Genomic DNA, 63285 nt, shown 5'->3' with positions numbered 1-63285 from the left:
GTAATGACCATCTAAATATCAATAAGTCACTCGTTTGTTTGTGAAAATCTACCCAAAAGGTACCAAAAGGATTCTTAATTAATTTACGGAGAAAGCCTTCTTTTTTGTTTTCTTTATCTGGTGCATAGAAATTAAACTTTTACCATTAACAATGTGTTGAACAAAAGATAAAACTGAAAAGAAAGCAGAAGAACAAAGGGAGTACTATTCAACCAAAAAAATAGTTAAAATAAACATTAATCTAACTCAAAAATTTCTTATTGGTGAAATCATCTTTGAATACCAGCAAAATCAACACGTATTTCTAAATTGTAGAAGTTTCCACTATAGCTTTTCATGCAATCAACACGAGCTCGCCATTTGTGGATGAAGAAAAAAATCAAGAAAGAAACACTCAAGCAAAATAAGTGATTGTCATAGCATAAAACATGCTTTAGTTGAAAAATGTAACATTTTTTCTTTCTGGGCTACTTTGTCGAATGAAGTATCTTATGTTTTCATTAGCATACTTTTGCATTTAACTAACTGTTAAAATATGTAAGTATCAGATTACTTGCAACCAGAAAATGTTTAAAATCATATTTAGTTATCAATTGATCAAGTTCCTTAACATTGGTCTTTAACCATTTCTTTGAACTCTTGGTTGAATAATTCATCTGAAGGGAAGTTTGCTTTTGTTGTCAAGACAAGATCAACATCTTTCTGTCTAACTTTGCTTGGCTCTCTTTGTTTCTGATAACTCATAACACAACTTTTCTTTATATTCAGGTAACAAATCATGTTAACTCTGCCCTACACGAGTACAAAGATGTTCCCCGCTATAAAAAGAATGGTGTATTGAGTCTCTTTCAGAGGCTTAACCATCATCTCAAATTTAATCATGTTCCTCAGATACAACCTACATGTTTCTCAGATGGAGTTTGTGTCTGGAAGTTCATTATCGATTTGTCAATTATAATTAAAAAAGGAACATTAAAGAAACATATGCTGTGAAAAATAGGAACATGTTTCTCTTCACAGCTAGTATTTGGGAAGGCTGAGTTGGAAAACTTGCTAACTTAGTTGCATATCTTTATCCCAAAAAGTTATTATGTTCTGGATTTTGTTTCGGATAAAGGTCCACCATGTGTTCACTGCTACTACCATGAAGATGCTATGCTACAGAGTTGACCATCCTTTGACCATCCACTGTCACATTTGAATCCATATATTTTTCTGGGTTTTCTTTTCTCATTTGAACATTGAACTCACTGAAATCTGTACCTATACCTTTTCCTCTTTCAGTTCTTCAATCAGCATCATGCAATCAGCACCATGCAACAAACAAAAGAAAAACACTATTTTTCTAAGGATACTCAAAATTTCATTTTCTAGTACTCAATAACAATGATACGACTTTTTTGTTTTAAAATATAAAATAAATTTGAGATAAATCAATAAGAAAAGTAAAAATATTATTATTTGTTAGATATTTCTCTCTCTCTCTCTCTCTCTCTCTGAGAGGTTTGATTTGATGACGTGGGAGGTTCTGTTAAAGTGAAGAAATTGCAGGAAGGGTTTTGAGATATGGCTTTGTCAATATCAGGATTGAAAGATATTCTAATGAATGAAGAAAGCAGAGATATAAATGAGTGGTGAAGGTGATGAAGGCTGGAACCTACCTCCCTCAGAGAGGCTGTAAATATTAACAGAGATGTTGGCAGTGTGAATATGAATGGGAAAGTAAATAGAAACAAGAACTAAATGCATGCAAAGGGTGAGAAAATGCAGAGAGAAAAAGGGAAAAAGAAAATATAGTACTGAGACGGAACAAGAGAGAATTGATTCACACAACTGGCAAGTATACTAAAAACAAAGAGTACGGAGAGAAGAGAAGGATTAATGCCAACATGGGAAATGGTGCATGCAAGCTCTGTCACCAAAATTTCTATTCTCGTGTCACTCAATGCCATTAAAACCTTCTGTCTCTCTCAACTTGGATCCTTCTTATTATTTTCATTCAAATCCCAATGCCATCCATTTTTTACCAAAATCTCTTCAACTCATCACTCCATGGATTCGCTCATCCGCACGGCTACTGCAACTTTCAGCTTTCAAAATTTCTCATTACCTAAATATAAAACTAATACATTTCACTCAGATTTAGATCATTTATTAATAATTTTATAGATTCATTCGTATAATTAGAAATTTTACATTCACTAAAAGTTTTCCATTAATTAAAACTAAAACTAAATTTAATAAGGATAAAACTAATTTATACTATATAAATAGATGTTACATGTTAATTTTATAGAGTTAAATTAAACTTATATATAATTCAATGTGAAGAGTTGGGTTAGAAACGGGTTTTGTGATTTCGTAATTATTCTTATATTTTCTTGCTTCTCATTGTTGTGGCTATTTCAGTCATTATAAAAATAAAATGCAAACACGATGAGCATGCCTTTTTCCGAATACATGCAACTGGGTAATGATACATATACATCAAATTCTTAATAACACTTTTTTTATTTATATCTTTTTTAAACGGACACCTTTTAAGTTTCTTTTATTTCTGATTCTTTTTTATCGCTAGTTTCAAATATAAAAAAAAGGTGAAAAGGTGATTATTTTCTTATATGGAAACGAGAATAATGGCCCTCTTACAAAAATGAAAACATGAGAATAAGTTGGTGGAGATCCAAACGCGCCGCAGAATACAACGTTACAAATATCTGAACTTACAAATATAGTAGTTCAATAAACATGTCTAGAACACGTGTTCGGATAAATGGAAGAAAATACGAAAATTAATATTTAATTTTATTCTCGTAGTTTAAAATCAAGTCATGCACTAAATTTTTAAGATATTATCTTTTTTGTAAAAAAAAAAAAAGTGCATAAATTGATTTTACCAGAGACCTTCGTATTTTCTTCCGGTTACAGATTTATCCAAACAAAGCGCTACTTAGTGACTAAAGGACTAAACTACCTTACTATTGTTACAATGTTATTATTACACGATTGGCGATGCGCGTGGGAGCGGCTAAAAGTCACGAGTCTTGCGGTTGCGGTGGAATGCGGTGGTGCCGGAGCTGACGGAGAAAACGCCGTTCCAGATCTCGGTGAAGGCTCTGACTATGACGCCGTGGTGGTCCGGTGAATTGAGCTGGAGGAAACAGTTGAGAAGTTCTCTGAGATCGTCTTTGGAGTAAATCTCGTTTTGGAGTATCATCTGGAGCATGGAGTGTCGGAAGTCCAGGTAAGGGTCGTCGGAGTCTTTTTCCACCGCCACGCCCTCGCTCCCCACACGGCCGAACCCCCGCACGCTCTTGGCGTAGTCGCAGAACTGTGCGGAAGAGTCGACATGGCACGGAGAGAAGGTGGTGGTGGTGGTTGTGGTACTGGTGGTGGCGGTGGTAGTAGTGTCGTCTCTGTCTTGCGACCAGTGATGGGTTTGGGCTCGGAAGGTGGGCCTCTTGGGGCGACGTTTGGGGTGGAATATGTGACGGAGAAGCTTGGGCCTTCTGCAGGTGCCACAGCCCAAGCTGACGGAGACAGTGTTGAAGGTTAGTTTTCTTGCTGAACTTGACATTGGTGATTGGTAATGCTATGGTAAAGTAACGGAATGCAATGTGTTGTGCGCTGTGAGAGACTGAGAGACTGAGAGAGTTGTGGAAATGGGAAGAGGGTTTTATGGGAGTGAGTGAGAGACTCACCTGGACCACACATTTATTATTATTATTATTTACTATTTATTATATTAAAAATAAATATGTAATTAAATAAATTAATTATTAAAATAGAATACTACTAAAATATAAGTGTGATTTTTTTATGGTCTCTTTTAATCTATTATAAATATATGTGAGTATTATTATTTATTTCATGTGATATTGTTTTTAATTTATTATCTATTGTATATTTTATTAAAAGTACCTTGTAATAAAAAATTCAATTATATAAAATTAAAATTATAAACACTTAAATTGTAATTTCACGTATACTGTGAGCAGATACCTTTTTTATTAATCTATGTGAGAGTTCTTTTCTCACTGTGTTTTCGATATATTATTTTCCTCACTGTATTTTAATAATTTTGTTTTATTTTTATTTTTAAAGTAATGTCCTTCTATATTATATATAAAGATATATTTAAAGATTAAAAAACTTATTCATGCACAAAAAAAGAAAGAAAAATCTTTGTTATTATATATTATGTTGAAAAATTTAAATAATACAAAATAATATTAAATAACCTACTAATTTTCAAGAAAAAAAGGTTACGTGTTTGCTTTTTAGTATAGAAATAAGTATTAGGGAAATTTTAGGATATTGGGTTATAGATAGATTTGGGCATTTCGTCCATTACAAAACGGCAATTCTTGCTCCATAATTTCTTTTCGTAATACTATAAATTTTGTATTTCAAAATATACAATTTAAAATGTAAATATATTTTGGGTTATTTTGAAATATCATGTTTGATGAAAAATAGTAGATGATGGGCTTGACCCAATAATTTCTACACGAAATAGAAAAGAGTAAACTGCTTCTTCGCTGCAATTGGGCTTTATCCGATTTCACCGAAAGGAAAACCACTTTGTTTACGAAATATTATGTTTAATGGATTTTTCAAGGCCCAATTCAATCAAACTAAAAAATAAATAAATATCACTCTAAGTAAATATTTAATTAGTTTACAAAAAAATTATATAATTCAGTTTTTCAGAGTATTGATTAATTTATCATAAATAAATTAAGGGTTTCATATAGCATATTTGTTATTTTAGATGTTTAAATGTATTATTATTTTTATTGTTATTATTTTTATTAAAGTATATATACTTTTTGTGCTGACTACGATGTTAGTTACGGGAAAGTTCTTATTTCCATGTACAAAAGTAATTGATTTTATTTTATCTTTGATATGGAATTTCAAAATTTTCAATATATTTGGATATATTAAATTTAAATTTCTTATTTTAAATTATTTTAATTCTCAAATGTGTTATTTGAATAAAACATTTCAAATTTATTAATTACCATTAAAAGTAATAATTGTTTAAATGTTAAATAATTTTCAATAATTTAAAATATTAGTATTGATGATTTTTTAATTTTTAATTTTAATATTCACCAAGATTTTCAACTTAAATTGATAAAGACTTTTCTTGATTAATATTGACAGAAAATGTTTCCACTTAATGTCGATCATAATTATTTAAGTTAACTTCTATTTACTGTTGTTTTTATGATATTATTAATTAAACATTTTTTTATGACTTTTTCGTCAATGTAGGTTGAAAATTTTTCTGAATCCTAATCAATTATTGAGAGAAAGCTCCTAGGTCAATATTAAAGCAAAAATTCCAATTATTGAAATCTATGATATAAAGTTTTATGTTAAAATATCTCGTGTATTTATATTCAATTGGTAAAAAAGTCTATAAAATGGAATAAGTCGGAAAGAAAAAAGATAATATGATTGAAATTTTAGCAATTAATATTTTACTTCATTTTCAATTTTCTCATTCACTCAACTCAACATTATACAAATCTAAAAGTTACATCCTTTTAAAATATGAGTGGAAGTAAATTTACAAAATTTTACGTAATTTCTTTATAGGATAAATGGTCTGTGTCTAGCATATGTCATAACTCAATAATTTAATACGTTATGAGGTAAAGACAAGGACCACTTACTTTGTGGTATCATTTCACAGTCAAAATACATACTGGATTTTGAGACAGTTATATAAATAATTTAATAGCAATAAATCGGTGCAGTATCGTTGAAAAGTCGCACACTCATCTTTCAATAAAATAATAATAAATAATAAACATAAATTCATATGTAATAAAAATATTGTGATTATAATAATGATAAGTTAGCTCAAATGTTAAGATTATCCTACTTTTACTTGAATAATGCTTACGTGATTAAGTTATAAGTCAGAACTATGAACTTGTTGAGAAGATTATTAAAACTATGTAAATCTTAATTTCTTTTCTTTATTTTTCCTTTTATGTTTTATGTATGTGTTTGCAATATATGGAAGATGCTGACTGATAAGAAAAACGTAAAAAATATATTCATAGGAATATATAATGCTTTATTTCACACAAATTTATATTTCTAGACTTTTTTTAACGGAATGTTTTATAAATAATAAGTGATATTTCTAATATTAATATAAATAATTCCACAAATACAAGTACAATAGTAATGCACAAAGACATTATTTGAGTTATTATTATTGTGTTATACCATTTTTAAGATCTCTTACAACTTTTATTCCAATATAAAGTTTTTCTAAAACTCACTCTTTAGTTAATGTTTTATTTATTTGTTGATAAAAATATATGCTTTTAAGATAAAGTAATATATATTTTTTATTGACTTAGGGTCTTACCAAAATTGAGTGTTTTAATTTAAATTTTATCATATCAACATCAGAAATCTAATTAATAATCGTGTACATCATTCTAAAATGGAAATGCATTTACATTATAAAAAATTAAGCATTAACTATTATAGCAAAATTATATACACATATAAATTATAATTTTTTTTCTTAAATACTCTTTTAGTTTCTATTTTTAATGACTTTTTTTAAATGTGGGACTTATTTTTTTATATTCAATATGATTCCAATTTTCATAATTTATGTTCAATTTGGTCATTTTTCATTATGTCTGTCTAAATTATTAACAACAGACTATACACGTTGGCAATGTTTGAATGAACGGTTTGTTTTTTCTTATGTGGCTTGTCTAACACAATCTTACTTGAAATTAACTTAATTAATTGTATATTGGAACCGAAATTGGCCATAAAAAGGGTTTATGAACTAGGGTTTTTTGAACTGTGTGTGGATTTTATGGTGGGATCTTTCATTGATTTTGCATAGTCATCCCTTGACAGAAATCGTGTTCATTGCTTAGTAAGGTATGTCTGGTTGCCAATCTTTTTCATCTTATTGTAATAGTTGGAGGTATTGAGTATGTCATTCCTCAAGAAGAATTGGGATAATCACCATTTGCAAGTGAGATGACAATGGTAAGAATGACAAGAACTTCAAAGAATACTGGGAGACAATTTTATGGTTGTCTTAATTACAAGGTTATATTAATAATAACATATTTAATTATTTTTAATGGAGATATTTGTTGGTAATTAACATTGTCTTTCTTATTTTGTGTTGAATAACAATGATTTCTCTAATGTCATGTGGTGTAATTATTTCAAGTGGTGTTCTGAAGAAAATGTTATGAAAGAGATGCTATCATTGCCAGATAAATGAGGAAGATTTATGATATGAAGAATTCACTCAAAGTTTAAAAAAAAAGGATGCAATTGTTAGTAAGAGTCATTTGTATTATTGGTGTTATGAACGTAGTTATGGTGTGTTTGTGTTTAAATTGATGCCTTTAGATTGCCACCCTATGCTTTGGTTTATTGTGTTAGGGCAACAAATTTGAGTTAAGTGTAAGTTATGTAATGTTAAGGATGTAATGGTAAATTATTTATGTTATGGTCAATTATTCGACAAATGTTATATTTTTTCAATGCCACCTTTGCTCATTTGGTTACCATCCTTCCTTAACTCTCATTGCTCCAACTTTTTGTTTTTCTTTAGATTTCTAGGCAACTTTCTCTCAAACGGTGACAAGACATCAGGAAATGATGTTTTTTGCCATAAAAGGTGACCATTTACTAGATAGACGATGGATGCATATGTTTCTTCATATGTGGAGCTCTGAACCAATGAAGTATATAATCTTCTAGATTTAAATTTAAAAACGTCATTGTTGCAATTGCATGGCAGCAAGGGATGCCACTAATTAGCCACTTCTTGCAGCTACATTCTTCACTGTCTAGGTTGTCTACGAACTTGTTCTCAATTATTGAAACATGCCTAAACTTCAAACAAATTTTGTATTAACTAACTTTTCCAAAAAGTACACAAATAAGTTGAAAATGAACAAAGTCAAAGCAACATGTGTTAAAAAATAGTACAAAATTTTATCCTTACCTCGGGATCCAATATTTTTGTTAAATTTGATTCTCTTTCAAGTCTTTTTTTTAATCTTCAGGCAGATGGAATGCTCTAAAGTTGAGACCTTCACTCTGTTGGTTCCCTATCTTTTCATGAGATAAAATCTAATATCTTCTAGGATGGTTATAATGGGTATTTCTAGCATTATAATGACACTATTAAAAGTTTCACTGATGTTGTTGTTAAGTGTGCCACAAACTGCTTGACTTGTAAATCTAAATCTTGACCAATACTTATTTCAATGGAAAAAAACGTGTTTAAGGTATGTACATTTCGTTAATGTGATGGTAAGGAAGAAAAACCACATACATCATATCCCCAAGGTCTGCAACAATAACTCCAAAAACCACGTCCATGTTTCTTTGTTCTTGACTTCTACAATAGAAAAGGTCAATCGTAACATATGCTCTTTAGGATCCCGACCCACAATAGTTAGTAACTCTCCCTTACATTTTCCTTTCAAAAAGCACACATCCAAACTAATAATGGGTCTACAAGACACAAAGTTATCCTTGCAAGCTTTTAAACAAACGTAAATTCTCTAGAATATTGTATCACCGTTGTCATTGTCAACTTTCACTTTTACTGTTGATCCAAAGTTATATCTCAACAATTCATAGTCATAAGTTCTCATAAATTGGACTTTAAATGAAGTTTCTACTTGGCCTAATGCCATTAACCTCGTTCTACAAATTTTAGATATTGACACATTCATATTCTATTTCCTGACAATTTTAATACGTATATGATTTATCATCAAATTTGGAATTTCTATTAGGCATTTATCTAAGGTGTCACTTAATCACTTAGCATTCATCATATTAGTGTTGAATTTTCTGTTGCAACTATGCATATTCACAATTTTCCTCAAATGTTAAGTTTTACATAAAGTCAAATACACATAAGTTGTTCATTAACACATTCGTTGGGCACATATGCATTTGACTTTAGCCCTATGATTATCATTTTTAACGAACTTCAAATTTTTGTTAAGATATACTGCATAACTTCTAACAACCTCCATAAACTGCTGCTTATTTGTAAAAGTTGCTCACACTTCTCATTTATACTTGGTCACACTTCTCTCTTTCATCACCCTCACTCTCACTTTCCCTGTCTTGCGGACTTACTAAAAGTTCTGATTATCAATCATCATTAGACAACCCTTTGTCATTTGATTTTCTTTGAGTATGTATGCCATGAACTGATTCATTGTCTTTTTTATTAGAGTGTTTTTCATTTAAATTCACTTCAAATGTCACATTCTCTTATACAATGTTTTGTACATAACTACCACCATCTACATAAACATCTATAAGTCCTACACCCACTACCTATGTCATCCACTCTGTTTTCCATTTTGTCGTTCACTTGAACTAACATCCACTTTGTAATTATAATAATTGTTAATAACATCATTTAAAGTAATATAGTTTTTACTATTTTGACTTAGGGTCTTTTTGAGTGTTTTAATTTAAATTTTATCATATATGAACATCAGAAATCTTATTAATAATCGTGTACTTGATTCTAAATGGAAGTGCATTTACATTATAAAAAATTAAGCATTAACTATTATAGCAAAATTATATATACATTTACATTATAGTTTTTTTCTTCCACAAAATTTTCCATGTATTTACAAAACCAGTTACGATGAGCGAAATAACAAAAAAGTCCTCGATTCCGTGCGTGCGCAACCGCTAAACCGTTGGAAGAAATCCCTGGAACTAAAATTGAAGAGAAGCGTTTGAGGCAAGAAATTCCTCAATTTTTCTATTATTGGAAAAACATCTTGCATCATTAAAAAAATGGAAAACAGAATTGGTCGTGTTAACGTCGTTAGATGTAACTGCAGCACTATATATTTGGTGTTGAAGGAGGCTTTTCTTGTTACCTGCAATCTAAGGCTTCTTCTTCCACATTTCGTTTGAGAAAAAGTGAGAATCAGAGGCCATTCTTCTTCAGGATTAAACCACATTTCTTTCTAAAGTATAAAAAAAGAAAAAAAATCTACACTTTTTAATATTCCTTTGGAATTGGGTTTGGAGGCACCCCAATTCCCACACCCATTTGAATTTGTGCCTCTCAATCTCTCAAACCTATCTAACAAAAACTTGTAAGTTCATTGTTTCATCATTTCATCTTTTAGGGTTTCCTCATTTCATCTTTGTCAACACTTTTAGGGTTTCCTTCTTTTCCTTTTCAGACTTCATTTCCACTGTTTCTTCAAGATGTTAGGCGATTTCATCAACCGAATCCTTATGTACGTCCTTTTTTTTTCTTACTGTTTGTTTTTTTTATTATGTTATGAAAAGTTATTTATCCGTTTCTTGCATTATAATTGCAGACTCCTTCTGGGGTATGCATACCCTGGATTTGAATGCTACAAAACTGTGGAGAAAAATAGGATAGACATGGAGGAACTTCGCTTCTGGTGTAAATATTGGTACACAAATACGTCTCTCTATCCTTCTTTTCTTATAGTCTTATCAAATTTACCCCTCTTAGAGAAATATTAGTTTACAAAAATCTGTACAGTGTATTGTTTTGAGTCTGTTTTTTCATGTTCATTATTTATTACACATGATGGTAATGGAGAAATAAGGTCAATTTCCATTGCAAAACTTATATTATAAATCATTTGCTAAGATCGCTGTAGAGAAAAATCTTCTTTCGAAATTGAGTTAAACTTAAAATTTAAATATAAACATGAATGTTGATGTTGTGTAACATGTCTTTTAAGTTTAAGTCTTGCAACCTTTTTTTGTTGAAAACTTTGATATTCAATGTTCAACCGAAGAAATTACTTTTTTTTTTTCAGAAGATAAGCTTGACCCTTTTGAGTGCATGTGAGGTTAAGAATAGCAGATAAGGTTGATAGTTGAATGGGAAGATATCTTGTTGATTCTGTTCATGCATGGTATATTATAAAATTCATGTTGAAGATGTTGCTAAATCTAAGCTTTGATTCATAATACATTTTCCATGGTTTATTTGCAGGATCATTGTGGCACTTTTCACTGTATTGGAAAAGTTTCCAGACATATTTTTTGGCTGGTAAGTGTTGAGCATATTGGATATTGTTTCCTCTTGATTTAGCTTCAACGAAAAATTTTAACTCTGAATTTTATGAAGGCTGCCATTGTATGGAGAGATGAAGCTGGTGTTCTTCGTCTGGTTGTGGTATCCCAAAACTAAAGTAAGCCTATTTTTGTTCTCTTCTATACACATTTTCTTGAGTTGTTTTAATACTATTTGTCACCTTTCTTGTTTGAGAGGGAAAAGAATGATTAGATATCCATTCTGATGTTTATGTTATGCTTTATATATTAGAGACAATGATAAGATAAAATACATTTATATTCATTTAACATATATTATAAAGATAAAATAGTTATAAATAAATAAATTTTTGTATTTTTAAAAAAGAAAAATAAAAGAAAAGGTAAAAAGTAATAATATTTTGCGACAAATTTATGTGAAAAGTATCATTTCTCTTATATATTCTATGTGAAAAATTACCTACAAAAGTGATGCTACTGAAATGATGTGTATATATAATATACCACAACAACACACTTTTAAAAATATAACTAGTTGACTTTTACAGAGTCTCACTGAATAAGTTGGATCCACGTATTCTACATATGTATAAGGAGTCTTTACATATATTATAGAGCAGATAAACTGTTTGAAATATCTTTTTAGATAATTATAATTATTACAAATGAAATTAAAAAGTTTATAATTACAAGTTAAGTATCAAAACCAAAACAAATTAAAGAATAATAAACAACTAAACTGTTAAATAATAAACATTTTTATAATAATTTTGGCCATATTAGTATTTGGATCATTGACCTAATTAATTATACAAGATTCGATCAATTATCGATTGAGTTCAATAATTTAATTAGAAATTGAAATAAATATGAAAAATATGCATTAATTGTGAGTGACTTTCATTTTTTTTAAAGACTACAAACATAAACCGACCAAGCTGTTTGAATTAGTTTAATACTGGGAAACAATTAGCCATAACATTACGTAGCAAGGACAAAGTACTAAATAAATCACTGTTCTAGTTTCTGATGATTAATACTGTAATTTTTAGATATTAATAGTGTTGGAATTATTTTATTGGTAGATTCATTATGAATGAAATATGAATTTTCCACATAAGAGACTTGACATAATTTCACATCTTAAAATTTTAAGATTTGCGGTTGTGAATCTTGTGTTTCTTATGTATCTAACTTTATCATTTCTTCAATGAAACTTTCAATTTGAATTTTTAACAAATAGAATAAAAACGTAATAAAAGAAACATAAATAGATTCTTGGTTGAAACTTTTAGTATTGTATTTTTAATATACCTTTAAATAAACTGATTTTAATGTTTTAAAATAAATATGAATGTTACAGGGAACAGGATACATTTATGAGACATTTTTGAAGCCATATGTATCAAAGCATGAGAATGACATTGACAGAAAAATAATGGAGTGGAAGGCAAGAGGATGGGATTATGTCATATTTTATTGGCAATTTGTTGCAAAATATGGCCAAACTGCATTTCTTCAAGCTCTTAATCAAATGGCTTCTCAATCTCATAAATTTTCAGCAAACCCTAATTCAGAGGTAAAGTCTAGAGTTGATTGAATTAGGACCCTTCTTTCTTCTTACTACCTCATTCTCTCTCATTCTATAAGATATAAAATATATAATATATATACATGTCATTAGAAATAATGTTAGTTCTCAACTGAGTGATTATGTGTATGTATCCATAATCCCACACTAATATATATTTATCTCATATAAACTCAGATCAAATATTTTATTAGTGTTTGCTGTATATTTATTAGCCGTCGACGTTGATTTAATTCTTTCAGAAATTTCATCCATTAATTTTTAAATTTTTTTATCATAATTAATTCCATGGTTGAATGTAACATTTATCTACACGCATTTAATGTAGTATCGTCTCCATGTAGTTATTGTCATACCAAACCACACGTCACGTCATATTTAAAATAATTAAAATTAACAAAAATATCAAAATCCAAATTCATCACGGCCATGCACAAGAGATATATTCCTTAACATTTTCCTTTTCAATACATGCTAAAGTTTTGCTAAATCACAATAAAACCTAAATCTACAAAATTTTATTGTTTCAAATAAGTAATAGAAAATAAATCATTGACTTTTTCGAATTACATATACTTTTTTACAATATTAATAACTTTTTGTACGTCACATTAATCACACGTAATTATAATAAATTACAATCACACCTCCAAAAATTCTTTAAAATTACACCTATATTCTTTCCCTTTTTACTAGTTTTCTCATTACCATGTAGATCAAATGTAATATTTTTCGAGAAACAAAAAATAAAATTTATGCAGAATGTTTTTATAAATGGAATCTCATCATCGGTATACTATAAAAATAAAAATAATAACATCACATAACAAGAAAATGAAAAGTGTATCAATCAATTCAATTAAAAATTGTGATAAATAAAGTCTGTATGAGAATATATTCCTACTACCATATATCATTTGTGTGAATACTATAATATATATATATATATATATATATATATATATATATAGAAATAGTGTGAAAAGTATAACAGGGAAGTAGCACAACCCATTGCAGAAAAAAGAGGGACGGTCTGAAAGTGCCCCAGAAGAAGCTCCAAAGCAAGCTCAATCATCCTTCATGAAGCAGAGCACTACCCTTAGCAAGGGCAAGAACTACCCTTCCAACAACCAAACCCAAACCGTCGACCTTCACAACGTTTCCAAATCCGAATACAAAGAACATCAACAAGCGCGGGACCCACAAACCGTCACCGTCGACGGCGAAGGCCACCGCGACGACGACGAGCCCGTGAGCGTCAAGGACAGAATCACGCAGGCACGCGCCAGGCTCAGACGCTTAGATTCTCAACAACAACCACTAAGCCCTCGAACCCCTCGAACCCCGACACGTCAACACCAACAGAAACAACAGTGATAACAGCGTTGTACATATATACATACATAGTCCTCACAAACTCAATCCCCTGAGATTGAAAAAACTAGACTCCGTTTCCTCACAAACTATCATTCACCGATATATATATATATATATATATATATATATATATATATATATATATATATGTAAACATGCTCTGATATAATATATATAATAATATATACATTTGCAATAAGCAATAAGGTAACTTTTTGAATTTTGAGCGAGAAAAAATGGCTGTAATATTATATTGTTATGGTATCATAAGATTACAGGGAGGAAGCAAGGGAAGATGTGGAGAATTCGGTGGAGGGTTCGGGTGAGGGAAGGGAGTATGTGGTGGTATATGAAGGAGAGACACGTGGCGAGAGGGTTGCGCCGGAGGAAGTGTTGGCCTGATGGGCCGCCGCTGGGGGAAGTGGACATGGGCTGGAGGTAGGCCCATGCGGCCTGCTTCACCAGGCGGTTGCGGATGGGCACGTGGTAGTGGTTGACAGCGGGGGAGTTGACGGCGGCGGCGGAATAAGGAAGCACGTCTCTGAGGGAAGTGTAAGTGGCGGTTTTCACTGAGAGAGAGCCCAAATCCAGAAGCTGTATTTTTGGAGTTTGGCTTTGAATTGATGAAGAAGAAGAAGGAGAAGAAGAAGAAAGGATATGAGAGAGAGTGGTAGAAGAAGACTTAGCCATGGATGTGGAACACTGAAAACAGAGAGAGAGAGTGAAGTAACAAACGTACAAGTTTGTGGAAAATAAGAATGAGTGTATTTGAATTTTCAAAGGATGGGACAATAATAAGGAACACGCGTCGTGTTTCCAATGGTGGTTATTGCAATTAATTAAGGAAAAAAAATTAATTTTAATTAATGTAATTATTAAAGTAAATATATAAATAGGAACCCTAAAAGTCTCAAGTCCGTCATCCATGGTGAAGTTTCTGAAGTTAGTTCTCTTTTTCCTGTTAGTCATTCACGTTAATTTTGAAGGTTCGTTTTTTCTTTAAAATATTTAATACGATGTAATTTACAATTAGATTTATGGTATGGCAAAAATCAATTAATAGTAAAAATCTATTATTATTTTTTTAAATATAGATTTTATAAATATAGAATGGATCAAATTGAAGGAATTTGTTTAATAAATTTGGATGTCACAAGGTTTTTTAAATATTTGTTTACACGACGTAATTAACAAGCTCTTTAGTGCTAAACTTTCCTTAGCTTACATCCTTTGCTTTGAAAAGTCAAACTTATTATGGAGGTGATTTATAATTCCAAGGTAACTCTACTTAGCAATTATTTTCATATTAAAAAGAATAATATAACTCATAAAATTGGGTGAAAATACAAACAATTGGTGCACTTTTACTTTTTTTTTCTGCTCTTGTAATTATTAGCATCAAAATATTATTTTATCTCTTCATAAAATTGCAATAGAAATTACATAAAATGTAGGTGGTAAAATTCATAGAACTTTCTACATTACACTTCATGTAGTATATATTACTTTTACATTATAGTTACATATAACAATGGGTATCAAAAAAAAATTCTTAAATAAGGAACATATTATATCATGGGTAGTGTACCGATGTAAAAATCAACATACTTTATGCATCAATGACATTTAAAATGTTCAAAATATCTGAAATCTCTTATTTTAGCATTGGTTGTCTTTACAACTTATGTTGAAGCTTCTTTTGTTGAATCCTAATCCATTGGTTTATATATGAATAATTATATATTAAGGACAATGTAAAAGAGATTAAATAAGTTATAAATTGTATACTTATATATCTAAAATGACATGAGATATTTAATGTGTGATAAATAGTGAAATGATTCTATTTTGTGATGGATAACAATAAAAATAATTTTATTTGTCCACAAGTAGGTTAAGTCTCAATATCGTACATTGTTTATTACTATTATGACATTGATATTATAAATAAACAAATATCACTAAGAGATATTTCATTTACTTACCTATTAATACGTACAATGTGAATTCATAAGTAAATTTAGTGTTATATATGAAAATTTAACTACTAATTTAAAATTGTATGTAAGTATACAATACTTACATATTTGTGGTTTGATGGAATGATGTTTGATTAGTGTAACATTGAGAATAGTAAAAGAAAAACTACTAGAACATGTCCTCATCACTAATCTTGAATTTAACTATGTGTGAGTACTCTGTTTTTATATCTTTTTCTCATTTTAATCTTTAATCTTTTATTCGTCTAATAATTTTTTTATTGTAAATTTCTTAATTTCATTTTTATTGATTATCATACTCTCTCCCTGAAATCAATTTTTTTCTTTATAAGGAGAACAAACAAAATTTGAAATTCATAATATACAACTCTCTTATTATCTCTTATTATTATAAATTAAGTGAGTTTCCACTTTTTATTTTTAAGAATTAAATATGTTTTTATCCATAAATTATCATGTAATTTTAGTTTTCGTCATTCTTCAAAACTTTGATCTATTTTCATCTTTTTTCTTTTAAAAAATCTTAGATAGTCCTACACAACCAATAATATTAGATTTTTTTCTAACGTAACTAACGATGTATCACATAACTTGTTGCATATAATAACACGTGATTGTTACATGTTTAATTTTAATTTTTGAATTTAAATTAACTTTTGATGAAGTGAGAATTGCCCAACCAACGACTACCACATTGCAATTTCTCTCATTCATCCTGGATTAGGGCTTGGAGAGGAAAGTGGTTAGGGGTGGTTCAATGTTTGCGATGGTGATTAGTAGCGTTTTGTGATTTTGTTTTAGATCTAAGGAGATGCGATTTAGGGTTTTCATCTTTGTGTGGGTTCTAATTTGATTTGCAAGTTCGCTCTAATTCTTCGATTTGCAATTTAGGTGATGTGATTTGGTTTACAATTAGTGCGATGTTGAAGATGACACTATAGTGAACAACCAGGTCTGGATTCTGCTTGAGTTTATGTAGGTGGGTGAACAATGGTGTGATTCTATGGCGGACGTTGTGAATGACATAGGGTTGATGGATATGGTGGTGGTTCGTGTTCTGGTTGCTCGCGGTGGAGATTGTTGAACAATAGAGGAGGCGAGGTTTGTGTGAAGATCTAGTGTATCGCCGACCTTAGTGGATTATGGCCATGATTCGTCCTGGGTAGGATTCGCGATGGTTCGCGAAGTAGTCACTCACGTTAATGGGTGGTGGCTAATGGTGGTTCATGGTATGAGAGTTTCTGGTGAGAAAAGTTATGACTTAGCTGCCACGTGTTATTATATACAGTAGGTTCTGTGACAAACCATTAACCACGTCAGAAAAACCTAACCCCATTAATCATAGAGGACTACTACTGAGAATTTTAGAAGGAAAGGATGAAAATAAATAAACATTTTAAATAAGAATGAAAACTAAAATTAGAAGAGCGACAAAAAACATATTTAACCTTATTTTTAATGATTAGCCTAATAAATTTCAAAATTAAATAAATGATCTACATAAAAAACTTACATTTGATTCTAACATCTTAATCTTAAAATATTTTTTAAATTTTGTAAATTGTATAAACGTACAATTCAATATTGTTTTGTTGTATTTATTTCTTTTACTCTTAACATGAATCTATAAACATTAGTATTAAAATATTACTATAAATACACCACATAAATTATATTATTATTATTATTACTAAATCTAGTTTCACTTTTAATTTTTTGTTTTGATATATATATATATATATATATATATATATATATATATATATATATATATATGTGTGTGTGTGTGTGTGTGTGTAATACCAAACATATTTCAAAAGTTCTTTTCAAAAATATATCAAATGTCCATAAAAAAAGTCCAACTAACTTGCAAAAAGAGCTTTAAAATGGAAGTTAAAAAGTAATTTTTATTTCATGGGATATTAAATCAACTAAATCGATCAGGGAAGATGTTACACTATGATATCATGATAAAAGAGAATTAGAGGCAAAATGAGAGGAAAAGGAAAATAATACAAATTCTGAAAATGGTATAGATATGATATATTTTAAAAGTGATTTGATTAAAAAAAATCGATAATAATAGTTACAGATAATATACCAAAAGAACATCTTAAAAAAAAAATACACATAATTTATCAAAAGAGGTTCGATAACAAGAATTGAATCCAAACTTATTTTTTATCAAAATTATATTCCATCTTATAACATCACATCATCTTTTCAGTGGTGACATAAGAACACGATCGAGGCATTTTAATATTAAAACTACAATTATAATAAAAACGAAATAAGAAATGGACATTAAACAGAGTACTTGCTATGTGAAAACAATAAGAAAATGGAGAGGTCAACTTTTTTTCAACTTGTTCACTTTTACTGCTAACTTTATTTAATAAAGAAAAGGAGAGGAAAGTTGACACCACGTTGGAAGATCATAAGCTGGATTGTTGATTTGTCATACAAATTAAGAAAAAATATAATTTTTTATATTTTAAGATATTACGTGTCTCTATATTTTCTCATTTATTATTTGCATATAAAATAAAGCGTTGAAAATGATCAATATAAGAATCTTATAAAAAGAAATTTAGCATTTCATTCAGTATTACTGTTTAGAAACTTATATACAAAAGTAAAACAACTTTTCTAAACAAAAATTAACTTATAACCATAACATCGGTATTAACATAAAATTAATACGGTGGTGAATAGTAAATTCTGTATTTAATATTTTAATAGAAAACATTATGCTATGAAAAATAAACTCTATGTTAGTAAAATATACTAAGCATATTTTAATAACTCTGTAGAATAAATATGTGATAATAAAGATGGTTCAAATTCATAATTTCTTTTACAAGTTTATTTATCTTCTTATACTATAGGAATAAGAATCATTTTCTTTACACTCCAAATCTAAAGTGATAAAGTGGAGCTTTCACATCTCAAGGGAGGCATCATTTAAGTATAAAATCTTTACATTTTATGTGGACAAAGTAAATGCTTTAACTTTTCAATTTTTTATTATAAAAACACCAAAAGAAAATAAAAGGTGAAAAAATATGGACAAAGAATAAAATATAAATATGAATATGAGCAAGCACTTTTTTTTATTCGACGAAGTTAATTATTGCATTGAATAAGATTAAGCGACGAAAGTTTCACATATATGGAAAAAGAAACCAAACAAAGTTTAAAGTCAACTGCATTGCTAAACGGTAACAAAGTTGTTAAAATTTAATCAATGGTTTGAAAATTGAGTTTTAGGTAAGGCATTATTTAACTAAGTTTAATGGGTATCTATAAATAGTCAATGTTTTATTCTCTCAATCCATAAAGAATACTTTTACTATATTTTTAACATAAATTTAGATTTAAGTAAATTTTAAGTATCTTATAAATGTGGATATATATATATATATATATACACACACACACGTAAGGTATCTCATAAATGTTGAATTTGTTATATATATAGGTAATGAATTAACAGTGAGTTTTGGTGGATAAAAAGAAACAATTACATTGTGACAGTGTTATTTAGAAAGTGAATGAAGGTTAGGTAATCCTAGGATCCTAGGATGGTAGAGTAGAAACGTTGGAAGAAGAGAAGCTTGGAGCTTCTTCAACCAACCACATAGAATGCAAACGAAAACGTGAAAGGCATTGGGATATTATAATGATGCCCTGACGAGTACAGTTCAATTACAATGACTTGTCAGTCAGAAAGAGCCACACAATTTCTTAATGGACATTTATTTCCATCATGTGATTCCATTACTCATTAGTTACGTTAAAGGTCTCTACCCTTCAAACAATGGATTTATGAATTACTTTTCACTGTTTGAGATCAATTTCACAAGAATTTCAACATTCTTTTTAATTATAAGCTAAAATTGTGCTGTTTATTTATTTTAATACACAAATCCATTCCCCATTCATTCTTATCAATAAATATACACATTTCCTCTCTTCCTTTCACTCATACTCAGCATTCATTCAAATAATCAATTCAGATGTCATAATCCATTGTAAATAGAAAATAAAAAACATAAAGGAGAAATGTAGGAAAATCATTGACAATTTTATCACTAGACTGATGAATGATTATGAAATTGTTTACAAGCAACATGAATGGTGATTCAATAACGAGGTGGTCCTGTCCTATCATTATCCAGTACACCCTTTTGGATGGTTTGCAGTCAGCATATGTTGTAACTCCCATCTTCAAAAAAAAACTGGAACCACGATTCCAGACTTCAGATAGGACTAATTATATCACAATATATACTGATTATGAGACTGTCTAGCTTACATTTCATACAGTAGCAACATTTTCTGCAATAAAATTTGTGACAACTGCTCTACCTTCCAAGCTAAATCCACTACGAGCATAGTATGTCTACTGTAACTAACTTTATTTGTCCGAGTTAATGATTTAACATAAGTAAAGCAATCACTCGCAGCTTGACATGCAACAACTACTGACATCCTCAAGGCTAGCAATCACTCTATAAGAAGTTTCCCTCTGTGCAAAGGATGAAGGTCATCCATACCTTCTGACTGCACTATTTGGCAAATCGAAATCACTTATGATTCGAATTTGCTCCTGGTGTTGGCACTTCCACAAACCCTGATGATGGAGTTTGAGGTCTCGAAATGATTCCAAAATCAGGATTAAGCATGTCCACCCCATTCCAATCAACAGTAGCTGTTTTAGTGGGAGTTGAGGAATAAAGTATACTACAATAAATAAAACATGAGAGACAGAGGACAGAATGCATAAAAGTATTTGAAAAAAGGATACAGTCTGTTCTCCACATATCTGTTATACTAACGTCAGCATCTGATAGAAGCCAATAATCAGCGTCATTCTACAGAAAATTACAAAGAATATCAGCAAACAGTGTCAATGCATTCCACCGTGAACGCTCTTATCCAATCATTAAATGCTGAGTTTAAAATAATACCATCAGAAGAACTTAATCACCAACCATCCATTTTGAAGGGGGGGGGGGAGGGGGGGAAACTCATCTTGATTATGATATACTTACATCAACATCTGAAGGGACAATCTTCATCATGCCACCAGCAAACTCTTGTGAAGCATTTATATCGGAGTATACATGAGAAGACAGCTGAGTTTGAGGTTCAAATTCTTTTCCGCTGCATTCGGCAGGAACCATTTCTGTCATTACTTGTTCGTTGGACTCAGAACTGGAAGCAAGTGGGATCATAGGGAGCTCAGCACCGTTAATCTCTTCAAATTTCTCTTCAAATTGACTGAAAAGAGTTCAGAAGTTCCAAGAAATAAACAAACAATGCATAGATTAGATAGATTAACTAGAAAAGGAGAGAAGTTACTGCAATGACTACCGCGGCAAGCGATTACTAAACCATCCCCAGCATGAGGGTTAGTCTTAAAAAAATGTTGTGGGAATATCTTGTCAACACCAAAGATGAATTGAACATTGGATAGGAAATACGGACTAATGTGATTTCTGGATGCACAGCATAAGAACAAAAAAACAAAAATGTTCAGTAAATAAAACTAGCCAAGAAAAGTACCTGATGAGGTAGACATCAATGGGACCCATTGTGCTTCTAAGAATGATTCTATATCTCCTCTGAGGATAGTCTACAGCCTGATTCATATAGAAGCAATAATTCTCCATCATGCATTAGAACATCTGTTTTATAAAGTGCATGAACCTTTCATCAATTTATGCACTAAACTTACTTCCTCAGGATCAGGGACTTCCAGGGTAGTTCCATGCGGAGCTTTAATTGCTATTAAAGTTTCATTCTGCTTACAGGAATACGCCAGTATTAATAAAAGGAAAACCTTAACAATAATCAGAATTTACATGAGAAGACAGCTAAAGCAATGTGTATAAGCTGGGAGTGCTACGTAAGAAAAAATGACCTGGAAGCAAGGTAGGCTCTTAATATCATCCTCGGTCACGAAAAGGCACCTAAAAAGATATGAAATCGGTATAAATTTATAATACAGCGATTAACATTTTGTTATTTCTTATGAAAAGGAGGGCAAAGGGAAAACAAATCTGAGAAACGAATGATTATGGAGAGTAGATTACTTCCGGTTATTTTCATTTTCACTCAGCTTTCTCAATCTTTCTTGCATTTCCCTGCAAAAAATTTAGAAAAATAAGCATTGGCCAACAGTTTTGAAATAGCAAATTTGTGCTCTTTTTCAAAAAGCAAGCATATAACCTTATTTGATCATCTAATCCCTGCTCCTCCAAAGAAAGTTTCTCAACTTCTTCCTGCAAGACATAGCCACAAGGACAACTACTTAGTAATTCAATCCTTTTAAATATCTTCATATGGTGAATCGGGAAAAATATAAGTTCTGGATCCAATAAATTTTGCTTGCCACACAAACAAAGGTACATGAGAAATGTTTGTGACACTGTCAATTCAATAACAGTTAGCTACTTGGGTGTCAATAGGTCATTCGAAAATATACAACACCTGCATTACTTACCTTAAGCACAGATATATCACCATCCACCTCACCAGACGTGGAAGATTCAATTCCCCTAGGATCCACAAGGTTTGATGTAAGAACTTTGTTCTAATACTACATATATGTCAAAATTCCAAGGAACATACATTAAAGAAAAAATTAAAATGTGTCACATTCACAGTACTTCCAATGTATTCTATTTTTGAGTTTCTTTTCAATGAGACCAATGCCTTCTAAAACATTCGTTATGTCATAAATCCTCCTCTTTTGCACCTGTGGAAAAGGAAAAAAAAAGAAGTAAATTCATACATGATAGAGGAAGAATAAATATAAGATATTTTGGTTTTAACATTTTTTGCAGAAAAAAGAGGGACCTCCAAAGTCTCGGCTGCTTTATTTAGATCAAGAATACCATCCTCTGCATGCTTGACCAAATTGATGAACTTTTTGGTTAAGAGACCTGTGATGTTGTGATGTTGTCATTCTTTTGTCATTGAAATAACTCCATTGATCAACTATAACGGGAGACTGAACTGAAAAGAGCTTATCGATTAAGAATGCCACTAAAATTACCTAAGGAACTGTCATAACGGCAGCTGCTGGCAGGAGTAAGAGGAGACGGGGAACCTGAATCAGAAAAACTGTCTGATTATGGATGAAGCACATCAAGGAAAATGTAAATCAGAATTCATATTTTGTACACAAAATGTTTCCAAGCACTAAATCTTCTCAAACAGAATACTGAATGTTGTTGAACAATAAAGATAAAAGGAAATGTTCTGACCAGCATTTGAGATGGGTGTGGGAGGACATGATCTGCCTTCTTTGGAAGCCTTTGCCTTCTGTGTCCTTCCTCCTTTTGCAGACACTGGAGTTTTAAAGGGACTATTCGTTATGTTACTAACATTAGTGTATCCAGGACTGTTACTCCACTTCTGTGTGTGAGACTCTCCTTCACTATCATTCATTCCACCCTTTCGCTTCATGTACTGCAACCAACATCAGTTTCAACAAATTATAAGGTAGCACAGAAATAAGATGATCAAACATACAGACACAAACATAAACATTTGGTTGAGATGGAGAAGATGCATGCAACCAATAAAGCAAAGGTATTAATTCATCCTTCCATATTTACAATCGATTACAACAATGCTAAATATAATATCAACGAAAGAAGGGGATAAACACACGTACAAAAGAAATTCAATCTTATCACATTGAGTCACAGATGAAAAAGCTCACGACCCAGCATTACCTATCCACTAAAACTAGATTAACTATGCATAGCATGTATGTAAACAATTACAAATCAATATGCAGGACTGCAAATGAGAGTTAGGGACACAGATAAGAATTAGCTCATTGATAGCATGTAAAGAACACAAATGTTCGAAGGATCAACTGTATGACTTTATGACATACATCCTCCAGCTTCGTACGAGTGCTACAGAAGTTGAGGTTGACCAAATTCTTTCTCTCACTTTCTTGTTTCTCTTATTTATTTTAGTTTCCATAAAGAGCTTGATCTTAACTCATAATCACTCAACTTCAAGAATTGATTTAGATTCAGTCATACAAATCGCCTAACTATTTAAAAAGAAAATAAGTTCTCCCATCCCAATAACTTTGTATGACCAAAACCTAACTCTTGGACAACTATAGCATGGTCTCCTTAACCACAAGCAAAGACCACGTATCAAAATCTGACCACATCAAAAGTGACCCATTAAATTCCCGCTCAATTAACCTCCACTAAACCCCCTTCCCACTTGATTATCGCACATAACTACCTGACCATGCCCCAACCTACCCTGATTAACCACTTTGCGACTGAGAGACTGACTTCACTTCTTCCCCAGAAGCTAGAAAATTAATCCAAAAAAATAACAGAAACAGCATCGAACTCTCAAATAATCATCAGAGACAGATTGAGACTGAGAGACTGACTTCACTTTCCCCCAAAAACTAGAAAATTAACCCAAAAAAACAACAGAAACACCATCGCACCCTCGAATAATCATCAACTCGTTCATTCACTAAGGAAAGGGAAAAGATCCAGAGAAAAGAATAACAACACACAACACAACCGTTAAAACACGAAGGAGATCTCCGTCAAGTAAATTTAACATCGCAGTTAGTGAATTTAACATCGCATTCAACGCAGAAGAGGACATTCCAGATTCGAGAGCCGCGGAGGTGAATTTGAGACCGGGCAGAGGAAACCGATGTACTCACTGGAGATCTAACGACAACGGCTTCATCGGCAAGGCGGCGGGAGTCGATGGAGGAGAAGCTGTGGTAGTCGTCCGGGGGAGCAAAGGGCGGTTTAGTGACGAAAGCGAGGTGGCGCTTGAGGGCGGGGCGGATAGTGGTGCCGGCAGTCCCCCGCGGCGGCGAGGCACGGCGGTCGGGAGGTCCGGCGGCGGTGGACATGGGGCGAGGGGCGGAGCGAAATTGGGGGGAATTTAGAGGGAAAAGGGGGAGGATGGGCGGAAAGTAGGGTTTTAGAGAGAGAAAGTGAGGTTTAGAGAGAGAAAGAGTGGGGAAAAGGGTTTGGAAGGAAAAGAGGGAGTTAGGAGCGTAGAGGAGGCGAGAGCAGAAAACGAGGGAAGGAGGGAATTTGGTTTCGGATAGATGTGGAGGGAACTGCATGCGCCAAAATTAATAAACAAATTTTAATTCTTACATCACTACGTACCCTAAATATTATTATTATTATTATTATTATATTTAATAATTTATATATGTTAGTAATTTCACAGGAGACTGTATAATATGTTATAAAAATTTTAATTTAATAATAATGCTAAATTAATATTTAAAAAAATAAAAATAACTTTAATTTCAAGGATTCGTTTAATAATTTTAAATTTTATGAACGAGTGTTTGCAGTACGTTGAAACAGTAATTTTACAATTTAACCAAAGTGAATTCGAAATCAACGAAATGAAACTTGAAATAGAGGCTATTTATGTTTTAAGATTACAGTTTTCTTTATTGTATATGTTTTATTGATAAAAACATTGGATATATTCATTAGGTTCTCGTCTCTATTATGAAATTGTTGTAAAATTAATAAATAAATAAAATCCAGATTTATAATCAACAGTATGACTATGTCAAAATCAATTCTGTGAATCGAATTTTTTTTATTTTTAATTTTCACGGTGTAACTTTAATTAAAAGTTTTATGTATACACAAATATTGTATTATATATATATATATATATATATATATATATATATATATATTACAAAATGTTTAAAATATATAAAAATTAAAAAAAGAAAGAAAATGAATCATTATCATCTGTATTATTCTTGTTTTCTTTAACCATTTGTATGAGAAGTACGGTTATAATAACAGCTGAAAACACATATATCTGTATTACATTTTTTTATGATAATAACAAATAATAAAATTATTATAATTGTAAAATTAAATATAAATAATTTTTATAATTTTGTTATATTTATTTTGTAAGTAATTTTTTAATTAAAAAATTAAGTTTAAAAGAACCATCAAATAAAAAAGACAGTTAAAATTTAAAAAACGGACATATAAATAATAAAATTGATAAAATAATTATTTTAATTTAAAACAGGAACAAATTAAAAAATATATAATTATTATTAGATTTACAAAGACAATAAAATAAAATAAAAATAATTAAAATTTAAACAAACGAACATTTATATAATAAAATAATTATTTTAAGTTAAAACATTTTTATTTAAAAGATAAAATTATAAAATAAATATGAACTTTGGTGAGAACCTATAAATAAAGTATTAAAGTTTATAAGTATTTTAAAATAATGAGATCAAATACTTTAATTTTAAAATAAATAATATAAATAGAATTTCATAAACTCATTTTATTATCTAAAATATTAATTAGTTCTTTAAAACTTTTTTTGACTTCTCTTTTTTTTTTAAATTTCTAACTCTTTAATCATCTGTTTGCGATCAGAAAATGTCTAGGAGATCACGGCAGTGCAATCTCATTATCGTCCGATCAATTTATAGTTTAGAGCAAGTAAGTTTTGGCTCATTTTTCTTTCGTTCTTAAGTTGAGATCGTGCATGATGATTCTTTGTCACATGTGTCTTATGGTCTCTTTTCCTAGTTCCTTTTTTATCAGAGGTTCTAAAGACTCTTTTTGATCATGTTTATGTGTTCTGTAGGTGTTCTTAGGATTCCTTGAGTAATAAGCAAGGTTTGGTGAGTTGTGTTAATCTGTGGTAATTCTCTTTGGGGTAAGGGAAACTAGTTCTTGTTTTATGTTGAATTATAAAGTATGAATTGATAATACTTAGGGTGTGTAGTTTATAGATATTGAATGTTTACGCTTGAAATGTTAGTTAATGTGAATTGTTGTTGTGTAAGTGTGTTTGATCACATAATGATGGTTGACTTTGAATCATTCGGTGCTAAACTCAAATTGTATGATGAATGGTGTTGTTGAGATGTATGGTGGTATTGAATTTGGTTAAATGTGGAGGAGAGTTGAACCAGGTTGAGTTGTAAGTGCTTTTGGTCAAAAATAGGAGATTTTGGTATGTAAGTTTTCGAGTTAAGGGTTAAAGTGAGGAAATTAAGTTTTAGAGTTTTTTGGATGTGATTTGAGACTTGTTTTAGTTGTGAACTAGTTGAAATATGATATAGAGATAGGTAATGGTCCATTGGTGGTGTTTTAGATGGTTTTAAGTGTAAATTTTGGTGTCTTGAGTAGTGAAATTTTGATTTGAATGTCCTGAGGCAATTTGGAGTGGTTGGGGTCTATTTTTGAGCCATTTGTGACTTGTTTAGACCCCCAAGTTGCTTAAATATGAGCTAGAACTTGTGGAGTTTAATTTTGGTTTTTAAAGTGAGGTTTTAGTTATTTTTGGATTGGAATCTTGTGGTAAAACAATTCAAAATGAGTTTAGGTTGGTTTATATACATTTGGTTAGGCCAATTTCAATTTAGAATTCAATCTAGGAGTTTTGGAAGTTGGTAAAAGTGTTTAGGATAGGTCATGGGGGTTTAGGGGTGCAACTTTTGCAGTTTAAGTGTTGTAGAATATGCAGAGTGGTTAGGCAAGCAAAGGGGTTTCGTTGGACGAGTTTATGGGAGTTCTAGCAGTGAGTTCCAGTGGTTAGGCGAGTCAGCAGGTTTATGGAGCTTGTTGTTTATGATCTCGTTGAGAGAATGGTTAAGCTCGATGGGTGAGTTTTAGAGGTCTTGGGCAGTGAGTTTCAAGGACTGGGTGAGCTCTCTCACTAGGCTTGAGAAGCTCTTTGTTTGGGTTCTCGTTGGGCGAGTGGGTTCTAGTTGTTTAGGTTGATTTGTTTTATTTTCCTCTTTTATGCTTGAATTTAAATAGTGAAATGTTATATTTAATGCTTGGTGATGTGATTTTGAATGAATGGTGGTATGGAAATTGTTATTGAATTCAGGAATGGTTTGGAAAGAATTTCTAAGGTGAAATTCTTAGTGATGGTTTCAAGTAAGTGATGTATTGATGTAGAGACTCAGTCATGGAAGTTATCATGCCGCTTCAATAATCGTGTCATCTCATATAGAGAAGGCAATTATGTGATGCAGAGTAACAGGAGATCATAGTCTATGGTCTGATGTTTTTTTGGTCCATATGTGGTAGACGGATTAACCATGTGTGGTAGCTTGAAGGGGGTTAGTTATTTCACCACTACAAGTGCAAAAATGTCTTAGTCTTACATCAATACATTTATCTGGATGGGTTCACCTAGGTAAAAGACATGATTAGGATGTTTGAATTATTTTTGTGTGAAACATGATATATGTATGAAGTCTTGATATTATATGATTAGTTTTGTATCACCAGCTTACTCTATTTGTTTGTTTTTGTGATTGAGTGTTCTTGTGTATTTGTTTGCTTTGATGATGATCATTTGGCGAGTGTGAGCAGAGAGCAATGATATGTCGTTGAAGAGGGCAGTGACGTATAGATAATGTAGTCCTTATAGGCCTTTATTTTAGATGTACTAGATGATTTTATTATGCCTAGTTTTGAGCTTAATGCTTTGTATATAAAGTTTTTTTTATAGTTATATTATATGAGTGTAAATTAATCTTATATTCTTGCTTGTCAACTAATCTACTTAATGATGTGATTATTGTTGGAAATTCAAGTGTGAATCTAAGTCCCATATTGGATAAAAATGAGAGATGAGAACATTATATAAAGGCGAAAGACTCATTAACTCATTGTCTTAAGGTTTTTGGTAGAGAGTAGTGTCAATTCCTTATATAGTTGGACTCATATCTCATTGATATTGTGTTTCCCGATGAACCTCCTCACTCGTGGTTAGGAGTGCTTCCGCTGGAGGGAGAGTTTACAAATGTGGAAGGGACTCACCCTTGAGGGAAAGATTGTTGGAAATTCAAATGTGAGTCTAAGTCCCACGTTAGATAGAAATGAAAGAGTAGAACATTTTATTTATATATATATAAATATAAATATATAAATATAAATACCGAAAGTGTTTTTTTAATAATAATTTAAATTGTTGATTAAAAAGTTGGGTAAAACCAATGCATAAAATCTTATGATAAAAGGAGTTGGTTACTTTATTCCCGTAACAATTAAAAATAATAATAATATAATAACAATTTGTTGAAATAAATGTGTTATAAAGTTACATAATAGAACATGTGTTATAATAATGTAACGATGAGATAATATAATAAAGATAATAATAAATTATTAAGAAAAATATTATCTATGAGATTATAAAGAGTGGAGGGCCTACCTAATCTTAATATTAATATAAACGCTTTAGTAAATAGTGTTTTTTTAGTAATTTTTGGAATATAAACATGAATTTAAAGTCAATACATTTCGTTATTCATCTTAGCTTCAAACCAAGATATTCTTTAATAATTTTTTCATCCTCAAACAAAATATTTAATCTCTTTTGAATGATATTTAAATTTCAATTTTGACATAAATAAATAAGCAAACTTCTTCTTCTTTGGTTAAATATATTTTTGTTCCTCTACGAAACGTTTTTATTTTTTATTTTTGTCTCTCTTTCAAATTATGATAGACTCTCATCATTCTCCTTCTCCTTAAAGATATAAATTTTCAACGGATATTAACGTCATTTTTTCATTTTCTGACACTAAGTTTCCCTTCCCTGCATCTTTCACTCCGTCTCCTTCCACGCACAACCGACACACCCCTCTCGACTCACTTCGTTCACTCATCCCCAACTCAATAGCCGTCGTGGCCAACAACATACTAATGCACATGGACTCCTCCGACGAGGAGGACGACCGCCGCAACCTCGTCGACCAGAACCACCACAAACCTCTGTCCTCGTCCCCAGCCGCCATCTTCCCCGTCGAATATCGCTTTCCGCGCTTCAATCTTGGCAAAAAAACCATTTGGGTCATTTAGTTTTCGAGATTTGTCAGGAAAAGTGATAAACTTTCATCACCAGGAATCATGAAGTTTCTATTTTCAGTCATTGTTATCCTTTGGGGTATTCGTGATCTGTTGGTGGTCCATGTTCTCGCAAATTCACGTTTCACTGAGTAAATGTATAGTTTTTATAGTTTTGATAGGAACCCCCAGGTGACCTATAAGTATGATCACATGGGTGAAGTTCAGAAACAATATGCATATGTGTTGTCTGCTTCATATGAATTGAGATATGAATATAGTGTTACTGGTATGAAAGGAGAGTTTTCTTTTGTGAATGGGGATTGGAGGCAGGATGGGGACTAAGTTTCCCATAATGCCATTTGATGCAAGCAAATCTCCTGGAACCTTGTCTGAAGATCGTGCTTCAATGAACTTGGTCTCTTTTTGGGTTTTGGATGTTGATCTTGACCACCGCTTGAAGAAGTCAATTCCTATCAATGGTTTCATTGTGATTGGCATTACTAGAGATGACAATTTCTTTGTTGAGAGTATAAGGAGGAGGAAAGCAATACGAGAGGGGATGTCAAGCATTGCTGCATCTCTATTCAGCCTAGGATCTGTTGTGGGAAACTTGGTGGCTTCTCTTATACTCAGCATTGTGGATGACATTACTTCCAAAGGTGGAAAACAGAGTTGGGTTTCAGATAACATTAACAAGGGTCACTATGACAAGTATTATTGACTTCTTTCCATACTGAGTGCTGTTAATATTCTTTACTATTTGGTTTGCAATTAGGCTTATGAGAGACACATACATAATTTGGATATTCTAACCATTTTTTTAATGATAAACTTTTGTGTGCTGTAGTACTATATAGAAAAAACCATGTTTTGTACAAGTTGCATTCATGAATAAGATATTTGGCAATTGCGTCTTGAATATTAGTAAAAGGGACAAATCTTATATTACTTTATATTCTTCCAAAGATTTTATACAGTAAGACTCTCCTCCATGTAAGAATGGATGCTACAATTTATACAGTGATATACTTATCATACCAAACTTGCCACCTTTCGGCTTTATTATCTTTCTTATAATTCAGACATAAGCATCAGACATGAAAAAGTAAACAAGCACAGAACGAATCAAAAGAAAAACAACTCAGTTTAATTTTAACAGCTCCGCCATGAATGTGTTCACTTGGACATGAATTGGTTTGAAGGAGGATTGTTCAGTGTTTGATCACTTTGCTGTTTTGCATGCTTTTGTGCAAGAATTCCATTCCATCCTGCATTAAAATTGCAATAAGTTATGTCAGATAATAATTAAGAACGTAAAGTTGAATAAGGAAGAACATAAGGAAGGAGATGAGTTACCAAGACCAGGGTCAAGTCCTCTGATTTTTAGCTCTCTAAACTCTTGACAAAGGGAACAACATGGACAAAAGATGTGAGAGACTATGTCCGTGTATGGTGCTTCCACCAAATTATACCTCTTTCTCAACTTTGTTCTGTACTTTGACCCCGTTATCCATTGAGAGCACAAAGCAGGCATCATTAATAGGTAAATGAAGCTCCCTGATGGCTTGACAATCCCAGAGAAAAAAAAATAGTGGAAAATCTTAACCAGTGAATCTGAGTCAAAAGATAAGAAAACATTATATTATTTTTAACTTGAAATTAAACATGATGTTTGTGAGAATTTTTTACTGTGTTGTTTAATCTGTCTATTTATGAGTAATAGAATACTGCAACTCACTCTTGAATTTCAATATAAAGGGCTCAAACATAATTTATATCCAAAAGTGGAAAAATTATGAGAAACGAATGCATGGTGAGAAACCAAAGATATCATAATGCCTACCTTCAGCTTTGATGAAACCCCTGTTTATAAATTAAGAAAAATATTATTTAAATTGATCCAGACTCATCATGCAGAGAGGAGAAAGAATAGAAAAAAAAGCAAAGAAAAGGTAACAGCTTGTTTGGTTCGTGAAAATATTCTCTATTTTTCTCTTTACGATTTAACAAATAACTACATAAATTTTATTGCTTTCATTTTACTTCCTGTTTTAAAAAAATATTTATAAAGAAACCATGAAAACAACATTTCATAATGCATATCTACTGTTACGCGAAATCGCGATTATTGACCAAGCAACGGAAGTAACACATCACTACTATTACTTGTTTTCCCCTTCTTATCACTGTTTAAGCATACCCAATAATGATTCCCTTCTCATTTTCATTCAAATTTCACCTTTTCAGTCAGCAATTTCCATTCGTTTCTAGCTGTGATACTTCTGGGATATGTGCCTGCACTTATTTCAAGATGTAGTTTCCGGCAATCCTAGATCAGAAAACTGGGTATATATCTCTTCATCTCTTGCCATGAGTAAATATGAGCTGTTATGCATAGATGAAGAGGACGATGAGAGGCTTCCGAAGAGGCGGCGGAAGGCGGCGGGGTCGAAGTCGATGTTGGGTATCAATCATACAGCACAAGCACACACAACTTAAATAGAGAAGAGAAAAGACTGATAATAGGCAAAAAAAAGGAAATTTTATACTAATGCAACATCTCTCTTTCTCTAAAGAACTTCTCAAAATTATGAGAATACAAGAAAGGAGAGAACAAAGGAGAGAATGGGATGTATAACAAAGGGGGCAAGGGGTTTCTTTTATAACCATCAAGCCATGCCCCTTTACAAGTTCCCACCAATGTGGGACTTCATTTCTCACAATCTCCCACTTGAAGATTTTGATGAAACTAATCAAATCTTCACACCATCTTTGCCTTCGTGTTGCTTGTTCTCCTGATAAACTTCAGTAGAATCGAATTAACGTAAATATGCCCATAACCTTTGACACCTAATTCTGATTCTCCGAAACGCAATGCAACACCTGATCAATATTTCACTGCTCTCCACCTAAACCTGCCACGAACCTACTAACCACTCCCACTGCTTGTGCAATGTTTGGTCTTGTACGCTTCATAGCAATTATAAGGTTGTCCACCACCGATGCATACGGTACTCGAGACTTCTCCATCCTCTCCGCTTTACTACTAGGACTCATACTTGAGGATAATTGATAGGAGATGGGGTAAAACTGGCTTCCACTCTTGCATGTTGAAGCGCCGCAAGACTTTCAGTAAGTTTTACTTCTAAGAAAGCCAAATCTTCCTATCTTTTTCTGTCTCGGTGAATTTGCATCCCTAAAATCTTGTTTACCGGTTCCAAGTCCTTTAATATCAAATTCCCTAGCCAATTGTGCCTTCACTTGTATCCGAGGCTAATGATAAAGGAATCAAATCTCTTATACTAACACCTTGGCGCCTGCTTTAGACCGTATAGAGATTTGTTCAACCTGCAAACCAAGTTTTCTTGTTCTTCAAAGCCTTCTGGTTGGAGCATCATTTCATTCCTGCTTAACAATAACCTTGTGAGTGGTGGAACTCACAGGCAATACCCCTTCACATTGTTAGCATAGCCCAAGCACTTAATTCTTTCCCAGTTTCAAGCTCGTGCTTTGGTTTTCTTGAACTGGTAACAACACATTTGACTTCCTCTTGATGTAATACACTCAAACTCCTGGAATAAACTTTGCTTCTCCTAGGAATAACTCCGGTGATTCCCTTACATCAGAATGAACCAAGTCTTCTTGTGTTTTCTTTTCTGGTAGTCAAACTAGAAAACCCTGATCTATGTTTAAGCCCGGGTACAGATTACGTTCTGCCTTGCAAACTTCACTTTGACATTTGTCCAAGTACGATGTCACGTCAACACAGCTTCTTCTTGACTTGTCGATGTAACCATTGCATTAGCCTTTTGCAACGTATCTCCCATAAGCATATGCCATGATCTTCTAAGCTTTTATGACTTACCAGATCTCCCTTCTTTCTCACATAATATCTTCATCCTCTGAGGTATTTGCCATACAACCTTGTGAGGTTGATGCCTCAGAGTTCTTTCTTCCACTCTTCTCGTGCCAACATTCTTTCATGACATGCCCCCTCTTACCACAATTGTAGCATTTGAGATGCTTCTTACTTTGAGATATATCATGGGACTGACTCCCACTAGACCCATATTTCGTTGATTTTTCTCTCATCATCACCAAAGCTTGTGTTTGCTTTGAACTTTCCAGCATGTCTTCTTTGTTCCTTCGCCTGGATTCTTCTTCAAGAATTGCTCCGGCAACATCCTCAAAGTGTAAACAACCTTCAATATTATTATTCGTAATATTCATGATGAGTTGATCATACGAGTCGGGTAAACTCTGCAGTAGAAGCTCCGCGCGTTCATTTTCAACTATGTTGAAATCAGCCGCTGATAGTTGGGCAAACAAAGTGTTCAGATGGTTGATGTGGTCCGTCACCGTTGTGGACTCACTCATCCGGAGAGTGTAGAGTTTCGACTTCAAGAATATTCTTGTGTGGAGAGACTTCACCTCATATAATTTTATGAGGGCATCCCAAATCTCCCTTGCTGTTTCTTTTTCCGTCACACTGGATAACACTGAATTTGCCATTGATAGGTGCAAATTCGCGATGGCATTGTTGTCAATTTCTTTCCACTTTTGCTCCGTCATTTCTGCGGGTTTTCCTTCAATTGCAGCTATGCAATTGTCCTTTCTCAAAATTGCCTTCATCTTCAATTTCCACAACGCAAAATTGTTGCCGTTGAACCTCTCTATATCGTATTTTGTTGTCATGGTTTTTAAGAACCGGCTTATGCACTTCTCACTATGAATATTATTGTCTACTGGAACAACACTGGTAGACCGTGAAGTAAAGCACCAAGAAGTTCCCAAGAAAGAGAGGTGGGTCACAAACGGACACTCTTAAGTACCAAGTCTTTCCTAGCCAGAACTTTCTCAGACAACACTTTCACACTACCAAACGTTTCCAGTAATAACTCTTTTCTGATGCGGAAGATCGGATTAAACCGCAACCACAGAGCATACTCAGAATTTTACCAACACTATTCTAATGACAATAGCAGCGGAATACGAACCAATAACTCTAATACCACTACTGGGTATCAGTCATACAGCACAAGCACACACAACTTAAATAGAGAAGAGAAAAGACTGATAATAGGCAAAAAAAAAGGAAATTTTATACTAATGGAAGAAATTTATAGCACCTCTCTCTTTCTCTAAAGAACTTCTCAAAATTATGAGAATACAAGAAAGGAGAGAACAAAGGAGAGAATGAGATGTATAACAAAGGGGGCAAGGGGTTTCTTTTATAACCATCAAGCCATGCCCCTTTACAAGTTCCTACCAATGTGGGACTTCATTTCTCACAGTCGAAAGTCGGGGCAGAGGTGGTGGTGTCGGGGGTGGAGGCGGAGGCATGAAACAGTTGTAGACGGAGAGAACGAGGATGATCAAAACATTTTTACACGAATTTCATATTTTCAATTTCCAACATGGTGGCATGATACGTGGTCAAAACGTTAGCTATGAAACATGCCAGATCATACTCATTTTAGCAACGTTGGTTTTGAAATACGAAAAATTAGAGTGACAAAAATATCCTTATACGTTTATTTTTCAGTTGGTTTGCTAACTCGCATACGTTTGTTTTTTAGTTGGTACATTTTAGCAATGTGTACCGAGTTTTAGTAGATAAAAATATCCTTATATATCATGGATTCTAAGTTTTAACGTTAAGGGTATTTTAATAATTTTCATTCTCAAAACTAAAAAAAAAGAAACCCCTAAACCCTTACTCACCTCTCTCATTCCTCTCAACCCTTTCTCTTTCATCTCTCACCCCAACCTTTTTTCCGTCATCCATACTGTAGTCCCAATTGAAAAAATCAGAAACACTTGCCGTTAAACAATCTTACAAAAAATGATTTTATAATGAGTTTTCATTTTATAATATTTGTCTTATCTAATTTTATTCAATTTTTACAAGCATAAAGAATTGGTAATTGACCTGGAAAAAATCAGAAATACTCGCTGTTAAACAATTTCTTACAAAAAAAATGATTTTATAATGAGTTTTCATTTTATAATTTTTGTCTTATCTAATTTTATCTAATTTTCACAAGCATAATGACATAAAATTGGTAATTGGCCTAGAAAAAATCAGAAACACTCGTTGTTAAACAATTTCTTACAAAAAATGATTTTATAATGAATTTTCATTTTATAATTTTTGTCGTATATAATTTTATCTAATTTTCACAAGCATAATGACATCCGAAGGAATGGGTAATTGGCCTAGAGGGTTTTTTTTAGAAATGATGATTCAACATATGTAGATGATGAAATTAGAGAGGTTAGTGAAGATGGTGAAATTGAAGAGATCTTGAATGAACCTTTGCCTGAAGGTGAATAGGTCCATGACTCAACTCTTTACAAAGGCAAATTGTTTAACGGCAAGTGTTTCTGATTTTTTCAATTGGGACTACAGGGATGACAAAGCAAAAGTTGGAGGGAGAGATGAAAGAGAAAGAGTTGAGAGAAACGAGAGAGGTGAGTAAGGATTTAGGGGTTTTTTCTTTTTTAGTTTTGAGAATGAAAATTATTAAAATACCCATAACCTTAAAACTTAGAATCCATGATATATATATATATATATATATATATATATATATATATATATATATATATATATATATATATATATATATATATATATATATATATATATATAAACACTTTCTACGTCAATTGGACTTTATAACCAATTTTCAAATTCCCTAACTATTATGAAATAATATTATTATTAACTGATATTAAAAATTTTGTACTTTCCAGGCATGTAACATTTTACATCTATACATTAATCAACTAAAATATTTAAAATAATCATATAGAAAATATACATGTCAAAATAGTACTAATAAATTATTATATAATTTTGTTTATATTTTTTTTTTCTTTGTTTTTATTTTGTTTCTGTCCGAAACTGCTATTCAAAGCAATTTATTTTGTGTATCATGAATGAAAGAATATAATTCAATAATTTAAAGAAAAAAGATATTGAAGCCTTAATAAGTACAGGTTAACGTTTAAAATACTAAGCTACTAGATTTAGAGATTTTATTAATAGATCAAATTCCATAAAGTTATGCTTAATTAAGAATGTATTATGACGTATAATATATTATTTTTAATATAAAAGCATTATGCATGACGTTTATATATTTGAATGTTTAAATTTTCTAAACTTTGGTATACGCAATTATTAGGATAACGATGATAACCTTTGTGCGAAGTTAGTTATCTCATAACTTTGAGAACATTTTTATATTCACATGCATAATTATTATATTTTTTATATAATTCATCATATTATAAATCTAACATTATCTATTGAAATATTTTTAACTAAGTTTAAAATAAAATAAAGTTAACATATGCTTGATAAATATCATGCTTTTACATTTTACATACTAAGATGATTTTTTAATTTAGAAAAAAAGTAAAAATATATGAATTGTGTAAGGATTTAGAAAAGAAATCAACTTTGGGAGTGGACACGTGGCATCAGTGGATAGGATGGAACATTTTTAATAAAATAGCTTATGTATAGAAAGGTGGAATTCAAAGTTCCTTCCTATTTCTTGAGCAACCAAACCTCTCACTCTTCAAAATTTTCTTCTTCTCTTACATCTTCCTTCTCTCTTCAATCTCTTCTCACTAAGCCATCGGATTGTTGATCAGGTGGTGTTAGAGTATTCCCAACGTAGAGGGCTTCATTTTGGACCGATCACTTTCTTCCTTTTCACCGCTAAGTAGTTCTTCCTTTCTCCTCCGTTGCTTTGGAACCTAGGGCATGCGAATCTACTGGTTGCATGTAACTAGAAACACTTTTCTTCAAATCTTTGTCAAATTCTAGCTCTAAGAGCTGTTTTCTACCATCAATGTGGTGGTTTGTAGGGTTTGGTTGGGTCCTTGTTGTGTGAGGAACTGTAGAGAAGTGTTCTTGTGAGCTGGGCAGTTCAACTCTGAGGTAAGGGGAGCTGGTTGTTTGTTTGATTTTGTTTTATAAATGTGTATGTATGTTGAATTCTGAACTAGTGTGCTGTTTGGATTGCATTTTTGGTTTTAAGCATTTGAGCGTGATGAAACTGTGATGGCTGACGTGTGGATGAACTTAGTTACTGTAAATTAAGCTTGTAGGAAGTGTTTTTGGGTAAGATTTCTGTTGTAGTATTAATTAGATAGACAATTTAGCAATTAGGAAGTATTTTAGGTCATTTGAGAGAAAGTGGAATAATGATTCTTAGCATATGAGGCCTAGAGTGTTTTTGGAGGGTTAGGACAACTTAGATGGGTCAAATGGGACTTGCTAGGAACATCAAATTGGTTTAGAATATGTTAAAAATGGTAGAATTGGAGTGGAGCCCCTAAGTTGAGAAAATTAGTACTTTAAGAAGGAATTTGGGTCTTAATCACTTAATAATCACAGTAGGAGTGTGTAAAATCAATTAGATATGTTTAATTAGGTTTATATCACCAATTAGAGGTCTTAGAAGTTGGGAAAGATCATTGGAAATGGTAAGAGGGTGTGAGTGTGCATAATTCTGCAGAACTGGCGTTCTGCAAATTATGCAGACTCACTATGTGAGTAGTTTCGAATAGCGAGTCGCTATGGCGAGGTACTCTCTGCCAAGGACATTCGCACAACGAGTTTGGGCGTTGTGCGAATGGTTGGTAAGGGTTGCTCTCTGTTTGGTGGATTCGCCTAGCGAATCCTGTCGCTATGCGACCGGTGGTGGCCTGGAGCCACTGCCATTTTAATTAGAAAAGCGAATGGGGCGCAAGGCGAGAAGGTTTGGGGGGGTTTGGTCTCTGTCTAGACTCTCACTGTGCGACTCGGGTGCGCTATGCGAGAGACCTAATGTCTGTCACCTATACGAAGTAATTCGCAAGGCGAGTGTGGTGCGCCATGCGAGTCACTCGGGTGCCATGCGAGCATTGTGGGTTGTGCGAGAAATCATGAGTTTAGTTGTTTAATTTCCTTTGGTTTTATGATTGATTAAGTGGTTTGTTACCCTGTTTGTGAAGCATGCTTTAATATCTATGGCCTTATCTTATGGAGCTTAAATATGTATGTCGATTCTAATTAAAAGTATATGAGTTGAAAAGGAAAGTGGTACGATCTCAAGGTTGCAAGTATAAGTTTCAAAGTTTAGAATCTCTTGGTGGGATTCTTAGTTGTTTAGAATGAAAGTAGGAGCTTAGTCTTGGGGGTCATCCTGAAACTCCAATGGTTAATCATTCTCAAATAGATAGGATTGAACCATGTCGTGAGGAGTAGCAGAAGGTCTTAGTCTTGGGGGCTTCCAATATGCCTCAAGGCCTGGAACAGGCTAACCTCGTGAGTGTGGTAGGGTGAAACCCATTGACAATGACTTTGCAAAGCAGTAGAGACCACCACGAGTGCAGGACCCGCCATAGCTCGACTATCATTCTAAGTCTGGACGAGTCAAGTCTAGTATACGACATGTTAGGATGTATGATCTAGTTTGCTTTGATTGAAGTGGAATCTGGTATGTTATATAATGTTATATTGTATGTTTTCTTGTATAACTAGCTCACCCTTGCTTCTGTGTTTGTGTTTTGTTTGGTTGTGCTTTTTTTTTTGCAATGATCATCTACTTGGATGTGAGCAAGGTGGATGAGGTGCCTCTAGAGTAGGCCTTGGAAGGAGATGACAGTGCTGCTTAGTGTAGTTAGGATGCATCTCTACTTTCGTTTTTATTTTGAAATACTCTTGGTACTTAAAAATTTAAATTTATAGTAATATTTGGGATGACTGTAAGTTAAATACTTTACTTACATGTTCTTCACTGCTTAAAATATTATATCTAATGACGTTTACATTATATATATATATTTGCTATATAATAGGAACGTTATAAATTGAAATTTTAAGGATTAAAAACATAATTAAGTAAATTTTATACACCACAAAATTTATACAAAACCTCTTCTCATTGCACTGCAACAATGGTTAAAGTCTACGATACAGCAAAAGTCTTGAAAATACTATTTATTCCAATATCTTTTCATATAGTTTAAAGAAAATTATATTTAAGCTATGTGAAAAAAAAAAGTAAAAATGTTTATAAAATTTCTGATCAGTCTATTTGACATACATATGGAAGGGTGTTTATTGAGCCAAAAAATTATTGCTAGGCATTGTGTTGTTAAAAACAACATTTCCAGTGTCACTTATAGTGTTACTAAAATATGAAAATCATTTCATATAAAAGTAAAATTGATATTCAAAACATTATTTATATTCAAACCACATTAATAATGAGATCCAGATTGAGATAAGAAAATTTATGAAAGATGATGAGTTTAAAATTAAATACTTTATATAAATTCCCTCATTGATAACTCTAACATTTTGTCATCATGCATCGAGTTATAATTCTATAATAAGAAATCTAACATACACTAAATAATCTAAAACAACCCCTGTTTAGAAATCTGGTGTGTGTTTAAATTCTCATATCTACAGAATCTAGAAAACAAAAACTGTTGAAATTAAATGCAATCTAAATGTAGATAATGAATCAACGTTTAACTTGAGCTAATTGTTAAACCAAAATTGCATGTAATTGGCTGTTTCTCACTTTCTCTCTAGACTTTATCTTGCATGTTATCATCACAGCACAATGCTTTCAAGTTTGAGGAATCTTGCTGAAACGTTTTGTTTCTGATTTAACATAGCCAGATTTTAAAGCAGACGTGGTTTTTTATCTGTAGTTTATCAACGTAATTAGATAACTACACACATTCTGAGCTTTTCTCAATGTTGTCATGTTATTTATATTTTTAAGGTAAAATGTGTTTTTAAGCCATCTGGGTCTCTCAATTTATAGTCAAAACATGATCTTGGTTATGCTGTTTCCTATATCTGATGAATTTCATCCCACACATTTGACCAATTATTTTCTTTCTTTGCTGTAAATTGCTTTAGGAAAATAAGGGTCTGTTTGGTTTGACTTATAGATATTACTACTGAACCTGTTAATGAGGTGTTTGTTTATGTGTATACAATCTCATATTATGCTTCAAGTGAAGCTTATGAAAAAGATTAGGCCTGCTTACAAAACAAACATAACTTGAAACATGATTTTGTCCATCTACAAATATAACGAGATTACATGATATTCATAAAGAAAAACACACGACAAGATCTTTGCATAGACAGCACGAACACTCTCACATGTCTGTGTTGGAATCTATAGGTTCATTATGTTCTCTGTATTTTTGTGTTCGTATATGATGTCTGTAATTACCATGTCTTTGATGAAGCTGAATAGTAGGAAGAGTTAGTACTATTTAAAGAGAAAGCTTAGCATGAAAGTCATAAATCGTCATGACATTGTTTCAAAAGCTTGATCTGTTAAATGAAAGCACATTACTTTTGAGCTTGAAGTGAAGGTGATATACATAACTTCATCTCTTTCATGTTGAAATTGTATTGAAATTTAACTTACGCCTTACATATCGTAGATCGTGGATTTAGTAAAGATAAAAGAAATAGAGGAAATGAAATTATTACGAGTCCAAATCAATATACAATAATTTAAACAAAAAAAAATTTAATATTTTAAGGACTTTTTTTAAAATATAATCGGGACGAAATTTTGTGTTTTAAAATAAACACTTCTAATGTCCCAAAAATAAACAACCTTTCGAATGTCGTTAAGTGAAAATAATTATTATTTAATTTAACATGAATAAAAAATTTAAGTGAAAATAGAAATAAAAAAATTATAAATATATGTGTTTGATTGCTGCATGATAAATATACGTTCCTTAGCATCTATACTAGATATTTTGATATAAATTTTTGTGAAGATGCAATATAATATAATCAATTCCCGATTTAGTATGATTAATATTTTTACTTATAAAATGGACTACCTCATTTATTATTTGACAAGACTGTTTTACTTAATTAAAATATTAATTGATAATTGTTAATAATTTGTATTTTTTTCCTTCTAAATCTATCCTTATGATATTTAAAGCAAAAGAACATTAATTTACCTAATTAAACTTTATGTTATTAATTTTTAGTATTTACCATTTAAAAAAAAGATGTCAATTAAATAAGAATATTTTAGAAAAATATATTAATTAAAGTAGGCTTTATGGAAGAGTTTTACCAATGGGTGATAAGACAGATTATACTTAGATCTGTCTTGACTCGATGACAAACTAGATTGGACTATAAAAAAATGGATCATTAGTGATAATCCGTACGATACAAAACGGATTGACAAATCTGGTCGAACTAACCTTCACTTTTTTATTTTTAAAATTTATTTATATGTATGTATAAATGAATATTATAAACATATTTAAACATATGAAATATTTTCTAAACTTTTAATTGATTATTTAATAATTTTAATTAGATAAATTAAAATAATTATAATTATTATATTTATATGTCAAATTACTCTATTGTAACTAATAATTAGAATTTGTAAGTATTAATGATTTAAATTAGGTTTAAATCCTCTTTTGGTCATCATATTTGTTGGTGAATCTTAAGTGGATCATCGTCTTTTAAACTGTCAAAATTGGGTCCATATACTTGTAAAATTGAGCCAATTTTGCCTCCTCCGTTATGTTTTGACAAACAGCGTTAAGAGATGCTAAACTGTATTTTCTTTAAAATGGCGTGACATTGTGTATTAAATTGAATGGATTATGTGCTAATTCCACATGGAAAAGTAATTTCTTACAATTAGAAATTTTCATTCACAAAAAAAAAAAATTCTCCCACCCATTAACTTCGTCTTCTCCATAGAAACTCTAGCCGTCGTTAGCCATGCGCCGCCACCATCCTTGCCAGAACCACCACCGTGCTACACAACCATCAACACTGTTAAGCCACAACCTTCCACTGTCAACCTTGCCGGATCCACCATCTTCTTCTGACCCAACCAGAAAAAAAGATTACCTTTTTTCTTGCACCTCCTTCCATTGTGTACTTGATCATTCCATATTAAGTTCAAGAATACAAAAACTTTCACCAGGATGAAGAATTCATAAAATCCAGAGTAATCCACATCCAAACAATAAAACCAGTAACTTCTTCTTTTTCTTCTTCCGTATCAATTACACATCTACGACAACAAAAAAATAAATGAAAAAAAAACACAAAAGAAGCAGCCAAAGAATGAAGAGAAGAAGCGAAAATAGAGAAAGAACAAACCCTAATTGCGAAAATGCGGAAAGAGATAGAGAGTTAGGAAGCAGGAAATGGAAAAAGGAGAAATGAGGAAACCCTAAGAAAGAGACAGACCTTGTTGTGAGAGTGAGAGGAGAAGGCATTGACGAAGGAGAGAAAGGAGAAACCTTTTTGGCCCACAAGATTTTCCTGTTGAAGCGTTAGCTTTAGCTGCAAATTGAACCTTTAAATAAGCCCTAAAATCCAAAATCGCTAACTTCAAATCAAAACCACCACTTCGTGTCTCAAGAGCCACCATGAAAAATCATGAGAGTGAGTTCGAGAAGAAGGGTTTTTAGTGTTGGGTTTGCAATGTCAGGCTCACCCAGAGTCCGATCCATGAACTTCACAGTTGTCGACCCCGACGTGCGTCCAGTGCTTGTCCCAACAAGCAACAAAGTCCGACCCGTAGTCGACTGACGCAAACCGGTGAAGAAATTGACGCCAAAGACAAAGAAGAAGCCGAAGACCCAAGACCATAAAGAATTTACTTTTCCACATGGAATTGTTGATTCTATAACACATAACTCATTAATTTAATACACAATGTCACACCACTTTACAAAAAAATACAGTTCAACATCTCTTAACGCCGTTTGTCAAAACTTAACGGAGGGGGCAAAATTGGCTGAATTTTACAAGTATATGAACCCAATTTTGACAGTTTAAAAAGCGAGGACCCACTTGAGATTCACCAACAAATATGAGGACCAAAAGAGGGTTTAAACCTTTAAATTACAATACTATTATATATTTATACCTTAAAAAATATAATATAAAAAAATTATTTTTTAAATTATTTTTATTTTTATTTTTAATTAAAAAAATTGGTGAATGAGTTGGGTCGGAGATGATTTGGCCGTTAAATTGACAAAGTGGAAGAGTTAGTTCAAAACGAGCTAACAAGTTCAAATTTTACCTTCATCTCATCTCATTTTAGACGGGCTGAGAGGCTGACCAGTCAAACCTAACTCATTTGGCCACCTGTACACTAAAGACATGAATTTTTAAAGAAAATTGTATGAGAAAAAAACGTATAAAAAAACTTTAAGTCTAACTCAATCAAACATTGTAAAGTAAGGTTTGTACCTACCTATACATTATCAATTAACTTTATCTTTAGTTATGTAAGACTCTCACACATTCTTTCACGCCAAAACATATACATCTTGAGCGTGAAATTATACATTAATAAGTGACTCAATAGAGGTCTAATAGCGGGTGGACTTATGGACCCTACAAACAACAAACTTTTTTAGGATGTGCTCTAATCCATGATTATAATATATCATGTTAAGAAGTGAACTTTATACCTAATCCAATTTTATAAAATTTGTAAATGAAATTCAATTATATATCATAAATTAATTTTATCTCTAATTAACGTGAGACTTTAAAATAGATACTAATTCTTTTTATCATGACACACTTTCCGATGATGGAAAACTATTTTAGATCCACACTCTCAATTATTTCATTGATATTTCTGCTGCTTTTTTAAGAAAATGTATTTACATATCCATACAAAATATATAAAAAAAATGAGTTTTGTAAACATGTTAAATAATCGATTTTTGTTTTACCATCGTAACAATTTTATGCGAATAGAATTGTCTGCACTAAAAATAAGATCTGTTGGGTATAAGAAAGACATACATAAGACTTATAACACAATAAATTATATTATCGTCTGAATTGTCGATGAAACACAGATCATGTTTGAAACAGAGAAAAAACACCAAATTAAGTTAGTTAAAGGCTAAAGTGTGTCCTACATAAGAAGTCAACTAATACGGGGTGTACTAAAAAGCATCACAACTTATATAAGTGGTTCAAATTCCGTTTTTTTCTGGAGATTTTGGAATTTAGACGTTCACATTGCTTTTGAAGAATCCCCAACAAAGATAAAATGATTGTTTAGTGCAAATAGAGACTAAATTAATGTGCGTTGTTGCTATCTTTTATTAGATACATCACAATTTTAGGTCATTGGTCAAAGCCTCCTACACATGATAACAGGCAAATAAATTTGGTACATGCGACAAAATCCTAGTTCATGTGATGATATTGTGAGTTAGACCAACGTTATCCCATCATTTGGTTAATAAAGATTCCGTGAAATCTTTGAAATCTGCTCACAGCCAAAATAATAAGGTGGTTATCTTGATGAATCGTGAGATAGAAGTTACACACTTTTTTATTCGATGATACCAATGTTGTATTATAAAATGCTATGATATATGTTCATAGTTGTTGATTTAATGAGTTTTTTCTTTCTTCTTCTTGAATTGGTATATTGTTTGATCCTCATATCTCTTCTAGGAAATAAATCTATTCGAAATTTAATTATCTATTGAAATTAACACTTTTCCAAATTAAAAGTATTTTAAGAGAGTATTAACTCTTCCCATTAATTTTATTGTTTGAGACGAAGTTATTATAATAGCGAAAGGTTTTAACATTGGATATTATTGATATTATATTTCGATTTTTAAACTGAAATTTATTAGAGTGAGATAAAAATGAAAGGTTTTTTTACTTTGGTTTAAATGGAAGTATAAATTTCATTGATTCTTTTTAACTAAAATCCAAAATAATAAAAAGTTATACAAATAAATAAATTAAGGAATAAGCTTTGGTTCTGAAAAACAATCAAAACTTATTTGATTATATACTTCAGTTCCTTGAGCAATTGAAGTCTGCCTGTTATAGTATTAAAAAAAAATCATTTACTAAAAAATTTAATACCACTAGATGAATCATAAACAAACAACATAGGTAAAAATTGAGAACTGATAATGAAATATAGATTTTTATGCTTTTACGATAATATAGAAATGATGGATAAATAAACAAAGAATACGAACTTGAACAACGAACATCGAAAAAACTCTTTAAACATGACTATGAGAACATGTAATTGAAGAAACCTGTTAACGAAGGATATGCAAATGTTGAAAACAATTGAGAGAGAAAAAGCAAGAAGAGAAATGAAAGAAAAAAGCATACCTATAAACGAAGAGTTCCCAACAACGACATAATATTGTGACAAAAAATTAGAGTCTATTGATTATTTTACAATAGAAGTTTACAGTTATGTAAATAATTTCAAATATGTTATCACATTTTGAAATATTTTATTTTTCTTGAAATCGAAACCTATTATATACACTAATGAGTTTTTCATAAAAAATTAAGTAAATAAATTACGTTTAATTTATAGAAGAGATGTCATTCATTTTACATACCGAGTTTTCTCTCCTTTATAATTGTTTTAAGAAAATTATGTCAGATAATATTGTTTCTAATATCTAGATGAACACAAATAACATGCAATTGAATATGAATAAGCACACAAAATTCAAAGTTCTAATTTTGTTGTTTTCATATTATAATACAACACCCTTTCTCTAGGAGGAATACTAACATGTACACATTAGATAACTAATTAAGAAAACTAAAAACATTGTAGTCTTATTCGGTACATAAAAAAATATCGCGTTTTTATTTGGCACATAGAAGATATTAATTATATAATTGTACCTCCTCCATACTTTCTTAAGATTTTTTTTATCGATTATTTAATTAATATCCTCACCCACTCATCACCAGAATTCTTTCTTATAGGATTTACTTGTACTTGAAAATAACTTTTTTTATTTAATATAAACTATAGGATAAAATAACTCATAGGTCCTTCTCATTCCAACTTTGTTGGATAGAGGAATGCAATAAATATTTCCCAAAGCCTTTATTTATTTCTCTTTCGGATTATATTTTTGATGGCCAGTGCAGCAGAATATTTTGATCAAATAGTTGAAAATTCTAGATAGATGAATAAAATTAATTAGTTCAGACCGAGTGGAGTTAATTTTTTAATGGTTGGTGACTGGGAATTTTCCAACAAGATTGGATTAGATTTGATCTCATCTAATTGATTAAGTCAAATTCGCAAGTGTTAATTTCCTAAACATCATGTGCCTCACATGTATTTTGTTACATCAAAGTTTTCTTATTGTGTAGTTTTTGTCGGACATTTTTCTTATTTTGTATGAAGCTTCCAACCAACTTTACAGTGACATGATAATGATCAAATAATTGATTAAAGAAAATAAGAGATTACATCATTAAATTTTGGTGATGCTAAGAAAAGTGTTTGATGTTGCATCGCTTGTTTAGTTTACAAAATTACCATTCAAACTCATATATAATGTTGTTTCACAAACAAATAATTTTTATCTCAATTTAAAATAAATAAATCCATAACTATTTTTTTAATATGTTATTAATTTCTTTTATGAACAATTAAAAAAAAACATGTAGTGACATTTTGCACTAAATCATATAGATTAGATCACAAAAAGCTATAATCTCAACGAAATAAGTGGATTCCATTTCATGTGCTCTTTTTTTACCCACGTGACAAGCCTTTGTATAATGACACATCTAATCTAATATGTTTTCATATTCTTAATAATATCTCTATAATAATTTTAAGTTTAAGATCTCACAAAAAAAAAAGCTCACTACTATGCTATATTGTGGATCTTAAAATTAAGACTTCAATTTAATGTAAAACTCTGATCTTAAAATCAAAAGATAACATTTAACAATTAAACTAAGCTTTTGACTTTGCAAAATTAAAATTGTAATATACCCTTATCATTAGAACAGAGTCTATGAAAAAAACATATAATATGAATTACTTGAAGGTGACGTTACATGACGATGGAGCATATCTTTTATTATCTTTGTTTTTCTTCTAATTATTTGTAAATCGTTGTGAAGATTGCTTATAAACAGTTGTTCATTATATAATAATGGTGCATTATATAAAAATTAAATAAACAGGACATTCGAATCCAAGAATAATTGAGTTACATTATTAAAGAGTATGATGTTCTCAAAGGGTTAAATTTAAATTATCTTAAAGGGTAAATTATATATCATTTTAATTTTAATAGTAATATAAAAAATTAAGGAAGTCTGAAAGAAGAACAAAAAAGCAAGGATCGATAAGATAATTAATTAACTTCCATTAACTGATGATTTTTCCATATTTTTTGACCTACTTTTCTGTATAGTAGGGGCATCAACAAAAGCTGGAAGAAAAAAAAAAGCAAAACAAGAGGATGATGTATGATCCTACAGTTCCTATGCCCATATATATTGACTATATTATGTACCCAAAATACATAAAAAAGAACAACAAAATGATAGAAAAGATCCCAAAAACTAAGTTCATCAATCTCCACTAAGTTCACAAAAGATGAGTCACATGGCAACTTCTGATTCCGGCACGTAACTCAGTCTTTCTTCCCACACCAACTTGGACACAACTTCGTCTCGTTCAGGTACATGTTCCTGTTTCATAAAACATCATATGATTATTGTCCCCACTTGATTAAGCCACTCTAATTAACTAACTAACAATGATAATCAGCATCATCACCATCTTAATTCTTAAATAATACGAGCTTTTACACACCTCTAGCTCCCTAACCAGGTCTTTGGCTGTGGGGGCTGACACGATAATGCGACGTGCCTTTGGAGAAATAAAGCCTTCATCAACGGCCTTGTCAATGAAACACAACAACGAATTGTAAAATCCATCCACATTCAACAGACCCACCTGCACCACAAAAATTCTTAATCATAATCATAATAATAATAACAATAATACCAACATATGCGTACCATTGACCATTAACTTTAAAATTTGTGTCGTTTCCCTCAATCATTTTCTATGTTTATTCATCGTGGCATATCTTTCTCCCATTCAAACGGAGAACCATCAAATAATGTAACGTGACAACGATTAACTAAACAAAATCTCATATCTTCTCATGTAACAGAATCTTCAATTAAATACCCCACATGTGTTGGTTCCTTTCTCAGGTTTACAATATATACTTTTTAGCAGGGTATTTAACTATGAACAAAACGCTTGTCTAATCCATATTATACATAATTATAATAAGAAGATAGTGAATGAATGCGTAATATCATGCGTCATGTGGAAGCCAAGTTGATTAAGGCAACAGGTGCTACAAGTAATACGAGATTTGACTTCTTAATTTTTTTTTTATTCACACATCAGAAATTCGATCACAGCTTTGTCAAATCTCATACAAAAGCTGAGGAATGGAGTAATAGTTCATACCGGTTTGCTGTGGATTCCAAGCTGAGCCCATGTAATGATTTCAAGCAATTCTTCAAGTGTTCCATACCCCCCTGGTGTTTGAAAACAACAAGACATGAGTAACAGCAACATGTGTTGATGTTCTACCAGTCAAAAGACAAACAATCCCCACTTCACATGACTATGTCGTTACTTTCAGTTTTGTGTTCGTGTCAATATAGTTATCAGTTACAATCCATACCAGGAAGAGCAATGAATGCATCGGCTTGACGAGCCATCTCAGCTTTCCTTTGATGCATATCAGATACTGCTCTCACTTCACCAATTGGTTCACCAGTTATCTGTATTTCCAACACAAGCATTATTAAATTACTGTCACATTATTTTTCCCCCTTTTATACTATGTAATAAGAGACAGCATAGTATGAAGAGACAAGAGTTATTTATTTACCTCTATTGGCATGAGACTTCTTGGGATAACACTGCAAAACAAAACCGAGTCAATGATGCACACCATCAGTCAAAAGACAGAAGTGGAACTATTTTATAGAGGAAAAATGATTATCTCGATAAAGAAATAACAAAAGAAACAAAGAGCAATTTGAATTCCCCTCAAGATGATGAACTTTTAAGCATGTCTAGAAAGTGCATGCAAAGTAAAATAAAATTGAAGCCAATGGTGTGGCTGCAATTCCTGAGCAAAAACTTTCTACCGTTAAAAGGGCCAAAAGGCATTCAACTTTTATCCAACAGAGCAAAGCTGTTCAAAAGGCTTCTAACCATAGGTAAAGGTTAACACCTTTTCCCCTCTCTTTTAACAACCCCAATGCAACATAAAGCTACATTAACCACCACACATAGTAAACTTGTATTTTATTTATATCCAAAATGCTCCCTTAAATCCAACATTTGGAAGCTTTAATCAAAGAGGCAAAATTTAATGTCCCATGTTGCAGTTTTTTTATCCAATGATGTTCTTAACATAACACATTTCTTAGGAAACAGGGAAACACGCATGGGTCAGTAGGCAAAACAGAAGGATTAAACATCATATCCCACTTTGTTGTATCAATCAACAAAATGATTAAGGTGGTCTACATATCATAAAACATAGACATAAAGTGAGATTAATACAGAGAGAGAGAGAGAACAAACCCCAGAACATGGCGCCCACCATCATGAACTGCCTGAGAAACTAGACCCATCAACCCCACGCTACCACCTCCATAGACCAAATCAATCCTTCTCTTAACCTACAAAAAAATCAATTACATAGAAAAGCAAACCAGTTAGACACGTGTCGCCGAGTTGATCATCATCATGATGGAAGAAACAAACAAGCTCAAGTTATTGGTCACAAGCCAAATAAAATACTGATAAATTTACTATAGTATATTCAGTAAGTGGTCAATGGTAAAGTTTGGTGACAGGGAAAAATCATTTTAGGGTGCAAATAAAAATTACCCCTCGACTACAGGGAAAAATCATGGAGGTGATGAAGCTTGTGGGGAATGCCAAAGGCTAAGAGCACGCTTCATAGTGCAATCATGCCAGAATTGCACGTTCATCCTCCTTGAAACGCGCACACAACATTTCTTTCTCTATTTTTTTTTTGTTCAGTTGGAAAATTGTTGATACAAAAGAGAAACAGAAGAAGAAAAAAAAACATGTTACAAGCATAACATAGATCATGCAAGAAAGCTGCCCAACTGACAGCAGGTTCCAGCTTGCAGTCTCTCTCTTTCATGACAAACTTTTAACCTAAACCATTCTCGTTCCTCATCGATCATAACCAAGAGTTGAGACCTTAAAGATTACATTTCTTACCTAAAACTAACAGAATGAGAAAACAAAAGGAAAACACAGTTCAGAAAGAGGGGAAAAAATGAAGAAAATAACCCACAAAGGAGGAGAAACTGCCGCAGTCTTTGAAGAAAAAATGGCTTCAAATACCCTTAAACGAAGCAAGTTCATTGAACATGGTTAAAGTAATAGCTAACACGACAAAAATATAATAATGCTAGGCTACCCAACATCAAGTGGATGAAGATTTAAGCCTGCTTTGAAGTCTAAACCATTTTTCTTTCGTTTTTTTACTGAGCTCAAGTGTAGACTCTATGAAGATAGAAGAAAGAAAGAGTGCAGAAATTGATAAAAACAACTGGGTGTCTTTTTCATCTGAAAAGGACTTGTGATCTAAAGAAGAAAATTAAGAGAAGGTGGTGAAAGTGATATTGGTAAGTGTAGAATGGTAGAAAAGTGGTAGAAAAGTGAAAGTTTAAAGTAGGAGTTTGGAAGTAAAATTACCATTTCCTCGCCAAGTTCCACAGCAGCTTCTTGGTAACTGGCTTTGTTACCAGAACTGCTTCCACAGTACACACAAATTCTCTTGAACTTGGATTTGGTCTCTTCCATTTGTGGTGTGAAGTTCTCAAAGGAAACAAAAGGGTTTAGAATTTGTGATAACAGAGAGTGGGTACTCGATAATGCAGAAGCACTGGTATGAGTATGTATATATATAGAATATAAACGGTGGCCCTTCACGCTCACACAACACAAGCCGTTCGTTTATTAGAGTTTTTTAAATGACAAAAATGTTTTTTTTTATTGTTCTTTTACGGTTGGTTTTCTTTCGCGTTGAGACATTGACCCAAAAAGAAAAAGCGAAATCAAACCGTGTTTGATGATGTGAATTGTGTTTGTTATCCTTTTTTGGACTTTATTTATTACAATTGAAATAATAATGCCACAAATACATTATATAGCATGGTATATCTTATGAATTTGTATTTTCTCTCTCTTTAAATACGGATGAGGGCAGATCGTAATTACAAAAATATATTATAGAAAAAATAGATAAAAAAATTATATGTAATAAGAAAAAATTCACAATTTTATTATCTTATTTTTAAAAAAAATAATAATGTAACGGCTTCTTATAAAAATTTGCTCGGTTAAAAAAATATTTAATAATTTATTAAAAGAATTTAGTCAGGATTCATTGAAAATGAATCTTCTTATTTCCTTTTTGTTAGTAATGTAGTACGAGTCAGGGTGTATTTTTCTTAATTTGTGTTAAAAAACTACTATAATTATTATTATATGTAAATAAATAATTTATTTAAATAATTATATTTAAGTGATATAATTATATATAGTTATAAGTATAATATTTAAATAGAAAGTTTGATAATATAAAAAAAAAAAAATTAATCGTGGATATTTTTTATAACAAATTAATTAAAAATAAATTTAAGCTCAAGTAATTTATTATATAAAATTCAGCTAATAATATCAATAAAATTAATAAAAATTGATTATACTAATACTACTAATAAAAATAATAACAATATCAATTGATAATAATTTAAATAATAATAAAAATAAAAATAATAATATTTTAATATGTATTTGTTTGTTTTTAATTATAAAATTAACATAATAATTGATTTGCGATGTATAGTAAAACAATATACACATCATTGTTAAAGTAAAATGTAGACATGCAATATGATCTCCTACCGAATAAAAGTAACACAAAGTTAATATTAAATTTTTTAAATAGTGTAGATATAAACAACTTAAAAAAATATTATATGAAAAAATGAAGTTCACTTTAAAATATTTTAAACGAAAAGTAACATATAAATATAAATAAAATACAAACATATTGCAAAATGTAATTTATGTTAATAAAGTTAGAGTAAAGTTTAGGTTAAAACTTTTAAAGAGACATACATGTATATATTGTTATCAATATAAACGTTGACTATATGATAATTAATTATTAATGTTTATCACGATTTTTTTTTGTTTGAAACTATATATTTGGATATAAATTTGTTTATGTTAAATTATAAAATTAATATAACAATTAATTAGTAGTATGTATTAAAACAATATTGTTATATGACTAAAATTTACGATTAGAGTTTTGAGTTATATATTATATTAAAATGAAATGAATAAGAATACATAGTTAGTAAATAGTTAGTAAAGTAAAATGTAGACATAATGTGAAATATGATTCGTACAAAATAAAAAACACGAAATTAATTAAAATTTGTAAAGAGAATAACATGAAAAAATAAACAACCTAAAAAGCAGAAATATATTGAAAGGTATTAACATATATAATTAGAGAAAAATGAAATTAAACTTAAAATATTATAAAAATTATATGTATATATAACTTAAAGGAAGATGTATGAGTAAAACTTCATGATATTTTAAAAGTGGTGATAGTTTAAAAATAGTGAGGTTCGAATATTTTAATATTAAATGGTTTATTTATAAATAGTTTCGTTATAAACGAGATTCATTATTTTAAAACATATCATTTCTCTAGAAAACACTTTTCTAGAGTTCTTTATCTTCTCTTTAAGATTACGAACTCATGAGTCATCTATTTGATTATTAGGAGGTGTCTAATCGACCACGGTGACAAGGTCTACATTCTTATTCGATCAGTTTCTGCAATAGAACAAGTAAGTTTTAGTTCATTTTTGTTCTTCATTCTTTAATCGAGTCAATGCATGGAAGCTTCCATTTCATGTGTGTCTTGTGTTGTTCTTTGAGCTTCTTGGTAAATCTAAGGTTCTAAGAACTTTTTCCTTTTCCAATTTGGTTATTCGTAGGTGTTTCTAAAAATTTCTGGTGCAAAACGTAATCAGGGTGTTCTTAGAGCTTTGTTTTGTCGGTGTAAAGTAACGGAAGCTAGTTTTACTTGATTTGTTTGATAGACTAGTTCTAATTAATGTTTGTATGGTGAATTATTGATTGAATTGTGAATTGTATTCGATTGAGAAATTTAATATGTTGAGTTGATTGTATATAATATGTGTTGATGTGAAAAATGATTTAATTGTGAGGTGCAATGTGATTCTGATATAAATTTGTGTGTGATGAATTTAAAAATGTTAAATTGGGTGAAGTAGGAGCTGTCAAATTGCATAAAACTTTGTTTACATTTTAGCAGAAGAAATAAGTAGTTTTTAGGCTAGAAAGGGGGTTTTAATAGGTGAAAAGTTAAGGAAAAGGTTATTTTGGTTAATCTGTGTTTTGACAGAGGTCTAAGGGTTGATTAAGATTGGTTTGAGTGTTATGACAACAATATTCTGATGTATAACTAGTTGGTCATCTTTTAGAGGTGTCTTGTATGATTTTTAGTTCATTTTAAGGGTTCTTACTAGTGTTATTTTGATTTAGAAGATCTTGACAAAATGTGAGGTTTTGGGGGTTGTTATTAAGTCCATTAAGACTTGTGTAAGATGTTAGTTGCAAAGAATTGATGTTGAAAGGTATAGAATGAAGTTTGATTGATCTTAAGTTGTTAAGTGGGTTTATATAACTAATTTTAGTTAGGAAGGTGTTTTTCAATATTTCTTTGGGTATAGAATGTCATAAGAATTAGTAGAACGTGAGGGGAAAATGTTCAAGTTGAGATTTGAAGTGTATCTATGAGAGGTTAGTAACTTGTTTGAAAACTTCCACTACTCATGGAAAAATCCACAATCTGCTTGTGCACATCTCTGTTTTTGCACATCTCTGTTTTAAAGTTCACAATTCCTAAATTAAATCCACAAGTTGTGGAAAAAACTACAACTCAATTGTTGAACTTACTGGTTTTCAATTTGTTTATCTCAAAACAAATTCAAAGGTTGTGAAAACGTTCAAGCGAGGTTGTGGAACTCTCTGGTTTCAACTCTACATCTTGGACATTAATTGTTTTATGTGTTCTATGACGAGTTGTTGGGTTGTTTCTAGTTATTTGAAGTATGTTCAGTGTTTTCATATGTTGGTATGCATTGTAAAAGTAAAGTGATACATATATGGTTTCAAAGTTATGAAAGTTAGTTCCAAGGTGGAACTTCATGGTGTGATTTCAAGTATCGTTAGTATGAATGCAGGGAAATCAGTCTTGGAGGTTATCCTGACACTCTGATGGTCATTCATTCTCAAGGAGAGAGGTTTAACACATGTGGTGAGAGTAACAAGAGGTCTTAGTCTTGGGTGCTTCTAGTATGATTCTAGGCATGGAACATACTAACCTTGTGAGTGTGGTAGGGTGAAACACTTTGGCAATAGCTTTGCAAAGTAGTAGAAGCCACCACAAGTGCACAACCCGTCATATCTCGACATTCATGCTAAGTCCAGACAGTTCAGTCAAAGTATTCTCATACATAAAGTGTTTGGTTGTTTTGTTGTGATATGTGTATCTTGTGTAAAATATTTAAATGTCCTTATATATGTGTAATTGTTTGTATTCTAACTTATCCTTGCTTTTGCTCTTGTTTGTTTGTTGTTTTCTCTTTTGCGATGATCACCTTAATGGTGTGAGCTTAAGATTAAGTCTTTACAGTTGTTCCAGCGAGAGGTGAGGGTGAAACAGAGGTGTAATTAGATGGATCTACGGAAGTAAATCTCTTATTTGAAGAATGTTTTTTGTACCTAGTTGTTCTCACTAGTAAAAAATAAGGATTTTAACTCGCCAATTTGACATTGATTTTGTCGCAACCAAAACATAAAATGACGCGGTGACATTTTTGTAATTATCGCATAAAATGATGTGGTCGCAACCGATACCTAAAGGGGTCTACGACCTTGGTTGTTTAGAGAACCGATGCATAGAATAACTGATTTTTTTTTTCTTTTTAATAGACTTTAGGCAGCAGTTCTTTATATAACCGAGGCGGTAGAGGCTTATTGCCTCGGTTAAAAAAACAAATGAGGTAATAGCATGTGATTATGTTTAAATTTCGCGAACAGAGGCATTTTTGGACAGAAGCCATCTTATGTGCCGCTCTCTCTCGTCTTCAAATTCGCAACCACCATCTTCAACATTTCTTATAATTTTTCTTTCATTTTCTGTTGATTAAGTGCTTAGAAATATTTTTTTTTTTCAATTTGACCGATTGATTTTGTGTACAGGTACTCTTCGAATAAACGCTTTGGGGTGTTCATTATGTTTCGTTTCAACCCCAAACTCATCTTCAAGGTTAGATCCGTTTTAGGATTTTTCATGTTTTTGTTTGGTTGTTTGTTGGACATGGTTTTGTTTGCAGTGTTTTCTAGGCGTTTCACGTTTTTTGTTTTCTCGAAATAGAAAACAACGTTTTCTGAACAATATTTTGTGTGTAGATTTGTTTATATATGTGTTTGTTTTTGTGTTTTTGGACAGTGTTTTGCGTTTTGTGTGCAGATTTGAAATGGTTACAGAAACGATCATTTAAAAGAAAATACTTTAGACAGCGATTATGGTAAAAACTGTGGCAAAAAATGGTCTATTGCCTCAGTTCTAGATCCAACCGAGGCAATAGACCCAAGTTTTTTTTTTTTGCTTTACAATTTCGGGTTTTTTGAACCGAGAGAAAAAATCTCAACTTTTTTCCTCACTTAAATATACCTCAGTTCTGCAATTGCTGTCATAAAACCAAAACAACCGAGACAATATGCTTTCATTGCACTAATGTGTTTTAGCATTTATGTAACATATCATTTTGATAATTTTATACTATGGAGGTTACATTATGGATATTTTGCACTAAAATTCCTATGAAAAAAAGTTAGAATAAGTTAAAATTTTAAAACAAAAACACATATGGATCTTGTTGTTAATATAGACATTGAATTTATAATTATTAATTATTGATGTGTATGCACATTCTTTTTGTTTGGAATGATGATACTAAGATTAACCAATAATATTTAAATATGAATATTTCTTTATTAAATTATAAAATTGACATAATAATTTATTAATAAAATGTCCATTAAAATGAAATGCATATGCACGTGTTGGTGTCAAAATGAAATTTTAAGTATATGGAGAAATTTGATTTGTACAAAATAAGAACAAAACAAAATAGATATTAAAATTTGTAAATAGAAACATGACATGAACATAAATACCTATACCATTAACAACAATAAAAATCTATAACTATATATAAAGTGATATTTTTCTTTAGTGTCTTTTAATTTTTCAATTTTACCTTCTTAATTACTACTTTTAAAATTTAGATAATTATTTATAATAAAAAAATTACTTTTTAGTTTTATCATTTTACTATCTACATTTTTGAATTCATATAATTACTCATTATAAAAAAACTATTTACATCTATAACTATATATATATATATATATATATGTATATATATATATATAATACACTTATTTATCTCTTTAGTTTCCCTAAATTTTTCTTCTTAATTACTAATTTTAAAATTTAAATGATTATTCACAAAGAAATAAAAACTTCAAGGTATTTGAAGACAAATGAAAATCACGGTTTTGTAGGAGGATAAAAGTTTCCATTTGCGCTGATGAGAGAAGACATGCAATGATTCACTATTGCATGAGTGTGAATAGACTCTACTATCGTTCACTTTTTTCTCAAAATAAAAAAAGAAAGTGTGAAGAATAAGTGTTCATGTCATTGTGATTGAAGACAAAGCTATTATAATAATAATTATTATAATTATAATTATAATAACAATAATAATATGTTAATTTTAGCAAGATAGTAATATAATATTTTAATCTATTAAAACTTTTATTTTATAAATTTTATCACATCTATCAAATTTTTTATAAATTTTCATAACTTCATCTGCAAATCTCTTCACTTTTATCTTCAAATATCTTAAATATAACAACACCACTAATAATAAATAATAACAATAATAATCATAATAAAATTTAAAAAATAATAATTTCAACTAATACAACAATTATTTTATATTAATTTTAACATTAAGAACAATTTGATATTTTTTATTTTTTTTAACTAAAATATTTTTTTATCTATTATATCGATCAAATTTTAACTTATTTTCACAAACTTTACTTCTAAATTCATCTTCACTCATCTCTAAATTTTTGCAAAAAAATAATACTCAATTTCCTTTCAAATCAATTCACTTTCTCTCCCTTGAATCCATCTTTACAAGTAAACACATTCTTAGTCTAATAAAACATGAGTTTTCTAATAGTAGTAGAGTTAAATATATATAATGTCTGATGATGTAAGTGAACTTCATAACAGATTGAATGTCATTGCAATATGTGTCTGATTTAATATATATATATATATGTAAAAAATTTAAATTGCAACTTAACCTACTTTTTATAACTATATTTTTTTTTATCAATTATCGTAATAGTGTGTTACACGAGGAGTCAATCATAATAATGTGATAGGAAGATAATTTAAGTAAAAATGAATTAAAAAAATAGAAAAAATTTAAACTTAAATATTAGTTTAATCTCTATTTTTTTACTTTTATTCAATTTGATCATTTTACTTATTTTTTAATTAAGTTTTATTTTGTGTTAGATTTATTCAATTTAATTATTTTAGTTAGATTTATATAAATGATGTTAACGTTTTTTTAACATGTCAAGTTAGTTAATAGTATTTTTGTTTTTTTTTTCGTGTCAGTCTCGTATTGTGTCATATAACAATGACAATATCACACATTCAATAATTTGTATTCAGTTAAGTTATTAATATTTTTGACTCCACTAAATTCATTTTTAAAATGCAACAAAATTAGTAATTGACCCTAGTTATTATTTACATATTTATGTTAAACTAATTTTTTAAAATGTATACATTGAATCACTTCACCTAAACATCCAAATTAATTTTATTATTCAATTATAATTTAAAAAATTCTCACATAACACTAACACCACCACATAACATAAATATTATTCAATACTTTAAACCTATGCATGCATTCATGACTTCCATTTTTCTACTAGTTCAAGTGAAGGAGACCTTTTTGTACGAACAAATACATAGAAACTTTATTGGTGAACAAATACATAGAAATTATCTGTAAAAAGCTATAAATATAGAATTCCTTTAACCGTTGGATATATGATTATTGTTATTGGAAAAAGAAACATTGAGATAGCAAGGTACTAGGTTATGGGGTGGAGGGAAAAGATGAAATTAGTAGAGTAGGAAAAAAGAAGGCATTGGAAGTCGTGAATACTCTTTGCAGATAGCAGATAGCAGATAGCAGATAGCAGATTGCAGATAGCAGATTGCAGATAGCAGATAGCAGATAGCAGATAGCAGAATGCAGATTACAGATTACAGAATGCAGGTTCGATCAATCGGTTTGGCGGGTAATGATTACACTTTTGCTTGATTTATGCAACACCACTTCAATCTTAATTGATTCGTACCATCTTCATCTTCTCTCGGGAAACACGTTTCAGTGATTGGATGGCTTCATCCATGAACATTATCTATCTGCAACTCCAACATTTTCTTTTTCTTTTTCTCAGATTTACAAAAATAAAAAGTACTACTTCCTTACAAACTCAGAACGCAGAAGTCAGTTGAAATGATTATCAGGAAAAGAAGTGCAGTCGCACACAAAACAAAAGGGTTAAAACTCTGTTTTCATTTTACAAACAAAAGTGGAATTTTACTCACTAATATAATTTCTTTTATTACTTTTTCTCTTATTATTACTTTCTAAACATGCCAAAATTTTCCAGCTTTTCAAACTTTCTTTTACTACATTGCTTTCGTTTTTATTTAATATTCTTTCTTTAAACTAGTAGTTTTAGTTAATTATGAAAAACCTCCCACTTGAAAAAAATATATATATTGAAAAAATTGTAAAATTACTTTATTAAATTTATATTAACCAATTTTTCTAGTCAGATCTTTCAGAAAAATATTATTTTGAAACTGAGAAAGTATTGAAAATGGTTTGAGAGAATTCAAGAAAAGAGTATTTTTGGAAAGATTCCAACTATCTCGTTTTTTAAGAAGAAAACTTTTTTATAATTTCCAAAAATCTGGACTTAAACAATTATGTGTGCCTGCACTTTATAGTCATAAAATGTAAAAAAGATTATATAAAAAGAAAATTCTGGGTTTGATTTTGATCATGTCTGAAAATTTATTAGATTAACAATAATCATCCAAAATTGTTATTTCATATAATTAACTGAAAAAAAAATGTTATTTTCTTATCTATCAAATTCTTTCTTGTCTCTGATAATGGACACGACACGACCTTTAATTAAGATTGAGAAGTGCTTTTTCCTCTCCACAACAGTGTTTCACGTGGTGGAAGTAAAACTTAACTAGAAATTATATCTTAAATAACCGTTTGATATTCAGTAAGAGATATTTTTTATTAAAAAAGTATAAATCAATTTTAAATGGAGAAAAAGTAATAAATTATTGTTTTTCAATTAAAAATTGAAATCATAAAATAATTTCGAATCACAATTTATCAGCAACTAAAATTATTTATTTATAATAGTTTATTATTCAGGAACTTGGAGAGAGATGAAAGCTTGAAAAATAAAACTAAAAAAAATAAGAAATGAAAAATATTACGTAATAAATTTTCTTCAATATCTAACTATAAAATTATAGAGAAATATATAAATAATTAGTTATATTATAAATATTTCATTATTATAGTAATTACATCATTAGTATTTTATTAACATATTATAATATTATACACTAAACCATTTTCTAATAAAAGATATAAAATAAATAAATAATATAAAAAATATTAAAATAGTAAATCTAATTAATTTAAACTTTTATATTTTATAAAGCAATTTATATTTGTAAAAAAATTAAAATTGATATTATTGAAGTAACAATTGTCTAAAAACAGTAAAACTTAATTATTTTAATATTAAAATATTTTAATATAAATAATTTTTGTAAAAGCATATAATTTTTTTATAAACTATTTTTTAGTTTAGACCGATTAGTTTTTTCTTTTGCCTATGTTAGATTTCATTGTCTTTTCCTATCTTCTTTTTTTCATCTAGTTGCATGCTCAAATTTCTCTATTCATATGTGTTTTTGTGTTGTGTTTATTAAATTTATATTGATTAATGTTTTTGTTGGCATGGTCGGATTATTTTGATATTGTCTCTCAGTGCAAAGAAGAAATAATTTCCAAGTTAGGAGGCGTCTTGGCTCTTTGTGGTTTGTTGAGTAACTTTTTTAAGATAAAAGAAACTAGTTACTTTAATGTGTGTAAACTTGATGGATGTGTATGACTGAATTGATTTGTATGATTTGGATGATTGTTTCGTGTTTGTTTGTTGCTTTGGTTTGTGTGATTGGGAAAAGTTAGAATTTGAGTAATTGAGTAAATTGGTACAAGTTTTAATGTGTAAAAACTGTTTTGAACAAACATAATGAGAAACAAGTATAAATTTGAGCAATTGACTAGGTTTAAGTTCGATTGAAAGCACAAAATGTATTCGTCTGGGAAGTATTTTAGCTTCAAGATGTTGAGCGCTGGTAGGACACCACTGAACGCCATCTTGCAATGCAAGTCTAGGAGCATTTTAGCTCCAGATCGTTGAGTGTCAAAACTGTATTGTTGAGTGCTCAATTTTGTGAGAGGAATAGCCTTGAGCGCCACTTCTGAGCGTCAATTTATATGTTTGATCTCCTTTTCTTGTTTGCCTATTAAAACTTGTTATTATTTATTAATATAATATTGCAAAATATAATATAACGTTGCGCAAGTTTCGTAATGCAGTTGCCAACGTTATTTTTTTTGTTATGCAACGTTTAATTTGTTGCTTCATGGTCAAAGCCACTTCCGAGAGGCACGGGATTTTTCCCATTGAGGTTGGGCTTTAGGCCAATCTTTGTTGATTTCCCACTCTATAAATAGAGTGGCCTTCTTCATTCCAAATACAGATTTACACTCTCTTCTCTTTCTCTCATTCTCTAATCTTTTTGTCTTCTTTTTCTTCTAAAATTATTCTGGGTTATTCTTATACTCTGTTTAGAGTTCCTTGCTAGTTCTGAGATCTTCAGAAATATCTGAGAAGTTCCTGTTGTATCCTGGGGGGCTTGCGCAATACACCGCGGATAAGTCCTTAAGGACAGTGATCTACACGCCTCAGGAAGCATATTGTTCGTGATCTTTATTCTACTTTTGTCAGCTTTTACAACAATCTTAAGGACTTATGGCTGACAACAACAACAACTCAATCCCGGAGAATCAGAATAATGTTTCCGGAACTCAGACGGTCTTCGCGAAACCTTTCCCGGATGTATCAAAAATTGAAGTCTTCTCTGGTCAGAATTTCCGGCGCTGGCAAGAACGCGTGTCGACTCTCTTAGACATGTACGGAGTCGCTTTTGCTCTTTCATCTTCAAAACCCGACTCCAGTCACCCTCCAAATTCAAAACAAGTTGAAGATTGGGTTCATGCAAACAAGGTATGTCGTCATACTTTACTTAGTGCACTCTCTAACGATTTGTTCGATGTATACTGTTCCTATAAGGAAGCGAAAGAAATTTGGGATTCGTTGATTCTCAAATACACTGCTGAAGATATAGTCAGACAAAGATTCATCATTGGGAATTACTATCGCTGGGAAATGGTTGAAGATAAGGACATAAAGTCGCAAATTAATGAGTACCACAAGCTACTCGAAGATATCAAAGGAGAGAACGTTCTTCTTCCAGATGAGTTTCTTTCAGAGCTTCTGATCGAGAAATTGCCGCCTTCCTGGACTGATTACAAGCAACAACTAAAACATAGGCACAAGCAAATGTCACTTTCAGAGCTGATCACTCACATAATTATTGAAGATACCAACAGGAAAGAATCTGCTGCTGTGAGGGCCAAAGCATTGTCTGCAAAAGCAAACATGGTAGAAGACAAACCTGCTCCAAAAAGGTACGAACACAAACCTGATCACAATAAGAAAAATAATTTTCGAAAATTTCGCCCCAACACATCTAACCCCACCTTTAAGAAGAAAGGAAATTGCTTCGTATGTGGGAAGCCAGGCCATCATGCACCGCAGTGCAGACGCAGAGTAAGAAACGACAATCCTCCTAAGGCTAATATAGTCGAAGGAGATGACATTATTGCTGCGGTTGTTTCTCAAGTAAATCTGATGACCAATGT

The 63285-nt window shown here is 31.0% G+C and overlaps 4 protein-coding genes across 5 annotated transcripts; 1 reads left to right on the top strand and 3 right to left on the bottom strand.

Moving 5' to 3' along the window:
* Positions 1-2646: 2646 nt before the first annotated feature.
* On the bottom strand, positions 2647-3686 carry LOC108320184 (transcription repressor OFP6). Its single transcript, XM_017551534.2, has one exon. It carries the CDS (start codon positions 3575-3577, stop codon positions 3029-3031), a length of 549 nt encoding a protein of 182 aa, XP_017407023.1. The 5' UTR covers positions 3578-3686; the 3' UTR covers positions 2647-3028.
* A 6287-nt stretch (positions 3687-9973) lies between these two features.
* On the top strand, positions 9974-12894 carry LOC108320185 (HVA22-like protein j). The gene is made up of 6 exons (XM_017551535.2): positions 9974-10163; positions 10254-10310; positions 10395-10493; positions 11048-11104; positions 11183-11246; positions 12473-12894. Exons 2-6 carry the CDS (start codon positions 10279-10281, stop codon positions 12707-12709), a joined length of 489 nt encoding a protein of 162 aa, XP_017407024.1. The 5' UTR covers positions 9974-10163; positions 10254-10278; the 3' UTR covers positions 12710-12894.
* Positions 12895-20143: 7249 nt separating this feature from the next.
* Positions 20144-25225, bottom strand: LOC108320190 (transcription factor E2FA). The gene is made up of 14 exons (XM_017551542.2): positions 24809-25225; positions 23355-23559; positions 23144-23197; positions 22945-23030; positions 22755-22843; positions 22589-22643; positions 22315-22367; positions 22179-22229; positions 22007-22055; positions 21821-21886; positions 21649-21725; positions 21135-21363; positions 20888-20954; positions 20144-20791 (listed from the first exon to the last, which is right to left on the bottom strand). The coding sequence occupies exons 1-14, from the start codon at positions 25223-25225 to the stop codon at positions 20667-20669; spliced, it is 1623 nt and encodes a 540-aa protein (XP_017407031.2). The 3' UTR covers positions 20144-20666.
* Positions 25226-48215: 22990 nt separating this feature from the next.
* LOC108320182 (cytokinin riboside 5'-monophosphate phosphoribohydrolase LOG7) lies at positions 48216-51821 on the bottom strand. Of its 2 annotated transcripts, none has more exons than XM_017551529.2 (7): positions 51650-51821; positions 50498-50595; positions 49794-49824; positions 49584-49683; positions 49364-49434; positions 48689-48832; positions 48216-48564 (listed from the first exon to the last, which is right to left on the bottom strand). In XM_017551529.2, exons 1-7 carry the CDS (start codon positions 51755-51757, stop codon positions 48475-48477), a joined length of 642 nt encoding a protein of 213 aa, XP_017407018.1. In that variant the 5' UTR covers positions 51758-51821; the 3' UTR covers positions 48216-48474. The 2 variants fall into 2 exon arrangements, with proteins under 2 accessions (XP_017407018.1, XP_017407021.1); XM_017551532.2 differs by lacking the exon at positions 51650-51821 and adding an exon at positions 51246-51419.
* Positions 51822-63285: the final 11464 nt, after the last annotated feature.

Source organism: Vigna angularis, chromosome 3, assembly GCF_016808095.1.
Source record: "Vigna angularis cultivar LongXiaoDou No.4 chromosome 3, ASM1680809v1, whole genome shotgun sequence".
In the NCBI taxonomy this organism is placed as follows: Eukaryota; Viridiplantae; Streptophyta; class Magnoliopsida; order Fabales; family Fabaceae; genus Vigna; species Vigna angularis.
This window is presented reverse-complemented; position numbering and strand designations above follow the sequence as displayed.

Excerpts from the sequence above, each read along its gene's own strand:
- LOC108320184 (XM_017551534.2), bottom strand. The coding sequence starts at position 3,577 with ATGTCAAGTTCAGCAAGAAAACTAACCTTCAACACTGTCTCCGTCAGC.
- LOC108320182 (XM_017551529.2), bottom strand. The coding sequence starts at position 51,757 with ATGGAAGAGACCAAATCCAAGTTCAAGAGAATTTGTGTGTACTGTGGA. Across the intron at positions 48,833-49,363 it reads TTGGAATCCACAGCAAACCG|GTGGGTCTGTTGAATGTGGA; the intron begins GTATGAACTATT and ends TTTGTGGTGCAG. Across the intron at positions 48,565-48,688 it reads ACCTGGTTAGGGAGCTAGAG|GAACATGTACCTGAACGAGA; the intron begins GTGTGTAAAAGC and ends TTTATGAAACAG.
- LOC108320185 (XM_017551535.2), top strand. The coding sequence starts at position 10,279 with ATGTTAGGCGATTTCATCAACCGAATCCTTAT. Across the intron at positions 10,311-10,394 it reads TTCATCAACCGAATCCTTAT|ACTCCTTCTGGGGTATGCAT; the intron begins GTACGTCCTTTT and ends TTATAATTGCAG. Across the intron at positions 10,494-11,047 it reads CGCTTCTGGTGTAAATATTG|GATCATTGTGGCACTTTTCA; the intron begins GTACACAAATAC and ends GTTTATTTGCAG.
- LOC108320190 (XM_017551542.2), bottom strand. The coding sequence starts at position 25,225 with ATGCAGTTCCCTCCACATCTATCCGAAACCAAATTCCCTCCTTCCCTC. Across the intron at positions 22,644-22,754 it reads AAAAATAGAATACATTGGAA|GGGAATTGAATCTTCCACGT; the intron begins GTACTGTGAATG and ends TGTGGATCCTAG. Across the intron at positions 21,726-21,820 it reads AAGTCCCTGATCCTGAGGAA|GCTGTAGACTATCCTCAGAG; the intron begins GTAAGTTTAGTG and ends TATATGAATCAG.